Source organism: Alligator mississippiensis, chromosome 1 (genome assembly GCF_030867095.1).
Source record: "Alligator mississippiensis isolate rAllMis1 chromosome 1, rAllMis1, whole genome shotgun sequence".
NCBI lineage: Eukaryota > Metazoa > Chordata > Crocodylia > Alligatoridae > Alligator > Alligator mississippiensis.
Window position 1 is genome coordinate 340,288,251 of NC_081824.1, and position 72,089 is coordinate 340,360,339.

General features: G+C 43.2%; 1 protein-coding gene across 1 annotated transcript; it reads right to left on the reverse strand.

The window, feature by feature from the left end:
• Positions 1-5,636: 5,636 nt before the first annotated feature.
• Positions 5,637-27,593, reverse strand: LOC132249383 (gamma-aminobutyric acid receptor subunit gamma-3-like). Its single transcript, XM_059724400.1, has 3 exons — positions 27,516-27,593; positions 12,967-13,187; positions 5,637-6,059 (listed from the first exon to the last, which is right to left on the reverse strand). Exons 1-3 carry the CDS (start codon positions 27,591-27,593, stop codon positions 5,930-5,932), a joined length of 429 nt encoding a protein of 142 aa, XP_059580383.1. The 3' UTR covers positions 5,637-5,929.
• Between the last annotated feature and the right edge of the window lie 44,496 nt (positions 27,594-72,089).

The following is a 72,089-nucleotide window of genomic DNA, read 5'->3' on the forward strand; positions in this document are numbered from 1 at the left end:
TTCTTGTTATTCTCGACTCCAATCTCCAGTTCACATTTCTGCACAAATAGCAAATCTTCAAACTGCTACACATAGATTATTTCACACTTTACTGATGCAGTAGGTACACAAAGTACCACAGTTCCTGAAGGTAAATATACTTCAGTTAGCTCTTGACCTCTCAGACGTCCCTTGAACAAGGACCTGTATATTAGGGCTGTGCAAAATGGCACCGTTCCATTTCAACTTGTGTTTTGACATTTCAATGGAACTGCATTTCATTTTGAATTTCATTTTGATTTGAAACTGCTGTTCCATTTTGTTTTGATGTTTCATCCATAAGCTTTAATGGGGAAGCTCAAAACAGCCTACAACTTTGTCATTTCTGGCCTAATTTGGATGAAACTTGCAGAAATGGTAGCCCCTTCTGTGGGCATGAATCCTGCCAATTTTCAAGGAGATAGGTGCAGGAGGTTCAGGGAAACTGCACCTCAAAATCTTGAAAGCAAAAAACTCACTTCACGTGTATGGGTTAAGCCACAGCCAGGTCAAAACTGCAGGCCTGCTAGCTCCTGGTGAGGCAATGAAGCCTGTTAAGTTTCAAGGAGATAGGTGCAGGGGTTTGGGGGAAACTGCACCTCAAGCTAAGGACAAGCAAAACTCATGACATGGGTGACGCTGGGTGTGTGTTACGGTGCAGCAGGGTGAAAGTTGCAGGCCTGCTAGACCTGCTGAGGCCATGAAGCCTGCCAGCTGTCAAGGAGATAGGTGCAGGGGTTCTGAGTTCTGGGGCCCTGCACCTCTGGCTGCTGACAGGCAAAACTTGTGACATGGGTGCTTGTGGGACTGTGTCTGTCTTGGGGCACAGAGGGGTGAAAACTGCAGGCCTGCTAGGCCCTGCTGTGGCCACGAAGCCTGCCAGATGTCAAGGAGATAGGTGCAGGGGGAGTCTGGGTTCTGGGGCCCTGCACCTCTAGCTGCTGACAGGCAACACTTGTGACATGGGTGGGTGGCACTGTGTGTGTGGTAAGGTGAGTCCTCACTCAACTGACACAAAGGCAGAAAGCAGGGCAGTTCAAACAATGCTGCCTTTTATGCAGTTTTTCCATCCCTCCCCCAGAAAACTGGGATTGGAAGGGACCTCAGGCAAGGATGACAGTCACTGGCCAGCTACACAGTCAATAATGAGAGTGCTCCTTCCCCACACTTCCCCCTCCCTCTCCTTACTTTAGTTTCTGTTTCCCTGCAGGCAAGCCCAGCTTGAGCTTCAAAACTCAAAATGTTTCAAAGATTTTGAAATGTTTTGACTTGCCTCACTTCTTTTTGAAGCTGTTTTGAAGCTCTCTGTTTCATTTTGATTTTGCTGTTTCGATCTCAAAACGAGTTGAAACAGCGTTGAAACGAAACTCTCAATGAAATTGTGCACAGCCCTACTGCATATACAGTCTAGGCAGGTTCATATGGTATGGTTTCGGACAGTTAGACTCCTCAAGCAGCAGCACCTAAGTAGGCCCAAGTATAGCCTGAGTATGTGAGTGGGAGAAAAACTCTGATAAGTGCTTTGATATAAAACCATAGCTAAGCCAGAGGAACTGGTAAATAGGGAGTAGGAAAACAAAGATTGGGTACTGCTTTAGGATTAAGTAGGCAGATTTTTTAGTCTACTACTCCTTTTGTTACCATTTTGAGCAATGCTTGAAGCTGAATGCTTTTCTCTTATGCTGCCTTAGTAAACCCAAAAGGGAAAGTTGGGCATGGGACATGGGAGAGACTGGTTCTAGTCTATGTTCCTGACTTCTCCAATAGTTTTTCCACAACAGAAACTTCTGTTGTTCCAAGGAGCTGAGCACCTCTTTTGATCAGTTCCACTGCATGGGTGAATTTGTATTCTAGGCTTTGACCTCTCCCTTGCTCTTTGAACAAAAAAACTCAATATGAAAAAACAATAGCTTGTGCAAATATAGTGGGTGTCAAATGAATATATTTGCTAATTCTATACTATATGTAAGACCTTGATAAATATACAGACTGATATCTTTGGCAGGGCTCATTAACAGGCTTTCAAGCTATTTAAAAGGATATGATCCAATTCCTGTACCTTCAAGTGTTAGAGTAATAAAGAAGACATCATCATGGCCAAGGATCATGAATGGTCCAAGTAACCACAACTAATGAAGCTCAAAAGATCTTTGAGTTACAAAAAAGGCTAGGAATTGAGTCATGAGGTCTTATAAGGAGAAATCCTAGAAATAACTCAAGCTAAGATTTATGTCTGTTAAAAGTTAAGGGAAACTCCTAAGGGAAAAGTGGCAAGTTTGGGACATTAAGGGCCAAACTCTACTCCACACATTAGGTCTCTGAGTGGACGTAGGGTTCTATGTACAATTCTATTATGTCCTGTCCAAGTTCTTCAAAATCCATGAATACATACACTTTTGTAACAACCACCATCTTACGTTTAATACTGAGTCTCAAAAAAAAAGTGGCCAGAAGGAAGAGGAGCCACCTATCTTTTGCATTAACAGCATTTCAGGGAGTTGAGCAGGGTAGAATATGGATGCACATACAGTTGGAGCCATTTCAAAAGCAGAACGTTTCAAAAGGGCAGCAGCTGTTATCCTCTAAGTGTTACGTGGGGATAAGCCAGACATGATAGAAACAGAGTAGAACCACTCTAACATAGGGAAAACACTATTAAAGTTGGACTGATTTTGCTACATTTGTATTATTTCTGGCTTGCCTATATGTAGCAATTAGAAAGTAACAGCTGCTGCCCTTTTGATCCAGCTCCAAATGTACATGTTCATACCCAGAACTGAACTTTGGCACCAAGTCCACTTACAGGCCTAATAGGTGAAATAGAATCTGGCCTTAACTCTGTTAACATGCTTACATGTGTTGAAATGGATTGGAGCAGTTGTAGCTGTGATAGTCCAGGAAATATGCAAGAAGTAAGTGTTGGGAGTTTGGGGGGGGGGGCAATATATTTTATCAGATAAAACAACTGTATAGTTGGGAGAAATATCAAAAGGCATACAGTTGGCCCAATAAAAGATATCTCCACAAAAAAAATCCTTGTTTTTCACATGTATGTTGTTACAGAATACTTTACCTGACATAAAGCAACATACTAAATAATGCCCTGTGGGTTTTTCTGTTGCTGATTACAATTCATCTTGCAGGCATGTGTTTGGGTATTTCACTACAAATTCTACAACTATTTAGGTTTCTATTTTATTCAAAGACAACGCATCATAGAATCTAAAATTGTAATAAGTTTTTCCCCTCAGAAATCTGGCATAGCTGACAGTAATAAATCATTCAGCTGTTCACTCAGTCATTCACTTTGTAAGTTCTTTTGAGTGTCATGTATCTTCAAATTGTAGTGTGTGTATATATACACACACACACACACATAATACAGAAAATATAACAAAGTTTAAAAAAACAAATCACAAAGGAGGTGTTCTACATGCTAATGTACAATAATAGTGCTAAAAACATATTTGCAGAAAGGAATGCCACTTGATTCCAACCTAAAAATAAATGCCACTGGTAAATAGCATTAGTTGAGATGCCAAGGAAGTCATTAAACCATTTTGTTATAGATTTTCAGGTGTTATTTTCATACAGCAAAAGGAATGAAAAAGATGTATAACAAACTTGGACAAATTCAATCCTTAGCTGATCCTATGTAATTCCTATTTCCTCTGATGGTGTTGTGTGCATTAAAGAGCAGGAAAGTTTTAACTTAAAAGATTTAAATTAAGATGAAACAATTCCTGTCAAGATAAAGTTTGAAATTTTGCTATGGAACTCAAGCTTTTGAGGTTCTAAGCCTATTAAGCACCAAGTGACAACCTATTCCATTAAATATGATGGTGGCAGAACACAGCTTTATCACTTCTGAGGGCTGCCAAAACAGTTATATCAGCACCAAACTGAAGTAAGGATTGGGGGGATTTCCTTGGCTGTTAAAGTTTTCTGGACATAGCTAAAGTCAAGGTGTCAAATTCATTTGACAAATACATCTAAATCCCATCTTAATTATAGTTTGTGGGCTGGATTATCATTTTAAGACTACACAGCTAGAGGTGTATGGAAGACTTCCAGTAGAAAGATTTCACCCCTCGCTGAATATTCAAGTTGTTTTCAGTTAAACCACTCAACTTCTACTTTTACTCTTTTGTCTGAAGCAGAGGTAGGCATGCTCGTCAAGTAAATTTGAAAAAAAAATTAAAATACCTCCAAAAAGTCATATAAACTATGTTTGTATAAATCACAGTATGAACATACACACTGGGCACATTTACATATTCATTAATGAGCCTTAGATACTGTGCATTTACTATTTGCTTAATAAAGTACTAACTAAATGTGCAGTAACTAGAGTTACTGAACAGTAGCGCCAGCACATGGTTACTCTCTTTAGCCTATTAACACTGTGCAGTAGTGTTAGGGTGACAGTATTTGGATCTTGGGGACCACTGAATTTGCAGCTGAATATGAGGCTATAGCCTGTGGCCTAGCAAAGCTGCTAATCGCAAGGCAGAATGACAGTTTAAAAGTAACATTGCAAGATGCTTAGGCAAGCATTTTCCTAATAATGTGGTAGTGTGTAGGACATATGACTCATTGTGTAAGGAGAACAGGATGAAGCCCACCAGCTGTCATCAGGAGATAAAGCAGAAGTAAGGCCTTAGAGATAAAGGAGTCAGCAAGAAATGCCAAGTGACCAAAAGAAGCGGAAGTCAAAGTCTTAGACATGCACTCATAGCAAAAAGGCATGTAAATGAGTGAAATGCATAGGTAATTCCATGCTAATGAAACAAACAGTAAACAGAGGCAGAGCTTGAGATAGGAGGAAATATGGGTGGAACAAAGGAGGGACAAAGGTGGAGTAAATGTTAATGGGTATGAACCAAGGTGTATAAATGTAGAAAGAACTAATGTTCATGGAGGCTCCCCAGTTTGTTGGAGCTAGTCCGAAGCTGTCTCCATTTTGAATAAAGCTGTTGCGAGCAACGTGCGCTGGTGTTTGCTCTCTGAGCAATTGGATCGTTATCTTCCTAGTCGTTGGGTGCTGCATGGAGTTGGGGTCTAACAGTAGGCTATTAGCATGGTTTTTAACCATCATGTTACTACGCAGTATTACTAGGCTAATGCTCAGTAAGCATCTTGTGTAGATGCACCCACGAGGTACCTATTAGGATAATATCATGGGCTTGCTTAACTTTCCTGACCTTCTTTCTTCATACTTCTTGCTAAAACTTTGCCTTTGCCGTATTAAGAATCCTACCAGGTACAATAAATGCTGGATCCAGTAAATTAAGCCATGCTTGTCTTTTTAAACATCACTTACCACATTTGAATCATGTTTGTAATTACATTTCTGCAGGAGGACAATGTTAATTGAGATTTGCCATCTCCGATCTCAAGGGTGTTCATATTGGCAACAGGATTCCTGCCAACTTCTCACAATGACAAAAATATTTATTGACAAAATATATATCCAATTGGAAACTACTAAACAGCTGAATAATATAAGAAAAAATAGCTTAAATGTAACAATACCATCTATTTCTGAGTTATGAGGCAAAGTTACTACCATGCTATTTGTCATAAACTCAGCTAATCAGTGATGATTGAGCCAAGAAATACATCTCCAAATGATACTACAATTTATCTTCCCAGTTATATGTTACATGATTTTATAGATCATCTCAACACGGACTTTAAATATCTACTCCCAGTTAAATTGCAATTATGGCATCAAACAAAAAAGCTGATGCTTATAAAAATATAACTGTGTAGTACTTCATGAGGCATTCTACCAAGAATGCTAAAGAGAAAACTCGTGAGTTGCAAACACCAAAGCAAAATTTGGCTTTCAGTAACTGTTAAGGAAAGCCTGAACAACCTGACAGAAATAAAAAGCAAACCAGTGACTTTATACATGCTTTATATACAGTGTTCTGTGCAGAAACAAGTACTTACAACTAGAGAATATCAACGGGCAAGAATGTTCATCCATTGGGAAATTATGTAGCTGCAGCTGGCATTCTGCATTGATGGTAAGCCTGTGGAAAAAAAATAGGTAGCCATCACTATATATCAACACAGTGAAAAGCTAAAGGAGAAAGGTTTGGTAACCTTATATAAGAGTTCAAGGTACAACAGGGAAAATTTTAAGTGTGGCCATAGAATAATGGTTTTTATAGATAATTTCGTCCAGACCTTTAATGAATACAGGCTATAAACAGCTATTTGGAAAAAAATATGCTAAGAAGTTGGGGGGGGGGGGGGCGGGAAGGACACATGTATCCCAAGTTATTTTTGAAGAGTACTGTATGTGTTTTATTTCATATTATATTGTAGGTGTAGGGTCACAACTGTCCTAAAATATTCCTATTTTATGCAATGTTTTTAAACTACTTACAACCTATGCCAGGGGTTTTCAACCTTTTTTAACAAGTGTACCCCTTTTGCCTCAAAGTTCAGCTCATGTACCCCTTTACATTTTTTTCTTGTTTTTAAGGGGGGGGGGGGGCGCAGATCTAGGCCCCAACGGTGAGGGAGGAAGGGAGGGAATGGGGTTGGGGCAGCAGCAGATGCCACAAAGCCAGGGTGTAGCATGGGACAGAGCCACAGGAGTGGCTCATCTACGGGGCATGGGGGTGGGGCAGCTCCTGCCACTGTGCGCACCCCAGTGGAGACCTGTTGTGTATATGCCCCCCAGATCTGTGCACAGGGTGGAGGCAGCTGCTGCTGCAGGCTGGACTCTGCACTCCACTGCTGCTGCCTCTAGAGAAGCATGACACCATGTGCCTGCTGCTGTCGGGGAGGCAGGGGACAGACACACACAGACACACACACACAGATGCAGACACAGACACCCCTCCACCCCTCCAGCAGGGAACTATGTGTTGGGGGAAAGAGTGAGGCAGGGGAGAGGGAAAGGGCTGGAAGGAGGCAGTGCAGGAAAGAGTGGAGCAGGGGCAGGCGTGAATGGGGCCCAGGTCAAGCCATGAGACAATGGGAGCCTAGCGGCACATCCAGGGGCATGGAGGGGAGGCTCCCAGCACTGTGTGTACTTCAGGGGAGCCAAGGGCGGGGCATGTGCCCTCCCAAGCTGTGTGCCATGTGAGGGCAGGCTGGACTCTGCTGCTGTGTACCTCACTGCTGCTGCTTCAAGAGCAGTGTGACACCATGTGCATCCCGCCACTGGCGGCTCACCGCTGGGCTGCTGCCCACCCAGCGACAGGATGCACATGGCTGTTGTGCCGCGCTTGAAGCAAGCAGCAGCAGTGAAGCGCAGAGGGTCTGAATGGCAGCAGTGTTGGGGGGAGTGTGTTTCTGTGCATGGTCCCAGGAGCAGGGCCAGGTTGGGCAAGGGTAGTGGCGCTCCTCTGCTAGATGCACAGGTGCTGCCTAGCTGGATGCAGGGGGGGAAAGGCTTGCACATGGTGGCCACCCTGCCACCACCCACCGCCCAGCGCCACTGCCACCCTCTGCCCCATGCCACTGCCACCACCACTGCCGCCCACTGCCCCACACTGCTGCTGTTGCTGCTGCACCCTGCTTTCCTACAGCCAGTCACCTGTGTGGCTCTGTGGGCTGCTGATGGGCCTCACACCTGGCCAATCGTGTGCCACCCATCAGCAGCCCACGGAGCCATACATGCAACCAGCTGTGGGAAAGCAGCATAGGGTAGTGGCAATGGCCACTTCATGTGACCTCCCCTCATCAGACCAGGTGGCACCTATGCGGCCCACAGAGGGGTACCATTACCCTCGCCCCCTCTCCCCCACCCCAGCCCTGTTTCTGGGAGCAGGCACAGAAACTCACCTGTCCCCCCAGCCACTGAGACCCTCATGGCTCTATAGGAAGGGGGTGGCCGCAGTGCTTCCTTGCTGTTGGCTATTGGCTGAGGGAGGGAGCCAATCAGGAGAGTGAGCTGAGGTGTGGTGAGGAGAGGTGCCATGATGTGCTGCATGGGGTCCTGGGGCATGCTCCATCCCTGCCTGTCCACATGTACCCGCTATGACCTTTCTAGGAATCCCTAGGGGTATGCGTATCTCAGTTGACAACCCCTGACCTATGCAGTCGATACAGGGGGAGAACAGTAAAGGCTTCTTGGCATGCCTTCAAAGGCATGAGCTCAAACCTCATTCTGGACTTGTGCAAAGGGCTACTGCCAGTCAAAACAGCTGAAAGTAGATACCTGGTCATTTGGGATGAAGAGTCAAAGGAGAGGTGTAAGAAGGCAGCTGGAAGCATGGGGCAACAGGATGCATGGAGGCAGCATCAGCTTCCAGCTTCTACCATGCCACTGATATGGCTATACAGCTTGGCAGCAGCTGCTGTTTTTCTGCCTCTGCACAAGCTGGCACTTAAAGCTGCTGCCCTGGTCTCCCCCCCATAGTTACAGTACTGAGTCAAAGTCTAATGGACATGATGCTTATTCCCTGAATACTATTAGCTATATGCGATATACAAAGAACACATCACAAGGACAAAAGCAAAGGTTAGCACTTGGAACAACATTCTATATAAGCTCATCAACTCAAAATGGGGAACTAACCCCTAAACCATCTGAACCACTGCTCTGGCTCTCAACTTCTCCCCTGCCAAATATGCATGCCCTGTCTGGGAGAAATCCATATACGCTAAGCACTTTGACACTATTCTGAACGATAGCTGCTGATGCATCACAGGACGTCTAAAGTTTACCAGCGTAAACATTGTGTACCTGCTGGCTGGCACTGCTCTGTCTGACATCAGAAAAGCAGTGGCCAGGAAGCTAGAATGATCAAGACAAACTGAAGATGTGAGACACCCATTATATAATACACAGCACACAAACATTGTAAGTCATGCTGAAGCTTCCTCACCAGCACCCAACCTCTCAATACCACACCCAAGGAGATACAAGTACAGATGTGGAATGAGAGGCTGAAGAAAGTACCTGAAAGTGGAAAAATGGGGAGATCTTTGACCAATTCAGATTACCTACAATATTTAAGAAGAAACATTTAAAACAGATTTAAAAGATATGACTCACTAACTTAGGCCAACACAAATGATTGTAAAGTGTTTTTTTTATCCAACAGTCTAAATGTTTTTTTAACACAGAGGACACTACAAATTGAGTGACCTTTAAAACTACCATTAAAGCAACAGGGGTTTAGTCCAAGAAATTACAAAAGTAATCTATTTAGGAACATAGGCCTTAAAGAGTTCTCCTCATCAAGTTCAGTTTCCTGCATTCACAGGCACTCACTAACCCAAACAACTCCCCGCTTCAAGTCTTCACATACAGCTAAAAGGCCTAATACCTGAAAGACCTTATAACACGCCCTAGGTAAAAGCAGAGGAGATGAGGGCCAATGCCCTACCACTGAAATGCAAAAGGTTGGTTCACTTATGCTCTATGCTACAAAGCAAGGCAGAACTCCTTGCACCACTATAATCTACAGTAAAATATCCTTACTGATACCACATTAGACAACTGCCATTACCCTGAGTGGAAAAGTAACACCTTATAGACAGGGATCTCTGAGTTGTCTAAGTTATGGTAGGAGCATCAATGCACTTTATCAAAACCCCCAGCCTTAGCTGAAGCCAGTTTCCCAAGGCTTCTGAGGAAAGGAAACCAAAAATCAAAAAAATCCCCAGAAGCATGTATAATACCGAGTGGGGAGAATCCTTTCTGGTCCAATTTGGTGACCAGCAAAAGCTCTGAGACATGGAATTACCAGATACTTTCCACATGAGAACAGCTAACTTGTTCCCCCATTGTAAAGATCTGAACACCTAACCCTACATCTCACACAACAATTATTGATCAAGGACTCCTGGTCTATCATCCTTTCCATAAATATGTCCATTTCAATCTTAAAGTGACTCAGTGTCCTTGTCCTCACCACCTTTCTTGGAAGAACATTCCAAAACTTTGTTGTGATAGTTAGAATTTTTTCCTAATTTCCTATCAAAATGTGTCCATAGCCATTTGATCTTGTACCAAGGCTGCTTTCCAACCTTAAAATATCTTCTTCCATAGCATTCACCCTAGAAATGTAGTTGTAAACAGGTCCCTTTTATATGCCTTCTCAATATGTTTTACTAAACTAAACAAGTCAAGCTCCTTTAATTATGTTTTATAAGAAAAGGTCTCCACTCCCTCAACCATAAGAGTGGCCCTTTGAACTTGTTCCAGTTGAAGTTAATCTCTTCTGAATGCTGGTGAGCAAAACTACACATAGTCTTCTAAATGCAGTCTTACTAATGCTGTGTATGAAGACACTAGTACTTCTTCTCTCTTGCATGTACCCCATCGAATGCACAGCAAGATTGTGTTAGTCTTTTTTACAGCTGTGCAGCTTATGTTCATCCTACAAGCAAACAATGCACCAAGGTCCCTCTGTTTCTCAGATATTTCTGGTCTGTGTCCCCAGATTTTAACTGAATTCCATTTTTTGTTTCTTAGGTAAATGACATTGTACTTCTTGCTTTAAACTTAATGTCGCTTCTAATGCTCCATTCCACAAGATTATCAAAATTGTCCTGTACAGTAATCCAGTCCTCTTCTGTATTGACAATAGCTCATCTTAGTATCATTTGCAAATGTCATGAGGACACTTCCAGTTCTAGTACCAAGGTTACTGATAAAAATGTTAAACAGTATGTATGTGAATGGTGTTCTTAGATTAATCTCTAAGGAGATACCACTGGTAAACTTTCTCCATTGAGATGACTCCTCCTTCAGCATAACCAGCTGTAATCTCTTTCTGAGCCAACTCCTTGTCCACCACCTCATGCTTGTAGTACTAATTCTCATCCTCTCAAGTTTGGCCAATACTTTTGCATGAGACACAGTATCAAAACCTTTGCTTTGGCCTAGGTAAATTAAGATACTGCATTACCCTTATCCAAGACGCCTGTTTTCTTCTCATAAAAAGGACATTAGTTTGACATGATCATCTTCTGATAAACCCATCTTGTGTTTTATCCCGTTTCCTATTTCCTTCATATCTTTAACTATTCTTTCTTTCAGTATTTGTTCTAAGATACTGAACAAATGTTACTGAAGTAAAATTAACACGCCTGTAATTGTCTGGATCACTCTTTCTCCCCCCCACCCCACCCTTTTTTTTTTTTTTTTGATAATGAGCATTTTATTTTCAATGTTTTTAGGCACAGGGTACTGCCCCCAAGTTAACAGATTCCATGAAAATCTGTAATAGAGAAGTCAGTATTTATTTCATGTGCTAATCCCTTCAGTGTACTAGAATGGAGATTATCTAGTCCCTCAGATTCTGCAGTAGAGACCAGTATAAATTTTGCTTCCACCTCAGAGCTGGTAAATTGTATATTCATACCCACACTGCCAGTACACCACCAGTTTTCTCAGTTACTTCTTCATCCTGAATGAAGACTGAGGCAAAGTATTTATTGGATACTTGGGCTGTGCCTGGTTGGTCCTGGATATCTACTCTATCGGCAACATACATTGTCCCTAATTCTTCCTTTCTGATTCTCTTGTTATTTATATGACCATAGAAGGGGTTTTTTTTTTCCTGTTAATTTTAATATTCTTCATCGGATTAAGCTCAGCTAAGTCTTTGGCAATTCCCATTGCTTTCACATCCTTCATTTATTCATAACAGCCTGTTTAAGGTTCTTGTTCATCCCCAAGTTTTGCAGTCCTTGCCTATCCATTTTTCCTCTAAAATGATCAGTCCAGTCATTCACTTTACCTAAGAGATATTTTGGTTTTTTTCCAAGTTAGTCCTTTTGAAAGTGAAGACCTTTGTTATATTATTTCCCACAGCCCGTTATTTTATGAGATCCTTGCTATTAACCCAAACTTCATCCAAGGTAGCTTTGCTTCTTGTTGATATAATGACCAGTTGACAGAAAAATCTATCAGCCAATTTGTTCAGAAATATCTGCACTCTACTACAATAGAAGTGGGATCATTCACATCCACACACTGACACACAGCACATGTACACCAGTGTAATTTCTCTCAGTTTAGACATTCATTGAAGTTACGTTATTGTACAGAGCAGACATACAGCTATGTGTAGTAGGTGCTATTGCACCATATCACCACTAGGTGGCAAGGCACAAGTAGTAATCCATTCTCACTGTGCAAATAGATAACCCAAATGAACTGGAATTGTGAACGTACAACACTGGCGTAGCTGGTGAACACAAAACACCAGTATAGTTACTCTTAACTTTGAGAAATAACTTTCCTTTGAATTGGAGTGACTTATACTACTATAAAACTGTACATTGTGTGTCTTTTCCACATTTAGACTGATGGAAAGGTAAATTACACACATTTAAATATGCTATGTGTCTACAACCAAGGTTATAAATTATCTTCTCTTATTTATCAGGACCCACTGAAATAAGCAAGATTCTTTCGAGGTTTGCATCAAACTTCAAAATAGGAGAATACTATAAAAACTAAGTAGCAGTTTTCAGTAGTGGTATTCCTACTGGTAACCAAGTATCATGAGTGTGACAATGCACTGAGGAAGCTGAATACAATTAGTGCAGAAGGCGTAACATGGAAGGTGTATTTCACAAGCAGACTGCTTGTAGAGAACCTTGTTTATGGTAGAATGGTATATCTGAATAGTCCAGTTTCTCAAATGAATAAAAACAACCTTTGATGTAAACGGATCCATTTTAAAATACAAACTTATAGCTTGAAACACCATATTGTTTACTTAAACTCTAATATTTAAGTAATTATGTTTTTTGACAAAACATACGATGTACGATTTTTCATTATGTTTTGTATAAGTGAGCAGACATGGGTGCTTGCATGCATCTAGTTTCCTCCAGAATTTTGACACTTCTTCCTTCAGATTTTAAATTGGGAAGTGCAGAAGAAAAAAGCCCAGCTTTCAAAAACACTGTTCAGAAAGGGACACCAAGCACTTTTAGTCAGACATGTCCTCTTCTTACCTTAGAGTATACAAGATTTTCCCATCATTCCATATTCTCAGGAGCTGGTTGGGTGTTGTGATCCAGTGAGCTTCTGCTGTCTTGGAATTTCGGAAGATTGTATCTGGTATCCAAATCAAGCCAACCATATTGCTGTTCAGAGTCAGTATTTTCATGGTGCTGTTGAAACGAAGGCGGCTGTCTGTCCAGGTCTGGGCAAAAAATATATCAATTTGGTATTCCTGTAATAAAAGCATGCCATACAAATTGGAATCAGTTCCACATATCTCATTTTGATAACAACTATCAAACTAATGGGTCTTATTTTTGGCTATTGCAAATTGGTATAGCTCTAAAATCAGTGGAAGGAGATTGATTTATACCAGCTGGAGGAGATGATTATTTACAGGTCCTGTCCCTTCCCCATCCAACTCTGCTTCCCAATTTACAATTTTCTTTCTTAAAATTAATTTAAAAAACCCTAAACAATTATCTCCTGCACTGGCTCTATGCCTTAGCAAATTGTACATCACCACACCATTCTGACCATTCTTCTTTTTAGGAAGTTACTGCCTCTGGAAAGTGACAACCTCATTATGTATCTGTTATGGCTTTTTTGGTTTAGCCTAACAGCAGAGACTTTAAGGAGCTCCTGGATAATGAAACAGGTATTTTAGATTCAGGTAGTACTAAATAAATGTAGACATTTAGCAGTGAAATAAGTCAGCTGAGATAGCAAATTCTCTTACTTGTAACAATCTATTTTCTCATCTATCCAAATTAACAATATTTTTCTGTTTCTGAACAGTTGCTTAAACATTCCCTTGCATGCATAGCCTACAGAAGAAAGATTTTATACCAGGATTAGAGATGCACATTTATTTTAGTTTATAGATACCTCATGTTTTTGGATGTCAAGTGCCCAGAGCTCTCTAAAGATTCCATTAATATGCTAATATTGTAGTCCAGATGCAGCAATCTTATCGTTCCCTTCGTTCTATTTCTATAACCATGTTTCTATTACTAAATAGTTTTAATAGGGTTAATGATGCAGACAATAAATACATCTATGCACACAAGTGCACACGCACACACACACACACACACACACACATTATTGCATGTATATTATTACATATCCCCTAAACTCTCCACAACACTATATTAAAAGAAGTGTATTTGATTTGCATAAGTCAGTACTCAAAATTTAGAAAGTGGCGGAGTCATATTTTCTTGTGCAACTGTATATCAGCCTCCCTATGCTCCCTAGACATCCAACCTCCCTAGGTGCAGTCTTGTAGAAAAAAATATAGCTAACTGCTAAGTAACGGGATTTGTACCCTGAACCTGTGTTAGAATTTTAACTAATTTTTAGGTGTTGTCTGGTTTCCCTGCGTTGTTGCTTTAATTATGCTCAGTTCAGGCTATTCATCCAGAACCAGTGTTAAAACACCGGAAAAACTTATTTTTCGACTGTTTATAACACTAGTCCAGAAGCAAATTCAGGCACTATCATCTCTGGGTGTGTCTACGCTAACTGAACAGTAGTGTGCTGGGCAAAAACTGTGCTAATAAGCTACTGCACAGTAGTATTAAGCTACACAGTAAGCGTCACTAAAAACCTGTGCGTTGGTGTTACTGCACAGTAGTACAAGTTACTGAGCCAGTACTAAACTTAATGTGCAGTAACTACGTCACATTAATGAATGAGTAGACACGCCCTCCGTGTGGCAAATAGTCAATGGGCTATATAAGTATTCCTAGTATATATACACATACCAGGCAGAAGATCATGTTATGGCTGGAGACATGATCACTAAAAGCAGCAAGAACATCCTCCTTTTAGTTGTTCTACCTTATTTTTCATTTGGATTTAGTAGTTTTTCAGGGGGAGGATGAGAGATTTGAATTTGATGGGGTTCATATTGGTCTTGGTGTGCAAGGAGTTTGCAAAACTTTGTACACTGAGACACGAAAGGCCATTAAAGTATCCACCTTATGCTAATTGTTGTTTCTATTTTTTAAAACTCGTGATAAGTGCTTGGCTACTACAGCAATGAGGGCAGGAGGCATAAGCAAAACTAGCTAGATGTTATAAATGTTAAGAAATTGCTTCCTCACCTTGCCATTATTGCAGAGAGTGGATCATTTACCTTATTTTATAAAATACATCCCATCACTGTAACACCTCTGAGAAGAGAGGCTTCTGTCTCTCCACTGTCTACAGAATGGCAAGTGCTAGACATGATCATGTCCCTGCTCTTAAAACCCTCAGTGATGGAAATTCCACAACCTTCCTTGGAATTGTGTTCGCATATAGGATATGAATGGGAGATGCAAAGGTTTTTAAGAGCAGGTTAGACAAACCTCTGTCAGGAATTATCTAGCCAGAATTGATACTACCTTGAGACGGGACAGTGAAATGGGTAACCTCTCAAGGTCCCTGCCAGCCCTGTTTTCTATGATGCTGTGTGTTTATACATCCATTTTCTTTAAGTGCTGAGCTAGAGGAACTGTTGTTTTAGTTCACAAGCAGAGACCAGTATTTATGGAATGAAAGACTATGATGCCACACATTTGCAGCTGGCTAATGACTATGGCGTCTCTGACAAGTGGATCTCACACGACATTAATATCTGAAATTATTTTTTTTAAAAAGAATGCGTATTTTGCTTGCCAAATTATTCCTAAATTTAGAAGCACTTATAATTGTATATACTTAGGACTTTGTCCAAAGGGAAAGGCAGCCCCTCAGTGATACAACTAATAGTCCAACTTACTTCTCTCCCCCCAATTCACACATGCCTTTCTCTACAGTACTAGAGAAAGGGATAGGGAGATGCAGTTAACACTTCCTCCATAAACTACACTCCAAAGATACCATTGGTAAAATTTAGCCCTAGAATGGATCAATATAATTACATTTACTTGACTGGGGTGTTTAAATTTGGGCCAAATGTTGTCCTGTGGGTTCATAAAACTGCATTGTATACAAATGCAGTCAGATTGTTTAGAACACATGTGGTCAACCTGTGGTATGTGTGCCACAAGTGAGGATTCATAGATTCATAGATTCATAGATGTTAGGGTCAGAAGGGACCTCAATAGATCATCGAGTCCGACCCCCTGCATAGGCAGGAAAGAGTGCTGGGTCTAGATGACCCCAGCTAGATGCCTATCTAACCTCCTCTTGAAGACCCCCAGGGTAGGGAAGAGCACCACCTCCCTTGGGAGCCCATTCCAGACCTTGGCCACTCGAACTGTGAAGAAGTTCTTCCTAATGTCCAGTCTAAATCTGCTCTCTGCTAGCTTGTGGACATTATTTCTTGTAACCCCTGGGGGCACCTTAGTGAATAAATACTCACCAATTTCCTTCTGTGCCCCCATGATGAACTTATAGGCAGCCACAAGGTCGCCTCTCAACCTTCTCTTGCGGAGGCTGAAAAGGTCCAGTTTCTCTAGTCTCTCCTCGTAGGGCTTGGTCTGCAGGCCCTTAACCATATGAGTGGCCCTTCTCTGGACTCTCTCCAGGTTATCCGCATCCCTCTTGAAGTGTGGCGCCCAGAATTGCACGCAGCACTCCAACTGCGGTCTGACCAGTGCCCGATAGAGGGGAAGTATCACCTCCTTGGACCTATTCATCATGCATCTGCTGATGCACGATAAAGTGCCATTGGCTTTTCTGATGGCTTCATCACACTGCCGGCTCATGTTCATCTTGGAGTCCACTAGGACTCCAAGATCCCTTTCCACTTCCGTGCCACCCAGCAGGTCATTCCCTAGGCTGTAGGTGTGCTGGACATTTTTCCTCCCTAGGTGCAGCACTTTGCATTTCTCCTTGTTGAACTGCATTCTGTTGTTTTCTGCCCACTTGTCCAACCTGTCCAGGTCTGCTTGCAGCTGTTCCCTGCCCTCCGGTGTGTCCACTTCTCCCCATAGCTTTGTATCATCTGCAAACTTGGACAGAATACATTTCACTCCCTCGTCCAAGTTGCTGATGAAGACATTAAAGAGTATCAGTCCAAGGACCGAGCCCTGCGGGACCCCACTGCCCACACCCTTCCAGGTCAAAACCGACCCATCCACCATGACTCTCTGGGTGCGACCCTCTAGCCAATTTGCCACCCACCAGACTGTGTAGTCATCCAAGTCACAGCCTTTTAACTTGTTCACCAGTATGGGGTGGGATACCGTATCGAAGGCCTTCCTGAAGTCTAAGTATACGACATCCACCCCTCCTCCTGTGTCCAGGCGTTTCGTAACCTGGTCATAAAAAGAGACTAGATTGGTCAGGCACGATCTGCCTGCCATGAACCCGTGCTGGTTTCCCCTCAGCATTATTTGTCCTGCCGGGCTCTCACAAATGTGAGCCTTGATAATTTTTTCAAAGACTTTGCCAAGGATGGTGGTGAGGCTGACTGGTCTATAGTTCCCCGGGTCCTCCTTCCTCCCCTTCTTGAAAATGGGGACCACATTGGCCCTTTTCCAGTCCTCCGGGACTTGGTCCGTGCGTCACGAGTGTTCAAATATTCCTGCCAGTGGATCTGCAATGATGTCAGCCAGTGCCTTCAGCAGTGAAGAGTGGAGAGTGTCTATGTCTGGTGCATGGCAGATTGGGGAGGGGACAGGCAGTACAGTGACAGAAAGGTCAGGGAGCAGGTTGGTCAGGAGAAGGGAAAGAAGGTCAAAGTGGTGCTTGCGAAGGCTGCAGAGCTAACTTATGGTATTGTCTGCTGAAATGGTTGTCCCCCGCTGGATTAGAATGTGATCCTCTGTCCTTCACGCAGCTTGGTGTGATTTATGAACTAGTATTGCACCTGAATAAACAGCAATTATTCTAAAGTCTTTTATAGTCTTGTATGCATGTTTCACATTTAACAATTAAGGATGCAGTTTACTGTTGAATAAGAGGTAAAGCAAAGCAAAAAATGGATTTTTGGTTCAGTAGGCAAATTTTAAAAATTGGGAAAAAAATTGTTTGAGGCAAAAATATTTCAGCAAATCAAAAAAAAAAAAAAAATCAACCCAAAATGAAATATTTCTTTTCACTTGGGTCTTATTTGCCCTCTTTAAAAAAAAAAAAAAAAATCAAATTTTTAATTGAAAAAATGTTGTTTCAAAGAAAAAATGTTAAATAGATTTATAATAACTAATGCAAAATATTTTGAGATCTGAAAAATTCTACCGTATTATTGTTAGTTTATACTATTTGTGAAAATTGTCCCAAATTTGTGAACTTAATGTTTGGGGAATGTGTTATTCAATGGAAAAAAAATGCCTAGGAACAGATGCTTTGTATTTGATATCTGAATCTTGCCCTTTTCTGTTTCATCAATTAATACCTTTTTAAGTGAATGCTAGCATTCTAGCTATCCTTTGTACTGATTGTGTGATACTTTCTTTCCTTGCTTAATTTGTTGGGTAGGTGAGAGTTAAGTTTAGCCTGGCTATTAAATGGAGTTTAAAAAAAATCAACAGATACCTGAGCCAATAAAGCAATAATAAAAACTGTCCTGCCTACCTAGGAAGAGGGCAGAAGGCAGAAGGCAAGGCGGTGTGGCACCTGAGAGACTAATTTGGAGAGATCTGATGTAGTATGATGTTCCCTATGAAAGCTTATGCTTCCCCGAAGCAGTAATTTTTAGGATGCTACCCTGCCCTAACTTCAGACTTTCCACCTATGAAGAGGTGAAGCTACATCCTCAATAAGAATGAGGCCAAACCCACATACTCACTAGCAAAGCTAATTGTCATAAGTTTTGAAAGCTGATAACTAACTTAGTTAACTGCTATGCCATCAGAGTGCATGCAAACTCAGCAGGTTGTGCAAGCTTCCCGCATGCTCACGGTGTATGGTTGTATTAGCCAAAGCTGCAGCACAGAAGAATCTCAGGGTTCTCCAGGCCACCTTCTGTTGCAATGCCTTATGGGACATTCTTGCAATACGTTATGGGATGCTAGCACAATGCCTATTGTATGTGCTTAGGATCTCCATTTCAGAATTCTCTTTTTTTTCATTCTGTAATAGTTACACTTTCCATTTCCAATCCTTTTAAAGAAGATAGTTGCTTGTTCTCTTCTCTTTCTACTGTCCATGTCAGTCTTGCACAGATCATAACAGTCCCCATGCTGTACAGCTAGGTTGTCATTCTTCTGTATTTGTGAAACCTAAGTGACTCCTGCTTGTTATCTCTGCTGCTCACAGAGCTAACAGGACTTTTTGAGGAGACAGGGGGCACAAATACATGCAATATTAATGTGACACAATAAACATCAGCACAGCACAGTGCACATGGGAGTTTAATACTCCCAGGCACAGCATTTACATGTGCACATGGGACTGCAACACATTGAGCCAGGACAGCACAGCCCCAGGTGGTAAAGGACCCAGGGGGTCAGCCTGCCAGTACAGAGCTGCTCCCCCCTGGTTCTATGTGCTGAGGAGGGTCTGGCTGGTGCACAAGGGTGCTACAGTGTGGGGCTAGCCAGCAGGCAGATCCCTGCACTGTAGCAATCTTGTGCCGCAGCCAGCTCCAGTCACCATCTAAATGTACATTGTAGCCGAGTAACTAACTCTGTTGTGGGATAGTACTTGTATTGGGCAGTACTATCCTATAGTGGAGTTAATTAGTTTACTCTGGCCTAATAGGGGTGCACAATACAGTGATGCTTTATGGCAGAGATAATTAGTCAACTCTGCGGTAAAGTGCCTTGCGTAGATGAAGCCCGAATGGGTGTTGCAGAAAGCAAGTAAAAATCTCATGTGTTTGCAGGCATTTGCTAACAAGCAGAACACTTTGGAGCGGCAGCATGTCTGGCCAGTGAAATGAGCACAGAGGATAGACATGGCTGCGCAGTGTGGTTATGGGACAACATACAGAACTTGCAGACAAGGCAGGCCACATCCCAGAGTTGAATGCAGAGCCTGCCGAAGCTTCTAGCCCAGAGACACCAAAAGGAAACAGCCTTCAAAAGTTATCCTTTAGCACATGGCAACCACTATCGAGAGGCTTGCAAACCCAGACTACTACAGTAGTAGCATAACCAGAGGGACAAGAGGGTTGGGATAGCTCGGCATCAGTGTCAGGAGAATATTCAGAGGGGGTGTCAGAACGGCAGCCCCCAGAGAGCCCCCTGCAGCTACTGCCACAGCAACCTGTGTCTGGGGAGCTTGTGCTAAGATGAGAGCAGCCTGCATACCTGCCACAGCAGTCTTTGTATGAACCCCTGCATAAGTATATTCTTCCCTCCCTCCCTCCCTTTCCTGTACACCCTCTGCACTATTCAGAATATCAACATTTTAAGTTATACCTTTGTGCTGGATGTTAGTGAACAAAAAATTCAAGGCTGGAAAATCTACAGTGGGGGCATATTATCATCATTCAAGCCTGCAAGGTGATGATGATAGCCTTCTGCACCAGGTTGTGACTGGTAGTGTGTGGGGTAGGCGAAAGGAATTTGAATAAATAGGTTCCCCCCGGCTGCTTCTCTCAGAAGTGCCTCCGCCCTGTCCTTTGTTTTTCAGTTTCCTTCTATTTAGAACCCCTGCTTCCTGTGAGTCCATAGTGTCTGCCTATGAAAGCTTTTGTGTCTCTGAAGCAGCTAGTCTCCAAGATGCTATCCAGCCCTGCTTCTGCCCGAATGGAGGTGGGGTGTCAGATGCACTGTATATCCCAGTCTATCCTTCTTCCTCCATATTTCTGGCAATTTCCCAAAACTGGAATCACAGAGGACACTCAAGGGCCATCTAATTCAAAAGGCAAGGAGAGATTCCTCTCCAGCCAGCATAATCATATGTGTTGTGTTGAAATGCCAGTAGTAATGTTAGATTTCTGGCCTATCCTGATGCTTTACCCAGAGAAGAGGTGATCTTGTGACCACCTACAAATTCATTAGGGGGACACAGCAAGGGATCAGAGATACTCTGTTCACCAGGGCAACTCTTGGGATAACAAGGAGCAATGGTCACAAACTGACAGAGAGCAGATTTAGGTTAGATATCAGGAAGAACTTCTTCATGGTAAGGGTGGCCAAAATCTGGAATGGGCTCCCAAGGGAGGTGGTGCTCTCCCCTACGTTGGGGGTCTTTAAGAGAAGGCTGGATAGGTGTCTGGCTGGGGTCATCTGACCCCAGCACTCTTTCCTGCCTAGGCAGGGGGTCGGACTCGATGATCTGCTGAGGTCCCTTCTGACCCTAGCATCTATGAATCTAGGAATCTATAAACTGTATGTCTAGATAGAAGTAAGGTGGGAGTCAAATTCTGCCTGAGCAAGTGCAAAATGTCTGCTGAATATGCTTTTGATTGATTGAAGGGGTGCTGGCAATGCCTCATAATTAGGCTAGATCTCAGCGAGGTAAAAACTCCTACTGTTACTATGGCAGGCTGTGCATTGCACAGTAGGGAAACCTTGCCAGCAGGGTTGCAAGGGAAAATGGGCAGACTGTGTGGTGATTTTGAACAGCTAGATACAAGGCCACGTACAATAGCCGATTGAAAAGCTATAAGGCTGAGGGAGTCCTTAAAAGATTACTTCAGCAGAAGGTCTTAAAGGGTACCTCTTTTCTTCACATTTATTGTGTGTGAGGCTTGAATATTGAATGTAAATGATTTATAAGGAACTGTCATAAATCCTTTGGGAAGGAAGTGTGGGTGGTGGTTTGGTATTTACCATTTTCCAGTAAAGTCAGTTTGAATCCTAACAAATATTTTTATTGCATGCAAATAATAAAAAATAGAAGAAGAAAATTGGATCCAACGTGCACTTTGAGAAAAGAAGAGTACACTTTGTACTGTTTAAAACCATTCCCACACCAAGCACAAGTCACAAGTCCCTGATGGCACTTTTATTACTCAAAGGCATGTATACACATAACTATAGTTCATCTGGTTTTCCATGGGCTCTGAGTGAAATGGGTAAATTAGCTGGCAGTGCATATACCTGGTATTAGTATCAGCCACCATTGAATTATCTATGGGCTAGAAAGACAGCTGCATTCTGTCAGTCCTCTCACCACTGATCCTTCTAGGATCTTCCCACTATGTGGCCCCAACAATCTTTTATAGAGTGGAGAACTCTGAGGGTGTGGACAGACATAACACTTGAGCCATTTCAAGAATGTTTCTGATTGGGAACCAGTTCACAGTTGTCGCCTGACATAAGTGTCCACACATACAATGCTTAGGTTTCCAAGTAGAACCCTCCCCTTTTAGGGATTGCATTGCTGCCTGTCACGGCAGGGTCCTTCAGGAGGGCCGTGATCTCCTCAAGGTCCCTCGCTCCGTGTCAAGGCCGGCCCAAGGCACCCTCTTGTTCTCGCCCGCCACGTCTTTGATGTTTGTATATATAGTTGGGAGGCTGCTTATGACTCCCTGGGCACGGGTACTTGGGACCTCTGTCCCCGCGGTCCTTCCAGACTCCTGTGGTCTCCTGGTGTAATGGGTGCTCCCCAGGCACCCTAGCCTTATGGGCTGCGTGTGGCTCCTACCACCCCTAATACCATGCCCCAAGCCTCGCAGATGTAATAGATGTTGGTGTGTCTGCACGCCCGATTCCCGGGCCCTTCTTCTATAACCTAGCCCACTCTTGGGCCTTCTCTATACTAGGCTAGTCCTCTGGGACGTCCTCTGGGACGTCCTCTCGATCCACCGGTCTTTAAGGCCCACCGCACTACCACCCTTTCTGATATGGGCTCACCGCACTGCTACTCCCCGTCCTCTCAGGGGCAACTGCAGCACCTTGCCCTTCTCTGGGTTCTCCACGGTGCTAGCCTGTTACCGGGCTCCTCAATATGGACCCTCTCGGGCTCCTCAGTATGGCCCCGCTCTAGGGCTCCTCAGTAATCACCCCTTCCTGGGGCTGGGGTCTATGCACCCTGCAAGTGACGCCCTTGCTGGCATCTGCTGCGCCCGTCCTGGGCTTCCTAATATGGCGCTCCCCCTCTTTGGGGCTCGCCGCGCCTACACTGGGCTCCCTGATAAAAATCGCCCCTCTCTCTGGGGCTGGGGTCTACGTACCCCACCCGCAACCCCCTGGTTTTGCGCCCGCAACCCCACTGGTTGTGCTCCTCACCACCAGTTGTGCCTTCACTGGCGCACAAGCTGTGCCCTCACTGGCGCTGGGGCCCCACCCCTCTGGGGTCCCTATGAGGCTCAGCTGCTCCTCTCTGAGGTTAACTGACCTCACAACTCTGCCCTGTAACTCTCGGGGCCTAGCACGCCCTCCCTGGCGCCGGGGCCTCACACTCCCTTGTGAGTCCCCAGTGAGGCCTCCTCCAACCCCTACAGCCTCACCCAAACCTCTGGTTGTAATACAAACATTAACTAAACACAACACAAACCTCCTGGCTGTAACTCAAACCCGAAGCCCTATGGCTATAACAACATTGCTCCATATGGCAATGGTACTTGCTACTAAGCTCCTTTCCACATCCTCACTCCCAGAGCTCCTGCCTCCCAGGCTGCTGGCAGAGAACTGCCAGCCTGGCCTCAGCCCTGGGCTTTATAAGGGCCAGGCCCTGCCCCCTACAGGCAGCTGGCTCCCCTTAGTTGCTCCGGCAACCCGCAGCTGTGCTCGTTACCCTGGCAACCCTCAGCTGGGCTCGTTCTGTCCAGCCAGGGCTCGCTCTCTCTCTCCCTGGCAGTCTCTCCTCTCTAGGAGCAGGAGCACCGGGGTGCCCTGCGACACTGCCCAAAAGCCACCTGGGGATGTAGAGTACCCAGCCCATCATGCCTTCCAAGGGTCAGGGCCTACAGTTTCCCCAGGATTCCTCTAGAGGGAGAGGAAGACTTGGATTGGGGTAGGGGGCTGAAGTGGAGGGTTTGCCAGTGCTGGAGGGCTGTGTGGACCCCTGCTTGTTGTGTCCAGGGTGTCAGGTGTTCTAAGAACTTCCCAGCTTTTACTGTCTTCAGTAATCTATTTGGTTATGATCTGATGCCTGGGTTGGTACTTTTCTCATTTCATTGCAATAAAATGCACTCCCATTATACTATGGGAGCTAAAATTCTATTAACTGGATCTTCATTACTAATATTAGATGTTATAACGAGGTAGTCAGTCCCCTTAAGAAAGGGCAGCCAGCCTTGTTACAAACATTCGACTGCGGGGCAGTCTGCTAATGAGGGGGTGTCCCACTAAGAGCTTTATAAAGCTCCTAAAGGAGAAAATGGGGAAAAAGGGGAGCAAAGTGTGAGGGAACAGCCTGCTATGAGGAGAAGCTAGAGTGCACAGTGGCTCTCCTCCTAAAGTCTGTGGAGGATAAGGTATTATAGTTTGTTTAGCTGGAGATTGGACCTTGTGTTGTTGAGAATAAAGGTACCTGTAAACTAATAATGCAGCTTCTCTTCCTGCAAAAGGCAATGAGATAAACAACCCAGTTACAGATGTTTGTAAAATAAATCAAATGTTTTAAACACTTACTCCTTGGTTCTCTGGCTGCAAGAGGGCACCATTTTTAAAGGGGAGAGGACCTTAGCTGCTGCGAATCAGGAAGCATTGCATCCATTCAGGCACCATCCCTTCCTTCCTCACTAGGCTCATCTTGGCTCTCTTGGAGTCAGCTGCATTCCTGTTGCATTTCTAAGAATTTCTGGCTTTTTTAAGAGACTTCAGGAATTACCTACATACCCTTCTCCTCCATAACCTTTTCTGTGTACTACCTGTGTTGCTTCTTGCAGGTCACAGAACAGGCCCACAGCAAAAACCAAAGTTAAGCTCCTAACAGAAAGGATCCAGGAGTGGTTCCAGTTATTCTGTTTTCTGCCTTTATGTTAGGCTGTAAATACTTCACTTTTCCAACATCACGTCTAATTCCTTTCATATAGATTGGCTTGAATTTCCTGTTCAGTCTCCATTTAGAAATTCATGTTCCTATGGTTGCCCTGTAGTGGAGCTAATGCATGTTCTTCACCTCACAAGCAGAGAAGAGATAGGGTTTTTGTCTTGTCAAGGCAGGATCTCTCTCTGAGAGGAGCCATACCTGTTTGCTCACAAAGGAGAGCTAGTAGGGGAAGAGGAATTTCCTAAACAATGGAAAATTATCAACAGTCACTGAGTGAGGGGGATGATAGAGCGAGGCAGGTTTCTGGTTACTGGGACTGCTAGGCTGCTGGTAACATGGTTCAATATTTTGTTCACTTTTATAGGGAGAGGACCATCATGGGATTGTTTTTTGGAAGACTGTTGGCACCAACAGAAGTGACACAGTGGTATACTGGCATTGTGCCAATTGCTATATGTTTGCTGAAGTCTCAGCTTATTCAAAGAGATGGCTTTCCTTAGACAATGGAAGGGTGAGCTCTTCCAGCTTTCATCAATTTAGATTTGGATATATGGTATATAAATGATATTGACATAACTTTTTTAGTGTAGACCAGGTCCAACATATGAAAGAAAGACTGGATCTGGATCACAATGTCACAATCCTGGGTTCTTCTAATGTCTAGTCCACATCCATTTTGAACCATAATATTTTATATAGAATGAAAGTCTTGGCAGGAGCTAACAGTAAGACAAGGAAAGTATCTGCCTTTTTGCTGATACACAGGGAAGTAATTACTTCTTCATTTCTACCTAAGGCTCTAGCCTAAGGAATCATTCCTATATATATGGAAAGTAGACTTCAAATATACATAACTTCCAAGTCTTAAGATGCCTAGAGCTGCTAATTTTCTCCTTTTCTGAGACATTTGCAAATATGCACACAGACAAGGTTTCACTTTTGTGCAAATATATATGACATTAATATCCACTAAATAGGAGGAATGAGGGAATACAGAACTATAAATTTGTGAACATAAGTTAAAGCTTGTACTATAAGTAATAAAATGCAGTACCAAGGTCTCCTAAGAATACGTGTTCTGTGAAGAATATTTAATGAGTGAAGAAATTATAAAATAGATTATATAAAGTCATTGATACTAGTCACCGATTCCAGCAAGAGACACATCAGCTTTCCAAGCACACATTTTGAGGTCTTAACTTATTCAAAGAATTCTTATTAACTGTTCACAAAAATAAATGTATTCAGAAATTATATGCAGTGGACTGCTCATGACTAATGAATTAGAAAATATGAAAAGAGCTTGCACTCCTGAGTAAGAGAGTTCCTTCACACCAAAAAATGGGAAGAAGTTTTGAATTCTCCTCTCTGCTGCTGATAGGCTTAAGAAGTGAAGACTGTAGTAATAGTTTGATTGCTAATGTCACTCACCACCTCACCACAAATACAGTATAGCTTCAGAGAAAAGGGATGCATGGTAATGAATGAGAGAATAGGTGCTGGAGGGTGAAGAATTGAAACGTTAGGATGTTAGATGCTTTTTTCATATGAGGCTAACTTTGGTGTAGACTATGCTGGTTGTAGGTAGATTGGAAAAGTTTTCTGTTTTAACAGGTCTTATTGTCCTGAATTAGGGTGACTATTCGGTACTCATTGTAGCTGCTGTCTTTTTGAAGTGCTTACATGACCCCCTTCATTGCAGATGCTAAGTCCCTCACAATTTTTAACACATTTACCCTCACAACGCCCCTGTGAAGTAGGGAACTGCCATAATCCCAGTTATATAGGTGGGACTTTAAAAGACTAACTGATTTTACCCAAGATCATACAAGAATTGTGGAAAAGCAAAGACTGGATCTCCCAAGCCCAAATCTAGTATCTTAACCATTCTGCCTCTTCAATCTTTCAATAGTCACTTTCAAGTTAAAAAAATAATGATCAATTACTCAACAAAAATGCAATGCATTTCACACCAACAGAAGCAAAGATTTAGTACAGTTCAACAGAATAGTTTAAGTGTTATATGACTTGCAAGTGAAACCTATAAGAAATATTGTGGTGGTGGTGAATATGAAAGCAAATTCAGAGATGGCAATCATAACATTTCTTGTAAGGTGTATACATATTAACATTTCAGCTGTTGTTTGAAATAGATACAGGGTCAATCTACATATGCAATTATGTGAAGCAATAAACTCCATAGCTTATTGCTCTGGGGTTCATTGCTCCTGGGTGCACCATTTGAACATGGGTCCAAGATGGCAGCATGCCAAGCTAGTGGGGAGCAGCCCCAGCTGGCAGGGACCCCAAGAGGTCAGCCTCCCAGCCGAGGGCTGCTCCCACCTGGCTCAATGTGCTGCAGAGGGACTGGCTGGGGCACGAGGGTGCTCCAGTGTGGGGCTAGCTACCCTTATGCCCCAGCCAGACACAGCAGTATCTACATATGCACTGTTGACCTATTGTGCTGCAGAATTTTTTTAGTTTAATCCAGTCTAATAGGGGTGCACATGTAGACATGCCATATTTACTGAAGACCTAACTAGTCTACCCCACAATAAATGTCTCATGTAGAAGTGCCCACATTTTATCTACTTACTCCTGCCTTCTTGATTTTTGATCAAGTTGAGCACATAACTACATGCATGCTTGCAAAATTTGGGCAACTGTCTGTGCAAATGCCTAACTGACTTATTTGTAAGTACCCTTGATTATACATGATTAGGTTGTTTAACTACACAAGCAAAATTTCTTTCTTGTACTGTTTTATTTTTCTCAGACCTGTTTAACTTACCATGCTTCTGTAGTTGTATCCAAGCACTGGACTTGTACTTTTCTTAGCTATGTAGTATGAGCTAAATCCTGGTACCATGTATGACCTTGGGTGTATAGACACACTCTTAAGGTAAAACTCCTTCATCTAGTACCCCATATTCCAAACTTCTAACACCTCATACCCCATGTTCCAAGCTTCTAAGCCATGACATTAGTATCAGCTCTCATCAGTATCCTAAACATAATCTTTCTACAGTTCCAGCACTGGGGACATTCTAATTGACAGTATACCTCAGTAGTAGGCAACTTTTATGGCTGCAAGCCAGGATGACTCATCTTGAGTCAGAGGTGGGCAGGAGGGCAAGTGGTAGGACCTGCCCACAGCCAGAACTTTTCTCTGCAAGTAGCATGGGAAAAGTGTACACCGTTACTGCTTCTCCCCACAGTAGCATGGGGAGAGCTCCCATGGGTGCAGCCCCCACTGCTAAATGTCATCAAAACCCCACTTCCACAGACCAGGTCCAATGGCTTCAGAGGCAGCCCACTGGATGCCAGCCTCTGGTCTACCTTGACTGTTTGCCTCTTCAGGGACATACACTATGTGATGCAAACAGACAGAGGTTTTATTTCAGATTTGTAAAATGGTTTCTAAAAGTTGCAGCTTCTTCGACAGCACAAGCTGTCCATCCAAGACTTGGCAAAATAAAAAAAAAAATAGTTGTGTGCAAGTCCTTGTCTCAGTTTCCTCGTCATTTGAGCATTCTTTGAGATTTGGGTCCATATCACTTTAGAATTCCATGTCAGGCTTCTTGTCTTAACACCACCATATCCTTCTGATCTTGGCTGGGGCTGTGTTCAAAAAGTTTCCTTTCCTCCAAAAAAGTGTCCCTTTATTCCTCTCCCATCTGTGTGTACACAGTTTTTTTTAAAGTGCTGCCCCAAAAGTCTGCTTTCTTTGTTTCCTTTCAGGAAAAATGAATTCCCTGAGATTTCCTGATTCTTGGCCAAACTGGTTCCTCTAAGCTTCAGTCAGCCTATCATCCTAGGCTAAGAACTGACATTCAAAAAGCCTGAGGTGGAATCAATTTAAGTTATGTAATTTTCTGTAAGCAACATAAGTTAGATCGGTAGTGAATAGAACATACATTTGCCCTTTCAAGGGGAAAGGCACATAGGCTGCCTGCACTGGCTGAGGTCACCAGGTTGAGGGTGCTTCTGCAAGCTTCCCACTAGGCCCTGTGGGTTCCCCAGGTGCCAGAGATTGCCAAGAGCAACCAAGCAGCCAGGTCACCCATGACTGGTTGCTGGGCATGGGCAAGCAAATCGCTGCATTTTGCTTTCTATGACTGGACAGATTCTTGGAGGAAAGGTTCATCAGCAGCTATTCATTATGGGAGTTAGGGGTACAGCCTTTGAATGAGAACTTCCTAGACCTTAGATGCTGGAGGCTACAAGTGAGGGAGAAACAGTGGAAAAAAACATGGTTATACCCTGTTCACTCTCCCTTTTATTATCCACTCTCTGCCACTGCGTGCCCCAGGATACTAGGCATGCTGGACATGGTCTGACCCAGTAAACAGTGGTTATGTTCTCATACTCTAGGGTTGCAATGGAAAACTCTTTTCTTAAGACCCATTTTCTTTAGATCCATTTCAGGAAGTCCACAAATACATTTAGGAATTATCCACAGCACAATCTTCAATTAAACATCATTATGTTATTTAAAACCAGTGAGATTTAATTTTTTTACAACACATTTAAGAGTCACCCATGCATTTTACAGTCATGAGAGGGGAAAGTTTGACCTAGGCTGCTACTTATAGATTGTGATGTTTAGACAATGTATCCTCTATCTCAGTTTAAGCTTCAGGAGTTGCTAATCTCATGTTACATGATGTAACGGAAAAGCTGCTGTGAGCTACACTTTCCAAGGTACACTATAAAGAATAAAAAATGAGTTTGGTAATTACTCGCCCGCACTGGTTACATTGATACAAATATAAAACCATAACAAGGTATTGAAACAAATACAAATTGTGTGTGTGGGGGGGGGGAGGGGGATGTGCAGCTTTAGTTCAAGTTTCCTTCATTACTAAAAATATAAGAGGTGATCAAAGAGAGACTTCAGCTATATCAGGCGGGTAATTAGGAGTAATGGCAGTAGTTTTTGCAACTTACCCAAATGAGGAAAGCTCTCCCTTTGTCACTATGGTAACACTCCCACTTCTATTTCTCTACTGTGAAGCAATAGTTCCCCTCCCAGTTGCTATAGTAACAGCTTGCAACAGGTTTCTCTTCACACCACAGCTGCAATTCCATCTCTGCATTGCAGGCTTTGGTCCTCACTGCAGCTAATTGTCATTAGTTATTATATTGAGTTGTCTAATGTAAGCTGCATTCAGTTACATTAAAGGTTCTTATGTACCTCTGAGTGTAGCTGAAAATACATCATAGGGAAGGATGCCAGAAACATCCATTCTGTGTCAAACAGGACAAGTTACAGAGATGTTATTTGTTTGTTTGTCTTAATTGACACATTTATACAGGTAAAAATCAACTAGGGACAGGGGACCAACACAATGCATATAATGGTAGTGGTGCACAAGTTTCTGCTGGCCCTCTGCCCAGCTGCGACTTTCACCAATGATGCTAATTCAGGTTTTTTGAACATCCTGTAATTTTAGTGCTTGAAATAAAACAACAAGATTGACCTGATCACATTTCACAAAGAATAAGGATGAGCCCTCCCCCCTGCCTCTTGTACCTTAGCTTACATTGCATGCTGGAATTCCTTAGTTTTTGAATATTTATTTTTCCTTAAACAATGGTCTTACATTAATAATTTATTTATTTACTTGTTCCCCCTTCCTCCCCATTTGTAAAAGGTACACTTGTAAGAGAAAAATATTTGGAGCTATTTGGTCTAGCCTCTTGCAAGAATTTTGAAACAGGAGCTAAGCTCTCCAGACTTCAACAGCCATTCTAACAAATGTAAATGCTGTCACATACAGAACACCCTACACTAACTGTTTTCACCGTGGTCAGTCTTAATAGAGGCATCTGTAATTGATTCCAATTCTTTAATCCAAAAAAGGGATTGTCTTGCAAGACGCTGTCCGAATGCTGAACTCTAAACAAAGGCAAATTACAGGGTAGGGGCCATTTCTGTGCTGGTCTAAACTCAGAGTTGCTCTCTTTTTTTCTCTGAGTAAAACCAAATTAAATCCATATTAATGGGACTAGAATTTGGCTCTATTTTCTGGTATTATAGTCTGTATATCAATATAGGCAATCTATATTTTTTGACAATGCTCCCTCTCACTGATATTTCTAAAATACATCAGGTAACTGTGACATAGCTGGACTCCAGATGTGGTCAAATGTGCCTTTGAGACATACACCTAGGGTGCTTTCATCTTCAGGGGTGACCGTCAGCCTGAAAACCCTCCCTGATATCTGCTGCTTGACCTGAGAACAGGCTGAGATGCTCCAAATATCATTTCCCTTATCTTTGGCATCTCAGCTTTACCTGTCTCACCTCTGCCATCTCTTAGCAGAGGGGATTTTTCCAGTTAGAAGAAACACACCCACGTGCTCAGAAATGATAGATCCCTCCTTCCATAGAAGAGGCCTGCCTGTATGGACAAATACTCTGAAATTAGACTTACCCTGATAATAAGTTATAAAAAATGACAAAAAATGTGTTATCCAAACAAGAGAAGACATAAGAAATCAGCAACCATATGTTTAGATAAAAAGAGAGAGAGAAGGATGAACACATAAAAGGAACTATCAGAACAAGAATCTGAGCTCATCTTGTATCTTAAACCTAAGAATGCAGTTTCTACTCGGATCAACAGGTTATAAAGCAGCTCCTACCTCTAAAATTCCTATCAAGGCTTCCTTCAACTTCTCTTGTTGGCCAGAATACCCAGCCCACCTAGCCCCAAAACACCTTATACACAGGAAGCTTTAGGCAAACACTTTCTCTCAAGGCAAAGCTTTAGCATGGCTTTTTATCTGGCCATGTCCATACATCATTCATTGGATTCGTGAGGAGCCTCCACTATGCATATAACTCCCCTCCTCCCTGAAAGGGCGTATTTATTTACCAGATCAGAAATCTTTCCTGTTCTAATTATCATCAGACATACAGATTACTAATCCAATATCTCACTTAATTTTCCACTGTGAAAAATGTCTTTTCCTGAATAGACTGAACTGCCAGATGCCATCCTTGCCACAGGCTGCACTCTTTAAATTGTAAATATATCATCCTCTGGAAGGGCCTGACTCATCTCCTTGGACCACACCTGCAAGTATGTATTTTCATTGGCAATTATACATACCTAGGTCAGATGCTAATCCTTGATTGTTTCTTTTTAGTATGAATAGGCAAGGGACACTCACATTAATAATTTTCCTGCTAACCAATCTAACCAAAATGTGAAATATAAACATTACATTCATATCAAATATCACAATTCATACAGCCATAATAATAAGGATGAATATAGGTTGATGCTACCTATAAAAAGAGACTACACAAGCCATATCAGTCAAACAAACTCAAGAAAACATGCATAATATTCAACAAACACCTCAAAATGTAGTGGGTTTGTGACAGCAACATTCAGCTGTGAATTTTTGTTTCAAAAGTGATCTATGACCTAATTGATAATACATACCTCAAAACTGAATATAATCTTTATGTTTTTATTTATTAGTATGACAAATTTAGAAAAAAACTAAAGGAGACAAGTCCACAAATTATTCTAAGTAGATAGGTACAGGAGTTCCACTCAGTCCTCACCCCCTAAGAGAGGTACTAAAAGAAAATGGTTATTAAAATATCTTGTGGGTTGAACTTTGATTTTTTTGGAATTGGAAATCCTTTGCTGACAAATGAAGAGAGGAATACAAGAGTTTGCCGTATGGGTCAGTGAACCACTGAGGCATTAATTATCTGCCTGAGTAAAATGACCTTCATTCTAGTCTGATGAATTCATATAGCTCAACTGACATTAAAATGTATAAAGTCCAAATGGAAGAGAAATTGCCTAATAAAGTTTTTCTCTGTTTCTATGCACAAGGAAGAACAGTGATTAAAAGTGAAGAATGGCTACTTGCTGAAACTTTTGTCTGAATCCAGTGAATTACACAATGGAAAATTGTATTTGAAAACAGTAAAAAGATGACAGGACACTAAAACAAGACAATACCTTACACTAAGCCTTTGTTTTAAGCCTTGATTACAACATACAGGCTTCAGAGTAATTCAGAAGAGCACTAGATAGACAAGTCATTTAGAAGAATGCTTTGGCAAAAATAAGGATTGATCTTGTTACAATTTTTCATTCTTTGATAATAAGCCAGCACTAATTACTCTTAAACATTCAAGAGGCTTGAAATCTTTTGGAAAGTTTTTAGGTGATGGAATTTGGTTAGAAGCCAGCAACATACTGCTGTAAGCACCTAAAATTGAGGGAAGTAATTTACATAGTACTGTAGTCATGTTTTAGTGAATAAAGAATAAAACACACAAGCGGGGTGGCACCTAAAGTCAGCATTTTGACAGCAATGGTCCTAAACCAGGATGTATGGCTGCCCTAGGGTGCTTAAGAATCCTTTGAATTTAAGATTACCCTGAATTTAGGAGGACCCACCAATAATTAGAATCTATACATGGAAAAAGTGTAAATTTGTTGCAATTTTCCATGTGTCAAATCTACCTATTGGAGGGTCATCTTTAATTTGCATCCCCTCCCCGGCATTGATGCAGGGGGACTGGCAGTGGGAGGTAGGTATTGGATGAAGGTCAAGCAGCTTTCCTCTGCTTGTGCCTTCACCCTGTCACCTCTGCCCCCTGCCTGCCTCCCTAATGACTCAGGCCCCACTTTCCCCTTTGCTCTACCTCCTGCCTATGCTTTCCTGCTCTGCTTCCCTCCCCACTAAGAATTTATTTTGAGTTATTATGCAATCACCTCTATATACAGTACACAAACACAAAAAATTGTAATGTATGTTATAGTAGTCATTTGACTTTTAGCTTATGATTTGTTTTTTGCTGGTTCTAAGGTGGCAATCCCCACTCCCAAAAGGAGTATTTCTGGGGGCAAGGGGAGGGACTTCCAGTGGCAAAGGTCAGGGGTTAGGGGTGGGACATCTAGTCTCAAGATGGTGGCTAGGGGGTGGGGCACCTGTCAAACCTTGTTAAGCAGCCCTCCAGCCAAAGTAATTGCCTGCCCCTGCTGTAGGGGGAAGATGGGGTGGTGCAGAGGCAGAAGGAGGAGTAGTGGGGGCAGACGGCAACTGCAGCTATGACAGGATCCTGGGTAGAGGTCAGAGCCTGAGCCATAGCAGCCACCTACTCCGCCCCAACCCTCATACTCAATTCTAAGATGAGGGGCTCCCCTCAATGTTAAATGAGGGGAAACCTCATCTAGAATTGAGTAAATATGGTAGTTTCTAAAATGAGTACCATTCAGTTCACAAAAGTTATGAATGGGGTGCCTTGAGTCTAGAAAGGTGGAGAACCGTTATTCTAGAGTGTAATAATTTTTGTTTAGATGAGTCAACAACAGCAAAAGCTACAGAAAAAGAGTTTCAAATCAAATAGGAAGTTTAACAGAAGAAAAGCAAGTCAAACAACAGTTGGTGGTCAACCTAGTCACATAAGAAAAAATTCTTCCTGACCTGAAATGAATACTTTAAACCAAACTTAAACAGGAAAAGAAGACTGCAAAAAGGCTTTAGAACCATCAAGTGCAGTCTCCTTTTTGTACATCAAATCTCAAACTAATTATTTTGAATAACAACGCTAGAAAAGAAAATACATTTACTTTGGATAACTCAAACCTGAAATTGGATACATTAAAAAGAGGAAATACGCCTCAGACACAGAAGAAACTGAAGCAAGGAAACAAAACTGAGATTAAAATCTATTTATGTGAGTAAAATCTACTAAGTAGATCAAAAGATAATTTAACCGAATGGCAAACAGCCTGAAATGATCCAGAAAGACAACAAGCAAATGAAAATCAATGATCAAAGTACAGCACCTGCTGCCACAAATTACATCTGTGCTGGAAATATATTAATATCTTGAAACAGCAACTCCATTCCTACCAAAGACCTGAATATTCAATCACAGATAAGATACACCTCCTGCCAGTAATCTTTAGACAAATACATCTTGGTGCTTATAATCTGCACACTGCTTGAAGAGGAAGATTTAAAGAGAATGATCAGAACCTAATGGAAATTTAACAAAGTGTAAAGTGTGGCTAAAACATCTATGTAAAAGTATGGTATCACAACGTCTACAACCTCTACTTAAACAAGATGCAAATTCAACTTAGATCAGTTTATTGGAAATAAAATTTTATTTTGCACAATTAACAGTTCTGCCTCAAAATCTTCAGCCCTTTTTTTATTGGCAGGACTGGTAGCACTGTCTGTCATTAAGGTTGCCTGACACTTCCCATTATAAAACTCATAAATTTGCCCGATTTACTGAGCCAGGTGGCAGCCTTAGGCTGCTTTATTTTTATTTCAGCCAGAAATAAAACCAGGTATTTCCAAGACCAAGGCTAGAAAAAAACCTCTGACAACAATCTTTTTGAGAGACTCTAGTGCCCTCATACCTTATATTAGAAAATAGGAAATTAGCAGAGGGAGTAGCCTTTCCATTAGGGACTGAATCTCCTAGTCCCTTAAAAACTTATCCAAAATTCAGCCACGCCATAAGCCCTGGGGGAGTGGGGAAAGGTTTACATATGCTCAGGAGAGATTGGTAGCAAAATTTCCAGAAGACTATCTACCCCAGATATGCTTCATTCGGGTGCTGAGAAGGACCTGCAATTACTATTGAGGGTTGCTGCAACCTAGGCCTTGCAACAAAATGCAGGGGACTGGTCTCTCCTGTAATTCAGGAGTTCCCAAACTGTAACAGATTGTGCACCACCGATTTAAAATGATACAACCTTAAGTACCACCAGAAAATTTTTGTTATATAAAGTAATTGTAATAAATCTATCCATGCGTACTAGTGACAGGTTGTCTGCGTACCACTGGTGGTACCCGTATCACAGATTGGGAACCACTAAATGTACTTATTCTTCTCCAGCTAGGGCCAAGCACAGTAGACTAGGAAGTTACCTCATTCAGGTGCCACAATTCCTGATGAATTATGTTTGGTGAGGACATTAACCCGAAACCTATGTGAACGATAGAATAGGATAAAAACAAAAACCTGGTATAAAGACATTTCATTTTATGAATGAAATGGACAAGAGTGGCTAAAATCCAATAGCAGGGTGAATGGAGCGGCAGGCTCACATGCCAATAATGTGGGGGTGTCACTATGGCCTGCTCCCCCTCAGAAGTCTTCTACAGCAGGGGCAAACCTGACCAGCCCTAGAGGCCCTGTGCAGGCCCATGTCCCATAGTGTAGCAGGACAAGGGAAGGGGGGTGGAATGACCCTGGGAAAATTTACCATTGGAGGCAAAGCCCTGTCCTCAGGGTGGGGGGAGAGGGTGGACGCGGCATTAAGAGCAGCCCTCGGAGAACCTATGCCGCTGCTTGTGCGTCAATGGCAGCAGCACAAACTCAAGCTGTCATTCAAGTGACAGGAGTGGTGAGTCTTGGTAGGGAAGAATTCTCCCCTTTTCCCCATCCCCAACCCTGAAAAAGTTTATTATGCCTCTTTTAAAATTACTGTATTTTGTTTCCCATGATTTACCTTCAGTGGGATAAGAAAGAATGTAGCCGTTAGAAGACATACCGCTGATATTTCAAATGCTACTTGTGGTCAAAAGTAAATGATTATTTTTATGGCATTAACTTTGGAGGTATGATTTAAAATAAATTAGGTCCCATGTTATTACCTTGGATGTTAATACATCTTGGTGTGGTGTTTTGCTTGGTGCGGGGAAATTAAGGAGAAAGAAAAAGAAGGGAGCAGGTTTGGGGGCAAAAAGACAAGCAATTTTGGTTCTGTATTATTAAAAGCCAATATTATCTGCAAAAATAACATGCCAGGTTGTTCAGGCTGCCCAAAATGGCCATAGTAATTCAGGGTTACCTTAGTAACATTTTCTTTCGCCTACAAGTTTCATTGGAGGTCTTTGCTTTTGCAGAAAAGTGAGCTAGATGGAAAGTACCATTACTCATAACAGCAGATCCAAATTAGACCACCTTTTCTTAATTTAATCTCCACACCACACATTCCTTTTTTTCCTTGTAGCTGCACTTACAGCCAGCTTTCAAAAGCTATTTTAAAGTCCCATCTTCTGAACAATTTTCATGTTAAGTACAGACTCCAGCAGAAGTGCCTTTTACAAGTATCCTTAACCTCCTTAGACGATATGGATACTATGTATTTCCTCATTCTTTGGGAAAGAATTATCCAAGAGCCTCAGATGTATCATATGTTCACTATCCTCATTTACATATACCAGACCCTTCCTTAGCTTTGTGGTCCATTTTCATACACAATCCACTGCTCCTTTTTTGCTTGGACAAGAAAAAAAGATTTGCCACTACTGGCACCTACCTAGTGATCTTTGAGGGGTCTATTTAACTTCTTAAATACTCTCAAATTTTCAGTCTTTATTACCCTTTTTAGTCATCCATTCAAACTTATCATTCTGTACACAAAAAAAGTGTCTCTTCCTTTTATGTTTAACTCTTACTTTTTCAGCTAATTTCTCCATGAACTAGAACTATTCTATTGCTTATTTCTTGCCTTCAGAACACCATGCATACCTGCCATGTAACAGTTTAATTTCCTTTCTTTAAAAGAAACCTAGCATTTTTCTAAGTTTTTGAAGAATGACTCCCCAGAATTCTTTATTATATCCTTTATTACCTTCTATATGGTAAATAAATATCTTCCAAAATCTATTTTCAAAAATAGTCAGTACACAATGCAGAATTCAAGCTCATTCATCCAGCAATTTGGTTTTATGACATACAGAATATCAATAGTAATATACCAACAAAATTTAGCTGAAACCTTACTTTCAGGCTTGTTGTACATATGGTTCCTTCCTTTAAACTCTTCATTTTCACTGAGTATAAGAAGCTGAAAATTCAACACAAAGTGCAATCTTACCAGGTTTGTAAAACAGACCAGGAATGTACTGTCCTCTGCGTTCCAAGCTTGTATTATCAAGTTCAAATTAAAATATTGATATTGACTCAAATTAAAATATTTTTCACATTTTGAGGCCTCAACCTGCATCAGAGGAAATTTAAGCTGCAACTTCGGGAGAACTTTCTGACTATAAAGGTGGTCAAGCCTGGAACAGGCTACCTAGAGAAGCTGTGGAATCTCCATCCCTGCAAATTTTCAAGAGCAGGTTAGACACTTGACCTGGCTCATTTAGTCAAAGATGATTCTGCCTTGGGTCGAGGGCTGACTACATTACCTCAGGACATTCCTTGCACCTCTGTTTTCCTATAAGCCTATGATCTTGAAATGCTCTTGAACTCCCTCAAATTTCACTGAATTCTGAGGGATTAGATGGTGTTCACCACAAGTTACTCAAGCCTTTACAAAAAGGCAGTCCCTTAATACTATTAAAAACCAATTCAATATGACATTGACAATTCTTCTTCAACCAAAATCAGTGGGGAGAGCAGCAGCTCTAAAATAAGGTGTTGGCAGAGCTGTTAGGGAGGGTTGCTACATTCAGAGCTACCGTAGTTACAAAGTGTCCGTCTGTCTTGATTCATCCCATCGTTAACAACTGGCTGCAATAAACCCTAATTTCAGTATACCAATATGGGAGATATTTAACATGCTACATAGCAGCTATGACCCATGGGAGCAGTTTCATAAAGTAACAATGTCATACAGGCCGGAACCTAAAAATCTAGGGTCTGCATTGGACTTGATCATAGTTTTTTGGTATTGGTTACAGTGAAAAAAACACTCAAAGCAGCTAAGAAGATTGTATTGTCAGAAACCCTCAGATCATTACTGCTCAGTTCTACATTTCTATAGCCATCATTTCATTTGCCTTTTTGATATGTGTCATCATTGTTTGATTACCATGATTAGCCACTTAAGAATTACAAATACAAATCTGTATTTGTAACCTTAACACAGATTATGTTATCACCCAGATTTTTTAGATATTATCATCTTAGACCATTTATGCTCAGAAAACATAATGTTTTGTTTTTTCTCACATAATGTGAGGACTAAAAGGCCACTTATATTTTGATTTTTCTTACCAATTAATAGTACTGTCTTGAGCAATATTTTCTGACTCTGGCTATTTTGTTCCCTTTCTCCTTGTTGATTTCATGCAGTAGGAAATTTATAATTCCTGAAAACTATTTAATTTCTTTAAATTAGCATCTCAGAATTCCAAGATAAACCTGTGATATATATTTTGATTTTCAATATCAGGGATAAGAAATTTAATAGTAAAGCAATAAATAAAATTCAAAGCGATTTATCTGTAATTGAGCTCCACAAAAAATACAGAAAACCTCACATTTAGTCTGGGTTTGAATATTGGGCAGTTGCACAAAACACTCTTGTTGCTGGGTTCCCATCCACTGAGTGCTCTGACAATTAGCACCATAATGACCACCTCATATCCCCGGCTCCTCAGGGCATCCACCAGTGACTAGTACTTTGTCTGCTTCTGCTATTGGGCATCAAGAAAGGCTTGCCACAGGTTCTCACAGAAGGTGGTGATGTCAACCATCATGATGCACCTGTTCTCATTGACCATGATGATGTCTGAGTGCAGCTGGCTCTTGCAGCCTGGGATGGTGGGGCTGACAGACACTGTTCCAGCACAGGCCATGATAGTGGTCCTGGACAGTGTTGTGGCAGAGCTGTCATTCTCTGACATGGGGTTTGCAGGCACATAACATGTGAGAGAGGGACTCTTATTCCTTGCTACATCTTCAGCACCTCTTTTTAAAGTTCCCATACTGGACAGTGCCATTGATTATCAGACAGTTGAGTTAGGTATGGTGGATGAAGCACTACTCTGCAAAATGCGTGAAGTTCCTGCTGGGCATGAAGTGGTTGCTTTCATCACACTTAAAGGTGAGCTTGAAAACCTTACTATGGTTGGGTTTTGCCTTCAGGTCACTGACTCATAGATTCATAGATTCATAGATGTTAGGATCGGAAGGGACCTCAATAGATCATCGAGTCCGACCCCCTGCCTAAGCAGGAAAGAATGCTGGGTCTAGATGACCCCAGCTAGATGCTCATCTAACCTCCCCTTGAAGACCCCCAGGGTAGGGGAGAGCACCACCTCCCTTGGGAGCCCGTTCCAGACCCTGGCCACTCGAACTGTGAAGAAGTTCTTCCTAATGTCCAGTCTAAATCTGGTCTCTGCTAGCTTGTGGCCATTGTTTCTTGTAACCCCCGGGGGCGCCTTGGTGAATAAATACTCACCAATTCCCTTCTGTGCCCCCATGATGAACTTATAGGCGGCCACAAGGTCGCCTCTCAACCTTCTCTTGCAGAGGCTGAAAACGTCCAGTTTCTCTAGTCTCTCCTCGTAGGGCTTGGACTGCAGGCCCTTATTCATACAAGTGGCCCTTCTCTGGACCCTCTCCAGGTTATCCGCATCCCTCTTGAATTGCGGTGCCCAGAATTGCACGCAGTACTCCAACTGCGGTCTGACCAGTGCCCGATAGAGGGAAAGTATCACCTCCTTGGACCTATTTGTCATGCATCTGCTGATGCACGATAAAGTGCCATTGGCTTTTTTGATGGCTTCGTCACACTGCCGACTCATGTTCATCTTGGAGTCCACTAGGACTCCAAGATCCCTTTCCACTTCCGTGCCACCCAGCAGGTCATTCCCTAGGCTGTAGGTGTGCTGGACATTTTTCCTCCCTAGGTGCAGCACTTTGCATTTCTCCTTGTTGAACTGCATTCTGTTGTTTTCTGCCCACTTGTCCAACCTGTCCAGTCTGCTTGCAGCTGTTCCCTGCCCTCCGGCGTGTCCACTTCTCCCCATAGCTTTGTGTCATCTGCAAACTTGGACAGAGTACATTTGACTCCCTCGTCCAAGTCACTGATGAAGACATTAAAGAGTATCGGTCCAAGGACCGAACCCTGCGGTACCCCACTGCCCACACCCTTCCAGGTCGAAACTGACCCATCCACCACGACTCTCTGGGTGCAACCCTCCAGCCAATTTGCCACCCACCGGACTGTGTAGTCATCCAAGTCACAGCCTCTTAACTTGTTCACCAGTATGGGGTGGGATACCGTATCGAAGGCCTTCCTGAAGTCTAAGTATATGACATCCACCCCTACTCCTGTGTCCAGGCGTTTCGTAACCTGGTCATAAAAAGAAACTAGATTGGTCAGGCACGATCTGCCTGCCATGAACCTGTGCTGATTTCCCCTCAGCATAATTTGTCCTGCCGGGCTCTCACAAATGTGAGCCTTGATAATTTTTTCAAAGACTTTGCCAAGGATGGAGGTGAGACTGACTGGCCTATAGTTGCCCGGGTCATCCTTCCTCCCCTTTTTGAAAATGGGGACCATGTTGGCCCTTTTCCAGTCCTCCGGGACTTGGCCCGTGTGCCACGAGCGTTCAAATATTCCCGCCAGTGGCTCTGCAATGATGTCAGCCAGTGCCTTCAGCACCCTCGGATGGAGTTCATCCGGGCCTGCCGACTTAAAGGCATCCAGTTCTTCCAAGTGACTCTGCACCATCTCAGGGTCTATGCATGGAAGTCTGGCACCTTGCTGCTGCCTTTCTACAACCCCAGTGAGAGACTTGTCGTGCCCTTCACTTAGGAACACTGAGGCAAAGAACTCATTGAGGAGTTCAGCCTTGTCCCCCCTGTCTGTCACCAATTGTTTCTGCCCACTTAGCAGGTGTCCTATTCCTCCCTGGGCCTTCCTTTTACTCCCTATATATCTAAAAAACAATTTCTTGTTGTCTTTTACTTGGGTTGCCATCCTCAGCTCCATGGTAGCTTTGGCCTGTCTAACTGCCTCCCTGCAAGCACGAGCAGAGGAGGTATATTCATCTTTGGTGATCTCTCCCTGTTTCCACTTTTTATGTGCTCCCCTTTTGTCCCTTAGGCTGCCCTGGATTTCTCTGGTCAGCCAGGGAAGCCTCCTGGCCCCTTTCCCTCTTTTACGTCGCTTGGGGATCGTCTTGCTTTGTGCCTTAAGACACAGCCACCCTTCTTGGCTTCCATTTCTTCAAATCTCCTACTCTGCAGTGCGTCCTTGACTAATCGCCTGAGTTCACTGAAGTCAGCTTTCCTAAAGTCTAGCACTTTCACCCTACTAGTTACCTTACCCACTCAACGTCTTATGGTCTATTCTATTATTAGGTGATCACTGTCCCCCAGGTGGCTACCAATCTGGAGGTCCGCTACCATGTCATCTCCCGTTGCCATTACAGATCCAGTATGGCATTCCCCCTAGTGGGACCATGTACCTCCTGTGTCAGGTGGAGGTCCTGTACACAGGTTAGAAACCTGCGTGAGCGGTGGGACTTCGCTGTCTGCGTCTCCCAGCAGATATCCGGGTAGTTTAGGTCCCCCATGACTACCGCCTCTTTAGCTTTTATGGTCTCTGAGAGTTGCCTCAGGAGTCCCGAATCTCTTTCTTCCCCTTGATGTGGGGGTTTGTAGCAGACCCCTACCACCAAATCCCTTTCTCCTTGCCCCCCATGTAGCCTAACCCACAATCCTTCTACTTCCTCATCCTTGGATTCCGTCTTGATGAGGGTTGATGTATATTGCTCACTGACATAGAGCACAACCCCTCCCCCTTTCTTCCCCACCCTGTCCTTTCTGTACAACCACCCTGTCCTTTCTGTACAAATGACATCCTTTAGGAACCTCTTCAGGCCGGTCCTCAGGTCACAGTGATGTGGCTGACATTGGGGCCTGGGAGCTCCTGGTACTCCTTGGACTAGGTCCAGGCACAGGTGATGTACTTCTCAAGGTGGCATGGGGCATTGTGGGCTTAGCTTCACAGAGAGGCACAGTCCCTGCTGTCTTGGCTGAACTCACCCTCCAGCAAGCCGCTCATGAAGGTGGACAAGTCTCTGCCAATGGGTTGCCTGATGATCCTCCTGTGGGCAGCCTCCCTCAGGGTGTTGATGGCAGTGCTGTTCACTGTCTCATCCAGGCAGGTTAGGATGCAGAAGGAGTGGGTGACCATCACAACCTCACTGAGGTTGCCCATGGAGGGGACATAGGCACCTCCCTGCTGGTAGGAAACATGCAGGATTGAATTGTCAGCCCTGGAAGGCAAGTGAAGCCACTTCTTCAGCAGCCTCTTCAGTCTGCCTGTTTGAGAGGGGTCTTAGAGACCACTGAACCTCTCAGAATGAATGAGATGTGAGGGATGAGGAAGGTGTTCACCACATTGGTCCTCTGCCAGGGGGGCAGCAGAGACAAGTCCAGTTCATAGGCATCCTGTATAATCCCATGGATGGTTTCCTCTGGTGTCTGCTTTGCCCAGTGACAGGTGGAGGTACCTCTTGCCTTATCTGCTTGCCCTGGATGGTGATGGTGGAGTCCAGGACAGTCCTTTTTTTCCTGCAGTCAACATGCAGGGAAGCACACTGGAGGCATTGAAGTGGAGCCCCATCCACTCAGCTGCCTTGGAGCTGATGTCCAGCATTTTCTATAGCTGCTTTGGCTCACTGGTGAGGAGGACAAGGTCATTGGAGTAGGCCAGGACTCTCAGTTTCTGTCTGTAGAGATGGAGCCATCTATAGCCTTATGCCACTGCTCAGAGGAGTGGTTCTATGGCCAGGTTGAAGATGATGGGATTGAGTGGGCAGCCCTGTTTGACTCCAGTCTGGATTGGGATGTCTCACATCTCTCCCTCCAGTGACTGGTCCCTCAGACAAGGTCAATGGTCCCATCTGGCATCCCAAGTTCTCAGATGGTGTTGAAGATGTGGTGGTAGGGCATGGCACCAAAGGCACTGGAGATATTCAGCCACTGTACACTCAATGTCTTGCCCTCCAGGCAGTGTCCATCTGAAGTAATAAACTGTGCTTGTAGCACCCTTCATTCAAGAGCAAGCCCTTCTGGCTCAGGCTGGTGCCCTTTCCATTCATCATCCAGTCGGTAATCTGAGCTGCCGTGCAGCTGGCACACACCTTGTAGATGATGGAATACAGGGTGATAGGCCTCCAGTTTCTTGGCTTGTCTAGCTTGCCTTTCCTGTGAATTATTACTATCCCCACCTTCTTCCAGGAGCTGGGAACTCCTTGCACTAGTTGAAGATCAGCATCAGGACAAGGGAGCCTGGGCCTTTCCTAGGTTTTTCTTACAGATTGTTTTTATATGTAGCTGAAAGGTATTTGTGGCTTATCATCTCTCTGTCCAAATTGCCCTTAACTTAAGCTATGTCAGGTGGGAAAATATATATAATACAGGTCTACTTTTAAGTTATTAAAATCTTTTTTAAAAGTTAGATGAAAAGTCTCTATCCATGAAAATATACTACTGTGGTAATTAGAACATCAATTAAGCATCTTACTGGAATTTGGTACCGATGTATGATCCTATCCCATTCAAGTCTCTGAAAAACACTTAATACAAAAATGGGTGGCTCCTCCTCCTTGCATCTTTTTGCTACTTTTCATATCAAGATTATGACATTACAAAAACAAATTAATTAATGGATTTTAAGGGACTTGAACAAATCATTATGTACTTGAGTCTACTCAAGTGCCAAAGAGGTAGGATAGGCTTTAAGTGTGGAGAATAAGAACATTACAAGGTACTGTAGGCATGTTCCAGAATTAACTGTATGGCATTTTATATTACAAGGAAACTATGCAAGATACAAAAGAGAGAAAAAAGATCATTGTATAATTCATGTCATCCAGGGGCTGGAGTTAATGCTGAGCCTGCATGTGACAGGGCACTTGGTGAGTCTGTGACTTTAAAAGAGTGTGGCTGCCTGAGAAACAATCTGTAGGTATGGCAGGAGACTGATTAGAGAGTCACCAGACCAGAAGGAGGCCAGGTTTGAGATATATAGGCCCAGGGCATTTATATGCATGCTCCAGAAGTCAGGGGTAGGGCACTTTAATTAAAGTGAGTCTGAGAGTAACTCTAATTAAAGCGCCTGGAGTGTCTTGTGTATCAGTGTCCCTGCACTTAAAAATGGCAGCAGGGTTGCTTTAACCAAAGCTTGCTCAATTAGTTTTCATTAAAATGCCCCCACTGCCACTTTTATGGATAGGGACACTGATACACAAGACACTGGAGTCTGCTGAAGTGTGGTAATTACCATGCTCCAGCATATTCAATTAATCAACATTCCTCCAATGCACTCTAATTACAGTGCATTGGAACAGCCTCGATGCTTGTGCATAGGTGCACCTACAGTCTGACCTGGTCAGGCAGTCTACCCATGAGAGCCAAAGGGAAAGGAGCTCCTGGCAGCAGAGCTGCACCAGGCCTTCAGATATAATGAGGGGGATAAGCAGCACTGAGTCCAGGGACAGGGCAGAAGAGTCTTGGGAGCAAGGCCAGAGCCCAGGAATAGCCTTGGAATGGATAAGCCAGGGAACAGGGAGGAGGCGGGGGGAAGGCTATCATCCAGAGAGGGGTAGAGGCAGGGCACAGTAGCCTGCTGATCAGGGCAAAGCAACCCAGAGATCAGGGCCAGAGGCCCATAGCTTAGAGAGGGCAAAGACATGTGACAGAGGGCAACTTCAAGGCCAGATCCCAAAGCAGCCCACCCACCTGCCTAGGGCAGTCTACCCAGACTCACCTGCCATGACTTAATTGTTAACTTGATCTATTAAGTGGAAGGCTACCCATTCCTTTCCTGATGGCAGGGGGGGCTATCCATGGCTCCAAATCTTCCCTATACCATGGCCCATGCCTTGCAGATGGCATCCTGATTATGATTGCTCCCCAGTTGGGGACTGGAGCAAGCTCAGTTCATAGTTGGGCTCCATTCATTCTCACATTCACTCCACTACCCCTCTCAGAGGAAGCCTCTTGTACTCTGCTCCGCTCTCACCGAAGTGTCTGGCATACCTCCTATTACTGGCCCACACTCCACTGCCCTTGCTCCTCTTGAGCGCCCCCTTTTGGGCCATCAGGCTTTGCTATTTGCATGCTGGCCCTACCATGCAGTCCTTCGGTTCCTGCAAATTTCCCAACTCTACATGGCCCGGCCTTGTGCCAAACCCTGGGCTAATTCTGCCTAAGCCCCTCACCAGGCAACTGCTCTCATGCTCACACTTCTGGGGCTGGCCCACGCACTGTCCTTCAAGCTGCTTTCACAACCCTACTCAGTATGCTCCTGATGTAGTCCTTCAAACCAATCTCACAGCCCTACTTTGCACCCCAAAACATTCAGTCCTTCAGGTGCCCCTTATTGCACCCTACTCTGAGTGGGCCCTCACACTATGCTCCACAAGCTACCCGCTCTGGGGCCTCTGGGATCTCACATCCCTTCTGGGCTCAGATTTTGCGCTATGAGTGCACCTGGCCCACCTTGCTCCCCCTTATTGCACTATTACCCACCAGATGGTGGGGGCTGGGGTTAAGGTGCTCTTATCTGCCTTCCACCAGGGAGGTTCATGGTCTTGGCACTTCTTGGGGGCTCTCCCACCACAATGAGCCCCATCAGGCCTCCCTATTCTGGCAGGGTGCAGTTTGAGGTCATGCCCAGGACCAGGAGCCTCCAGTTCATCCCCATAGCTCCTTCCCTTACCCCCAGGATGTTCCTGAGCCATAGCTCAGCGGGCTGATGTTACTCTCATGGCAGCTAGCAGCAGAATGCTGCCTCCCCCTATATAAGCTGGGTCCTAAAATGGCTACCCTAATCAGGCACCTGCTGGCTGCCTGCGTCCAGCCCTTTCAGTGGCAAGCACCTGAAAGTGTGCTGCCACAGCACAACAGCCTGGAGATCAAGGCACAGTAGCCCAAATTGAGCCAAGGGCTTGAAGAACCGAGAGAGGCAGTGTCAGGAACCTGTTAGAGTGTGACATGGTGCCTGGGACCAGCTTGTGTAAGCAAAGTGCCTGGTGGGGAATACAGGTAGGAAGGCTGTACCTGGGAGTAGCTCTAGGAGTGAAGCTCTTGAGAGAAGCAGACAAGCCTAGAAAACAAACTGAGGAGTAGCCGAAGTGAGTGAAGTGCCCATGGGGGAGGCCTTGTCATAGGGGCTGCAGCCATGGCCTGAAAGGGCTGATGATTGATAACATCTGTGAGGAATGGGCATGATGTAAGGGGTGGTTTTGAACCATGTAATTATCCCTTAAGTCTACAGGTGCCCTGGGGGCATGGACAGGATGAGAGGGACCACTCAGGGCATAAACTGAGGCCAGCAACATTTGGGAAGGACCTGCTGGTGGCCAGAAGTGACAAGGGCTCACTCTAAGACCTGTAGGCATCCTCCCTTCCTTAATATTTTAATAAGATCAAGGTGTGGCAGGTAAGAAACCAAGGGAGGCACCTTAGAGATAGAGCCGAGCAAGAGCCATATGGCCACCAGGAGGTGCCACAGCTACCCCTGAGGGCTGGGTCCTCTTACACTGCAACTTGGACATTTTTTTACTTTAGAATTTAGCCAAACCATTTTCACATTGTCTTAGTGTTTGAAAGATAAAGTTGTGAAGGTAATTGAAATTAGGATCCTTTTCCCATTAAAATTACCTTGAAATGAAAGAATTAATTTTAAAAGATGCCCATATAAATCTGATTTCTGTGGTCACATTTTTCAAACTTGGTTGTCTAAAATTATGTTTGTAAAACCATATTAACACATTTACACAAGTAGACTGATTTTCAGTTGTACATAGTGCTCATAGCTTTCATTGGAGTCAATGCAATATGAAAGGCAGTCAGCATTTTTTTTTAATAGTCACTTATTCGGATACCTAAATATGGATTTCACAAGCTAGCTTCAGGTAACTAAGTTTTTTACATTTTTGCCAAAGTGTCAGATGCATCCCCATCTATCTTCTATTTTATTTAATGAATATTTCATTTTTCTTCAACCTGCAGATATGAAAAATATGCTGTAAAATTACCGGTATACTTTATTTGTACAGTATTACCTAATCAGTTTACCATGTAGCAAAGCACTGTATGTGTCTTTTGGGGAACATAGTATTGCATGAAAAGTTTTAAATACTAAACTATGGAATTTTGCCAGGGAGACCCATAATGGGAACAAGTAAAAACAGTACAATACAGGAAAGAGGAGGATTCTCTTCCTTGTTGCTACAGTTAAAAAAAAAAGAAAAAAAGAAATTTTGCTTGCCGTGATAAATGTTTGTGAACCTGGCCCTTATGATCAGTAACATTTAGACTCTCAGTAAGAAATGTTATTGATAGAGTTCCCCCATGCAGTCTTCTTCAGTTACAAAGAGAACAAGAAAAAGAAAAATATCAAAAGATCACAATTTTTGCCCTTAAATTGATACCTGCAGTTGTGTGTCTCTACACCCATCTGGTAGAAGGTTTTTAGAGCAAGGATAAATTTTAGAAACAAAATGAACTTATTGGTCTTTCTTTTGTATTCCATGAGCATGACCACAAGTGGACAGGAAGGGATACATTTCACCAAGTGTGTAAACTTACCAATATAAATGGTAAAATGAAAAAGAAAATATAAAGGGAGAACAAGCACACAGGTTGTGAAATACTTGGTAAATTTACACTTATGCCTACATAATTTGTTTTCCATGAATATTATTCTTTTCATATCTCCATAAGGAACTTCCTTCTACTTCCTATAGGGCAGGAAACATATTACAAGGATCCTGATTTTCTCTAATTTAAAAAGAATCCCCAATTTTTGGTTTCAAAAAAGGAACCTCATATTCACATTTTCCCATGATTTTAAAGAAACACTATCTATATTAGTGGTGTTTCATTTTAATCATGCAAAAGTGTGGTTTGGGGATACTTTTTTAACTGAAAATTGGGGATTTTTTAAAATCAGAGAAAACCAGGATCCCAGGATATTAAACAAATTAATTTCCATTGAAGTTTAACACAAAATCTCTCTTCAGTTCCCTAGCTATAGGGACATTTGCTGTTTTGCTGATTCATTTTACTTCTCAATCTTCAGTGAACAAATGCAACTGTGAATGACTTTTAATCCATGAAAGGATCTAAGTATGCCAAATCACCATGTGACCCTTTATCCTGCCCTGAAGTTTCAGAATCACAGACTGCCACTTTGATAGAAAAACATATGTTCTTGTGGTTCCAGAAAACTTATTGGTTATTCATGGTGGCTACAATTTATGTATTATTATGAGCATTATACATTATGTCCTCTGCATCAGTTTAGTTGTAAATTTAACATTAATTAGGAACAATATAAAAATAAAAGACCACTGAGAAAGAGGATATTTGATTTAGAAGATGAGCCTATGTTCTGCAGGTGCTATGTTTACCAATGATCTGATAGTACCATTAAAAAAATCAGGCTGAAGGGTCTTCAGGATGTCATCTTGTCCATCCCCCTGCTCAAGGCAGGGTCAGACCAGTCAAAATCGTTCCAAACAGACATTTGTCTAACCTGCACTTAAAAAGCTTCCAATGACAGAGATTCCTCAACCTATCTAGGTAATCTGTTCTAGTGCTTGCCTAATATCAGGGTTAGAAAACTTCCTAATAGTCCACTTAGCTGCAATTTCCTTCTTGTCCTGTGTTACTTCAGGTAACTATGTTAATTCCAAATTGTTTCATTTTATTTTAACAGCCACATAGTCACAGACATTTTCATCTTTTTGCCTAATGCATAATATATATTTTAATGTAAGCAAAATGATAAGACTTTTAAATCTGCAGTCAACATTGGCCCTTGAGCCAACCAGAAGAAAAATCAAAGGATAAAATCAATTTCTTTAAAGAAAAGGCTATTTGGTCAAAAGAACTTCACTGATAAACTACAGCTGTAAGAAGTAAAAGGAACACTAGTAAACTATAGAGTATTGCACACTAGGGCAAAGAAAAAAATGCTAGACTTATTATTATTCAGTAAATTTTCTTAAAATTGAAGATATGCCCATATTATCCCCACCTAGGCACAGACAGAAGTTTTAAAATTCAACATGTTTCAAAAACATAAGTTGAAAAAAAACATCAAAGGGAGCTCCCTGAACTACAAGATAAACTCAAACTGCCCCAGGCAAGATCTTGAATTAATAGATATGAATGTAAGCTGGGAAAAGAGATTCATGTCACTGATTTTGTAATGTTAGGGGGCTGTATTCAAGCCACCAGATTTCATGATGATTTTGAAGATTAGGGCAAGTGCTCACAAAATGATTTATTGAGTTTCTTTCCACATAAAAGTCACCCCACAAAAATCAGCAGGCATCACGAGCCAGTTGACAGTGTGGTAGACATGTTTTCCGTTTGAGAGAGAGAGACTACTGGGTTGGGAGACCTCTGGCCATCCTGGACTTGCTCACCTAGGATTTTAGATCAGGTAAAATTAAGTGAAGAAATATGTACTGTATTCTTTAAGCAAAACAGGAGGCAATGATTAAATAAGGAAAACAGAATACTTCAAAACAGAAGTGTGAATACCTGCTGTACAGCAGTGTTAATTTGGCAAAGAGCAGTTTCTGCAACCCATTTTATTTTGGAAAAGAGTTTTAAAAGCTGAGGTTGCACTCATTGCACACAGTATAAAAGTATACTGCATGTGCAAGAGCAGCAGTTGCATGGGAATTGTGGGACTGTAATTAGCTATTCTAACATTACTCTCCTTGCCAGCTTTGATTCCCCAGCTAATTATATTCAAGAAAGACCATCATTCTCAGGTAATCCCATTGGGTCCTGTGACTAGCTTGTAGCTAGAATCCAAATTGGCCATAGGCAGGAAACATAGCTGGCCTGTCACCCCTAGTAAACCACTGTTTATAGCCTGCAGACCCAAAGATATAGTTCCAAGCACAAATATAATAGTCATCTATTTGTCACTAGTTATAATTGGAGAGCTAGTTACGCATTAAAAATTTCAAACAGAGACCATATTATTTTACAGTTTAGGCTTCTAGCAGTCAATCATTTATATTTTCTTCACCAGAAATATAACTGATTGATGATAATATCTCACTCCTAACTCTAATGGATGACCTGTATTATTCATGATTATTGTCTGAACTCACGAGCTTGCAAAACAAATTAAGAGTAATGATATCGGACTTGCAATAATGTATTAAGATAAAGTGAAATTGATACATATAGAGTATAATGGTAGCATTCATTTTAATTAACCTTTGTGGGAAATTAGTAAACAATTGCATTTACAATGTAATGTAATTGTAGACTAAGCCAAGTAGATACTCAGGTATATTTCCAGCATGCTTACAAGAAAAATAGACTATAGCTGTTAACAACCAGTATAGAAGGAGACACACTAGTTTTAACTGCTAGCATTCATCAATAACTCAAATGTGTGGCAATCTGGAAACTTTAAGTAGAATGTATTAACTGTATTTAATTTTATATTTCTGTGTCATTGAATGGTTTTATGCATTGGGGATCAGCCTTGTGTTGACTATCAAAAGATGCAACAGGACAAACATAAATTGCTTACTTTAACTACTGTGCTCTGGTAAAACAATGAGTAAATGAATATGCTAAGAAAGGTCTCAGAGCCAAAAGAAAACAGGTTTGATGAAATTAATCTTCAGAGAGTAGAGGATGATAGCAAGAAAAATCCCCAGTCAGAAAAGCTAAGGGACAGAGGTGACAAAACAGTTTTATTTTTAATGAAGGGTCCCTTTTTTAGTTGTGGAACCAACCAAGGAAGAAGGAAAATGGCTGCAGGAGAAAGAGAGAGGTTCCATGATTTGAAATAGAAGTCTTATGTGGGAGGGCTCCACCCTAGAGGACTCCAATCAGATCCCAAAGAATATTCAAAAGATTGTGAGGAAACTAAATACACATCTATACTGCAAGTGTATCATGCTATATGCCGGTGCTCTCAAACACAGGGCACTGCTCTGCGTGAGCCACTTCCTGAATTGGTGTAGCTGAATTACTGTTGCTGCATTTGAGCAGTACTATTGGTGGGGTAATTAATGCTCTCAGCACCTAGATCTCTGTATCTCTCTCTTCTATTTTCAGCAAACCAAACTTTGCAAGGCCTGTGTGTTATGCACTTAAACTACTACATGTCTTTGAAAAGCTAATGTTAAACCAGAGTGACCACAAGACTGGAGCTAGTGCTCAATCAAGATATCTTGGGAGAGATCTGTGTTGGTTATGGGGGCTTAAAACAGATTAAATCAAAAATATGGCCCATGGAGTTGCTTGTAGGTCCCACTATCTGCCTTGTTCCATCTATGCCCTCCATGGCATCTGTTAACTGCCCAACCATCTCACTGTTCCTACAACATCCCTGAATTTAACCTTTCCATCTTTTCCACCTTTTCATTTCCATCTTTGGCTACTTGAATTTCATAGATTACATAGACATTAGGGCCAGAAGGGACCTCATAAGATCATCAGGTCCAGCCCCCTGCCCAAGAGGCAAGAAGTCACCTAGGGTCAAAGGATCCCAGCAAGATAGATGTCCAAATGTTTCTTAAAAGACTGCAGAGTAGGTGCTTGCACCACCTCTGGAGGGAGTTTATTCCAGGACTTGGAGGCTCGGACAGTGAAGACATTTTTCCTTATGTCCAGCCTAAAATGGTCTTGCAGAAATCTGTGACCATTGGACCGTCTCATCCCCTGGGGTGCTCTGGTAAATAGGTGTTCCCCAAGATCCTGTTGCACACCCCATATGTACTTATAGGCTGCTACCATGTCACCCCTGAGCCTGTGCTTGTCCAGGCTGAAGAGTCCCATGGCTCGCAGCCTCTCTTCATAAGGCTGTTCTCTTGCCCTCTGATCATGTGCATGGCTCTCCTCTAGACTCTTTCAAGCTTCTCCACGTCCTTCCTAAATTGGGGAGCCCAGAATTGGATGTAGTACTCCAGCTGTGGCTTCACCAAGGCCGAGTACAGTGGGAGGATGACATCCTGAGTTTTGTTCGAGATGCATCATTAGATGCAAGCCAGAGGTTTGTTCAATTTGCCAGCAGTGGTATCGCATTGGTGACTCATATTCATCTTGTGGCCAATCATGACCCCCGAGTCTCTTTCTGTCATGGTGCTAGCAAGTGTAGCATTGCTGAGCCTATAAGTGTGATACGGGTTTTTATTCCCCATTGGGAGCACCTTGCATTTCTCCATATTGAATGCCATCAGGTTTTCATCCGCCCACCTTGGAAGCCTATAAAGTCAGCCTGGATCACCAGCCTATCCTCAAGTGTGGACATTCTTCCCCAAAGTTTGGTGTCATCAGCAAACTTGGCCAGTCCACTTTTGACACCAGTGTCCAGATCATTTAAGACATTAAAGAGTGGAGGTCTGAGAATGGAGCCTTGGGGGATGCCACTAATCACTGAGTGCCATGTTGATTTGGTTCCATCAATTTCCACCCTCTGGTTTCAACTTCAGAGCCAGTTCCCCAGCCATCAGACTATGGAGTAGTCGAGACCACAGTTGCCTAATTTTTCCATGAGAAAATCATGGGACACCAGGTCAAAGGCTAGGGTAATTAGTGTCCAGGGTAAGCACAGGCAGCTTGCGTGCCTCAGGAGAAACAAGGGGAACAGAAATTTATAGCTCACAGCAGGGTCCCAGGGCAAAAACAGTGGCCTGTGGCAGCAAAAAATTGCTGACCCTTGATTTAACATCTTGAAACCAATAGGAAGTATCCCAAAGAGGAAACTTGACCAGGGCTGTGACACTAGCCAAATGATGTTTGCAATATCAGTCTCTTTTAGCAAGAGGGCACACATTCTCATTTACTATACTAACAAAATTGTCCATTTTACATAGAATAGATTCTATGATTGAGTTCCATTTCTACACTGCATAATCAAAGTTATTTATGGTTGCAAGTAAAGATGACTTTGAGGATACTGTCTCTATAGAAACTGGTAAGAGAGGAAATTCCTTTGCTTTATTTTTTCAGTCACAGCAGTTAAGATGTTGCTGTTTTTGTTAACTAATAGAAACCAACATATTTTTCATTTGAACCCCATCTCCACTTTTACATTCAACAGTATTTCCCTGATAAAAAGATTTCAATGGGCATCATTTAAGGATTTTTCCAGGTTGTTCAGAGAGAGAGAGAGAGAGAGAGAGAGGGAGAGAGAGTGAGTGTTGGAGGGAGAATGGGGAGAGGGGAAGGGAGAGAAGCTACCACACAAACACTATGTTAAGCTGAATCTGTGGTTGCAAAGTGTATTTGAGAATAACAAACACTCAGCTGTAGAAAAATCCTGATTTAACATTTTTCTAGAGAGCTGCAGAATCAGCTTCTTGGCCTGGTGCACAAGTTAGGATGGGAGTTCACCCAGAAGGGCAAGTGGGAGGGCCCAAGGCCCTGCCCGCGAGCCCCGAGGAAAGGTAGTGTTTCCTGTAAAGTAATCACAGCAGTAGCTGGACTACCACCAGTACAATGAAGATGGCCACACACTGCACCTTGAGGATCCCCTTGGAGTCTGAGACCTCCCCCTCTGGCACTTCTGAGGTCTTCATCCAGACAGAACCCATGGTTCTGGACTCCATGCAGAGAAAGCCTCTGGCTCTTGGCTCTGGGGGCTGCCTGGCATGATTCCAGGCACATGGGACTGGGAGCATGGCCACCTCCTCTTGTGAGGCTGCTCCACTTTGGAGTCTCTGAGGCTCCAGATAGAGGAACTCCAGACTGCATTCCAGAGACTGCGTGCCATCAGGGATGGTGAACAGAAGATTGACTCCTAGTGCCAGGCCCTTTACTCCAAGAAGGCTGAGGGTAGACCAAGGTCATCTTCCAGGTCAAGGGAGGACTTGAGGATCTCCCACACTGTCCAGCCAGGGGGTTGGACCAAGGTGGTCAACGGTCACTAACATCCAGCACAAAGGCACAACTTAACATGTTGGTATCCTGAATAGTGTGGAGCGTGGATAGGAAAAGGAGAGAGGGATGAGTACACTTATGTAGGGGTTTGTACAGGGACTGCTGTGGTAGGTATGTGGGCTCCTGTCTTAGCACAAGCTCCCCAGACACAGGTTGCTGCGGCAGTAGCTGCAGGGGGCTCTCTGGGGGCTGCCGTTCTGACACCCCCTCTGAATATTCTCCTGAGGTTGGTGCTTGGCTCTCCCAACCCTCTTGTCCCTCTAGTTATGCTACTGCTGTAGTCATCTGGGTTTGCAAGTCTTTTGATAGCAGTTGCCATATGCAAAAGGATAACTTTTGAAGGCTATTTCTTTTGGTGTCTCTGGGCTAGAAGCTTCGGCAGGCTCTGCATTCAACTCTGGGATGTGGCCTGCCTTGTCTGCAAGTTCTGTATGTTGTCCCATAACCACACTGAACAGCCATGTCTATCCTCTGTGCTCATTTCACTGGCCAGAAATGCTGCTGCTCCAAAGTGTTCTTGTTAGCAAACACATGAGAATTTTACTTGATTTCTGCATCATCCACTCAGGCTGCATCTGGATGCTTATCTTGCTGGGATCCTTTGACCTTAGCTGACTTCCTGCCCCTGGGGCAGGGGGCTGGACCCAATGATCTTCCAAGGTCCCTTCCAGCCCTAATGTCTATGAAATCTATGAAGAACCATGTTTTCTTTCATTGGAGGCTTGACGCTAACTGCATCGTAGCCAAATAATACTGCACAGTAGCACATCACAGCATGGACAGTGCTAATACACTACTGTGTGTTATTATGAGGCTGCTGCACAATAGTGTCACTAAAAAGGCATTCACCAGTGCTACTGCACAGTAACTCTGGTTACTCCATATTTAGTAGCTGATTATACAAGTATTAAATAAATATGCAGTAGCCACTGCGCAGTAGCATCTTGTGTAAATGGGCCCACAATGTACTTAAAACACTCAGGATGAATTTTTAGTATTCTGGACAAAGATTATGGAGAAATTGACTTTAAGATAAAACTGTAATTAATAATATTGCATCATTAAGCAGCTTCAACTAAGATCAGGGCCTTGCTGTACTAGGAATTGTATATACAAAGTCAAAGTGTTTTCCAAGTCTAACAGCTTGTTGGACTAATGTGGTTAAAGCACACCAATTTCCTTTACCCAGCAATCTACAAGAGAGTGATATGATTAACATCACACCAGCAGGGCTGCTGATCCAGCCCACAACAGCTCACCAGAACTCCCTAAGTGGCTCTTCAGCCCAAATAATTGCCCACCCCTGGCCTATGCTATGTAAGTACTGTTACAGTAACATGTTCATAGCTATGTTCAATTTTCTTTTCAAAATGCTTCCTTTACCTGAATGACATTTTGGGTTCAGTTAGACATTACTGTGGATCATTCTGTCACTATGAATGTAATCGTGACAGAACACTGGGAGTGGGAGACTCGATAATTTAAAGTAGTAATCCAGTTATGTTCAGAGTTAGACCATAACAAAATCATGCAAATCATCCCTTTTGTATGTTTGCCAGCATTTTTTACAAAATTGACAGCAAACAAATGATGCTATGTTGCTCCTGGTTTATGTACAGCCCAAGCCCCTTGCTGCAGTGTAAGGGAACTTGCTGCTCTTACATGACTTGTATCACTGATATTTGGGCAAAAGTTAGTAATGATGTATTTTATTCTAAGAGTGGCACCCAGAGACTCTGAGACTAAATGAAGTGGTGCTTAAACTTCTTCAGGAAACTTTTGTGAGTGAATGGAAGCTGATTGAAAGTGAACCCAATTTCTATAACTCAAACTACATCGACTTTTTCTAATCAACATACACTTCTTTTCATACCACTGTTAAATGCTGAAGGCCAATGAGCTACAACTGATGAACAGCGGGACAAGGTGCTCACTTCCTTCCTACCAGCTATAGCTGTGGCATTAACAAGATATTTCAGTCAACTAATTTAGTGCCACATACTGATTTAATCAGCTTGACTTTCATTTTCAAAATGTTTAGATCAATAAAATTAGACCAATAGCAGTCTAATACTTTCTTATACAATAACATCATAAAAGATACTTCCAATAGTTCTTTATAGGTCAATGTCAGCTCTACTTTGCAGTTAATCATTCAAGCACTACCTGTTTAAAAAAAAACTAAAAATCCAATAAACTAATTTCAGTACTAGAAGGCACTGTGATCTCTGATTCTATTATGTTATTTTAAACATTTCCTTCCCCTTACACAGGACTATAGAATGAAGAAACTGGCTGCACAAGGCCATGGACCAACTTTCCTAGAAACTAGTTTTCATTCTCTAGACGTTCTGTACTGTCTTAGAAATTAAATTACTTGCTTCAACTCCTGCCTGCCCATGTTTGCTGCATATCTCCTCAAAGCACTATATTGAAAAAAAGAATGTGTTTTAAACTCTGAGAATGTTTCTGTGAGAATTACAGACATCACTATGTTCACAGCTCTTGTTTCCTGAACTTATAAACATGCTGCTTGTTCCAGGAACAAACTGGAAGAGAGGCAAGACTTACAGATATTGTAAGAGTTTTTTTTTTAATGTCAAAAGTAAGGAGAGAAAATTCATACTGTCTATTCCACAGGAGACAAAATAATGGCTGTAGTGTTTTTCCCCCTCTCTCTTTTTCCAGTGGAATGTTTGCTTGCTGTTGCATCAGATACAGATATAATAATGAGACATGGAACTTGTTAGAACTAGGAATTTCTGTTCCGAGAGAAATTCTTGTGGCTAGGGACAGAAATTCCACGTAAGCCAGTATAACTGATTGGAAACCGGTTCAAATCTGTAACACAACAGAGGTTCAGTGCACAAAAACCACTTTCAAAATGGTCCAAAACAGTTTAAGATAAAGCTCAATGGATGTAGTATCAGACTTAATTGATTTAGGTTAGATCCGTTTATTGAACTTCTGTCCCAGATCCCCTTCAGGTTGAAGATGACTCACAGTTCCCCAGGATCCTTCGTGCCCCGCCCTCAAAACCAATCCCTTGCAGGGTAGGCAGGCTAGACTTGGCCCCAAGATGGCTGCTCCAGCTAAGCAGGGAGGTATGCTCTAGCACCTACCAGCTGCTGGGCTTAGCCACTGCAGGCACATGGCTGCACTTCCAGAAACAAAAGTGAATGTCTGTTCACTTGCTTATTGGTTCAATCTATGCAGCTTAGACTAACCTGTGAAGACTGAATCAATTCGGCCTTGGGCTTTTTGACTGTCTGTACCTAGCCCATATATTGAAACAGTTTGCATTCCAAATGGAAATGAAAACTAGGAATTGCAATAAAAATCTGCAGAAAGAAAATTAAAAATAATTGCTCTAGAAAAATAATTTTTTTTTTTCCCATATACAAAATGGAGTACTTGACTGCCTCTGCTCATGTGAAACAGTGAGCTACAAGTACACTGATTCTGGCTTCAGAGCTGCATACCCTCACAGCTAGCTTTGCCTAACTTCCTGTCAGTAGACCTGACAGGAAATTGTGCAGGTTTCTAACAGAACCTTTCCTGTGTTGCAGTAGAAGTTAAATATGTCTCCGTGGAACATTTCTGTTTCCAAGAACTGGCATTTTCAGATGAAAAACAATGTCACTAAAACATTTCTGTGTGGCTTTAGGGCACATTCAGAGAGGCAAGCCTTGTTGGCTTGTTTTTTTAATTAAAAGGTGAACAGCCCCTGGCCTCAAAACTTGCTTTCCTGATACCATCAAAATAAATAGAAAGTTTGTTTGTTTTAAAAGGGAGAGCAGGAGAATAATATTCTTAATATTCTCTTCTCATGAAGAAGAGAATATTAAGAATTTTCTTATGTTATCTAGTTGAAAGAATAAAAAAAATGTTTTGCTTTAAGTTTTCCTATAATACTAGATGGACAGATGTTAATTATATAGCATACAGGATACTTCTTAACATAATCCTCTTTGTATACCAGCAGCTCATATGGATACCAGCTGCACAGATTATATTGTAACAACAGATTTATTTCTATGATGGTGTCTGGTAGCAATAACATAGGCTGAACTTTACAGCGCAGCCTCAGCTTATGCTTAACAATATTAATTATCTCTAAGAATACCAGTTTTGCTCTCCCATTTGAACTGTTCTTGGGCAAACATACCTCTATGAACATAATCATTACCCCAATATCTGCAATTACTGTGGAACATGGGGAATAATAGAAAGTTAAGGTTGAGGCGTTTTGGCCAGGCTATGCTATAGATATGGTGATAGGAAGATATATAAAGATTAGGATGATATATATATCATTTTCATGTTTTATTTTTAAAATGTATACATACAGTGTTTGGTGCCTTAACCTTTCACTTCCTTGCTTTTTTATGGGCTTGCATCAGAATATGGTATGTGGAGCAAGCATAAGTGCTTTGCAATAATAGTCACCCTGTCTGCATAGAAAAAATGAAAATGTGATTGTAGTATGCTCCAGCCTAACTCTGCTAGCTTAACCTGGCTAGTATAGGCAACACTAGCAGTGAAGGTACAGTCATGTGGGCCTAAACGCATATTAGCAAACAGGATATATGGTCAGGGTACCTAGAGAAACTTGTAGTTACCCAGATCCAAGATGACTCTGAATTTAACATGCCCCCCAAATAATTAGATTCTACACATGGAAAAAATTATAAATTTGTTATAATTTTCCATGTATAGAATCTAATTATTGGATGTTGTCTTAAATTCACAACTTTCCCACTCCCCTCCCCCCTCAGCACTGCTGTGGGAAAAGTAGCTGGGGAGGCAGGCAACAGGGGAATCAAGAAGCACCTCCTCCACAGTGCCACCCCACCAAAAATCTGCCCATTCTGCTAATTGACTCTCCGTTCATGCACTCCCTGGCACATTCCCCCTCAGGGCCTGGCTCCCCTGCCACAGTGGATGCATGCCCTACTGACTATTTCCGCACATTGCAGGGGGGTAGCAGCAGCTAACCACACCTTGTCATGCATCCACAGATGCATTACAAGCAGGGCCAAGGCGGTGATCCTCCCTCTCTATGCGACACTGGTCAGGCCACAGTTGGAGTACTGCATCCAGTTCTGGGCGCTGCACTTCAGGAGGGATGTGGACAGCATTGAGAGGGTCCAAAGGAGGGCCAATTGCATGATCCGGGGACAGCAGGACAGACCCTACGAGGAGAAGCTATGAGACCTCAACCTGTTCAGCCTTCACAAGAGAAGGCTGAGAGGGGACCTGGTGGCCATCTATAAACTTACTAGCGGGGACCAGCGAGGAATGGGAGAAACCCTGTTCCCCCAAGCACCTCCCAGAGCAACAAGGAATAATGGCCATAAGTTGTTAGACAGTAGGTTCAGACTAGACATCCGAAGGCACTACTTCACACTCAGGGTGGCTAGGATCTGGAACCAACTTCCAAGGGAAGTGGTTGTGGCTCCTACCTTGGGGGTCTTTAAGAGGAGGCTTGATGATTACCTAGCTGGGGTCATTTGAGCCCAGTTTTCTCTCCTGCTCAGGGCAGGAGGTCAGACTAGAAGATCTGCAAGGTCTTTCCCGACCCTATATCTATGAATCTATGTAGTCACTTACCCCCCAGCTCTACCTTGGGCTGGAGCTGCCTCAACTCCAGCCCAGGGCACAGAGCACATGTTTGCTTCAGGCCCAGCCTGGCCATGCAACAGCGGTCATGGTAGGAGGGGAGATGCTGGGGGAGGCAGGAAGCAGCCTCCAGGTCATGGCTGGGGTTGGAAACACAGTAGCTGCCTGCATGCCCCGCTTCTCCTCCCACTCCGCCTTATATTTGAATCCAAGATGAGGGGCTGTTTTTTCCAGTATTACATAGAGGGAAAACCTTGTCTTGAATTTGAGTAAAAATGGTAATACATTTTGTTATGCAGCTGCACCCAATATGTATTCATTTAATTAAAGAGTGTAACTGCAGCAGACCTAAATGTTTCTTGTATAAAAGCATTGATTAAGAAATCTTAAACTGCAGCATTAGTCAAAAAGCTCTCTGAACAATGGTGAACGCAGCATACTTGAATCAAAACTGCTCCCAATGACAGCAAAGTTATATTTCACATGTTGTGCAGAATTTGTGTCAGTGCAGAGTGAGTGGAAACTGGGCACAAAATGATGCCATTCTGATTTGTGCATTGGCAGAAACCACTTTCCAGATATATTTCAATGATAATCTAGATGCATTGTCTATTCAGGAAGCTAGGTTCTGAAGGTTTTTTGAAGTGCTTCAAGATTAAAGCCTGCTTAAATCTGTAGCCTTCTGAACATTCAGTGTTTTAACTTCCACATTATACTACATTTGATAGCACCTGGAAGAGTGAAGACTGAAAAAAGTCATAATAATGAACATTAATATGTGGATGAAAGCTCCATGACTGAGGTAAACTTCTAACCAGCTGGGAACTCCTAAGTGCCTTAATCACAAAGCCCCTGCAGGTCATTTGGAGCTGCATGAATGGATATATTAACTAGTATTATGCATGCATCAAAAGTAATTATATTTTATAATGATTAACACTTGTTTATATGCAAAAATAAAAGCTAGCATTAATGCTGAGCTTTTAAACAAAAGCCCAGGAATTCAACTGGAAAATTATTTGTGAATACTTCTGTCATCTTTTAACCAGCGCTATTTTCATTTACCTGTTTGTAGCATGCTGACATTTTCCTTTGAAAACTGTTTTAATGGAGATCTATGCAGTCATTTAAAACTATAGAAGGAAAATTTAAATAGAGTTGGGGAAAAAATATAAGGAGTCCAACAACAGGTCAGCTTTTCAAAATCATAGTATATGACTTCAGCATTCAGGACATCAACTGGTTGAGATCTGTGACAGAGGACAACAGTGATAACAGGGCATGGTCTATCTCCCTTGTAAAGGAGAAAATGAATTCAACTGAAAAAGAAATGATAGAGCCTTGTAGCTGAAAACCCATTTCCATCACAATCTAGGACTGTAACAGGCAATCAAAAGCAAGGTATGGTTCTGCAGTAGAAGAGCAGAATTACAATGATCATAACATATCTGAAAAGGAAACTGAGTGGAGTTTACTGCTAAAAGATACACAGACTAAATGTGGATAATAAATTAAAAGCTGAGAGTAAGGACTCAACCCTGAGAGGTCCTGAGCAACAAGAGTGCAACCTATTGCCTCTCAGGATTTGGCCTGTAAATGTCAGCGAGGGGTACGCCTACTGGAAAATGGTCTAGGTGTAGGTCTATGCAGCTACTTACCCCCCAGCCCTGCCTTGGGCTGGAGCTGCCTCTGCTTCAGCCCAGGGCACAGAGCATGTGTTTGCTCTGGCCATGCAACAGTGGTCATGGTAGGAGGGGAGATGCTGGGGGAGGCAGGAAGCAACCTCCAGGTCATGGCTGGGGTTGGAAACACAGTAACTGCCTGAATGCCCCCCTTCCCCTCCCACCCCGCCACAATATTTACCATTGTGATTTTGCTCCTTTTCTTTTTGTCTCTTTTAAATAAAATGAAACCAATTTCAAATAAAAATAGCATGCTAAAAGGAATTGTTTTCCGGTATCAGTGTTTCTTACCTTCTTAAAGACTGATTATTTGTAGTTAACCTTACAGTACAGGATTTACAATTACAAACATGATATTTTAACTTTGGCTTTTTCCCCCCAAGAAAAACAATTATACCTTAATGACATCAGTTTATTATTCTTTCTAAAAGAATACGGATGATTATTCTCATATTAAAAAATGCATCCATAACTTCAATCTTCATGTTTTATACACAAACCATACAAATACTGATAATTCTTCTTTAAGAGATATGCAGGCAAGTGAAAGATCTGACCCAAAGCTTATTAAGTCAATGGAAATCTTTTCAAATATATTGTTTCAGACTGAGTGAAGCAGCTTTTTTTAAATCACACAGTAAAAATGTTTGGCTTTAACTGACTTTGCATTTTGTAAAATACAACATTCAGAAGCTAAATATATTTGAAAGAAAAAAATATCCCAAAGTTTTTCTCCCAAAAGTATGGGAAAAGAGACATTTTGACATTTTAGAAACTTTCCAGTTTTGTTTTAAAACCAAATAAGTTCCAGATAAATGTTTTAGTTCATGAACCATTTAATTTTGACAAATGACATATTCTCTGGTGGGCTGTGATTCCATTAAAAGTTTATTTGACCAGTTTTCCTGCTTAGGTTGCATTCTTCACTTAGTTTAACGCCCACATAATTAATCTCTGGGATTGCTGCACATTCAGTTGGGGGTGCAATCACTTAACTGAAGGCCATGGTTTTCAAAAGCAACTAGCAATTTTGAGCAGTTTCATTTTTGGACTTCCAGTTTGTGGCATGAACAGGGAGCCTGATTCTCATCAGGTGCTGAGAGCACCGTCTTCCAAAAACAGTTCAATGCAAGGTGCTTGTGATCTGATAACTGAAACACCCAAATTCACTGTTCACTTTTAATAATCCTGGCCAAGAGTCTATCAAATGACAGAGGAATGCCCTTCCCTTTTCCCTCTATAATTCCTTTACTTTGTTCTTAAACTATCTTTCAACTATAGGGAGGAGAGGTCTACTCTTGGAAAGTATTTATTTAAGATTCACTTTTTCTATTCATGCATTCTACAGAAATCCATAGTACCCTGGCAGCCAGCTTAATAATAGTTAAATGGACTAGTTTTTTTTCAGCCCTTATTAGTGACAATGCATTTTTCCATAGCATACAAGATCATTCATGGCTGTGAAAAGGGTAGTAAGAAAAAGAGACTAGAGCACATCTTTTCTCCATCTTCTTAATGACAGCCTTTCAAATATTTGAAAATTGCTGTTATGAACCCATTAAATATCCTTTTCTCCAATCTAAGCATACCAATTTCCTTCTTATTCAGAGTGAAGTACAAGAAGCAATTGGTTTAAGTTACTGCACTGCAGGTTTGGACCAAATCTCAGAGAAAAACTTCATAACTAAGAACATTTGCCCTAAACTAGTTACTGAACAGTGGCTAGAGAATAGGGCAGGCTGAGCTGGGCACTGTTCCTCCTGCCCAAGGTGGGGATCAGCTGGGGCAGGGCAGAGCTAGGCAGGACAGGGGGAGAGTGCAGCTGTGAGCACAGGATGTGTGTGCGGCGCCCCCGCCATGACCACAGTGCTTTGGGTGGCCATCCATGTCACACACCCCTAAGGCCAGCTCTGGCTACATTCATTGCATGAGGGTAGAGCTGGGCAAAATTATTTTGAACAAAGTTTACATCTTTAAAAACTACATATTTAGGTCACAAACAAATTCATTGATTTTTTTCAAGCAGAAAAGGTCTCTACTTTTTTTTAATTCACCTAACTTTTTTTTTAAAGAAAAGATCAACAATTGAAAATCAAAGTTCTGTCCTTGTCAAAAAGCCAATTGGGCTAGCATGGCCAAGGCATATGGGTTTCTATACCTAATGGCACAGAAAGGAATGATGCAGCCAGCACCATATCTGGCTTTCTTTGATGTTCTAGCATGTGTCCCCTTGCATCCATTTGTAGCTTGGAAGACTGGGTGCAGGTTTTGGCATGAGTCTAGAATAAGGCTTCAAACTTACACCTCCTGGACTGCAGCAGGAGACCATAACTGGTCAATCCCTACAACCCTGGGTTAAAAAAAAAAAAAAAAAAAAGAACACTTCCCTGTTCCTCCTCTTCTTCTCACCCCCGACAAAGAAACAAATGCTTCAATCAGTTTGAAATGATTTTTTAAAATGTTATCTCAGTGACAAAACTGAAAACAACAGGTTTTGTTTGATGCAAAACATTATTTTACCCATTTTTTCAAGTACATTTCAAAGTTTGGATTCATCCAATTTGTTAACTGAAAGTTAATTATTTGCATAGTTCTCCAATGAGTTTCCAGATAGTGTTAACGTTATTTTCGGCTTCTATAGTGAAGCACTTCAGTGAAAGTGAGTCCCATATGAGATTTTTTCCCCCCATTGATTCTGTTGGGAACTTCAACTGCTACCTGTTTATAATGGAAATGTCATCTACTTTCAAAATATGATTGTCTTGTCTTCTTGACAATTTTATTTTCCAGGCAAATCTCTACAGAATGAAGGGATCACTAACTGAGTAGGAACTTTGTGCTTCTCAAACAAACTTCTTGGTCTTAGCAGTTCTTCTTGAAGGCATATGTGGCTACTGCCACATCATCAGTTTGGACTAGGACAAGAAAATGGAGTTTTACTCTAGAAACTGAAAAGTGATGTCCAGATTCCCCAGAACTCCAAGTTACTGATATATCATTTCCTGTCCTGCTTGTTCTCTCTCATATCGACTTTGACAGTTCAGTGACCAGGCCTCTGGCTAACATTTATTATAATATCTATAGTATAATATTATTATACTATCTACTGTGCGTCTAACAATAGTTAATCTCTGAATGAGTGCAGGATTCTGCCACCATTTTAGAGACCGATGAATAGGGAAGTCTTTGATGCAAGGAAGTTTTAGATCCTTTTTTGCTGGGGTTCCCCTGCCAAAAGTGTTTACGTTATTGTGAAAATAGATTTTTTTCTCCCACAAGGAGGACATGGTCTTAAGTATCTTAAGAACTGCCCAAGCAAATAAAGTTTCTGCTGGAAAGGTCATTCAAACTGTGTCAGACACTCCCAAACTACTGATCTGGGACCAAAACTCTTTTATTTTAAGTGAAAAATAAGCCCTGAGAAGGATAATAAAAGTGTGATTCTTTCTATTGACAGGAAGTTTTCAGACACAGGATTTAGAATGCAATATTGCAGGAAAAGATATCAAGCTTGAATCATGATAGTTGTCACCTCTGAAAAGTCCCTGGAGAGACCAACAAAAGCCTGAATGCAAATAAGTATTAACAAAAAGCAGATACAGAACAAATATTTAGGGGGCATTTCCCACCATGAGAATGTAAAATTGTTTTATTCGAATTTATTGCTTAAAAAATAAAACGTGGCCAAGACCTAGTATGGTAAACATACTCTCAGTTGTATTTTCTGTTTTTTATTATGACTGAAGCAAGGAAAGCTACAGAAAAAAATCTAAACCCACTTTCAGTATCCTTTAACCTGGTCTCTGAAAGGATTAACCCTAACCTTCTTTGCAAAGATTTTTATTATTATTAAAATTGATTTATCTTATTGAGTGGCTATGTTGCCTTGTGCAATGAAATACATTAAATGCAACAAAGATTTCTCATCCCTACACTATACATAGATGTACTAGGAGTTGTTCCAGATTCCCCACAATACGTTTTCAATAATCTCATCCAAAATACAATAGTGTCTGAAATATTTTTCTCAGTTTTGATCATAAAATTATCAGAAACAAAAAAAAAATGTAGAAGGTAAATAGAAGCTTTATGTCTGTGAGCTGTTGCTTACAAAAATGTATGCATCTCTAAATTATTTAATCTATAAGGTGCAACTCAACCCTGCCTTCTACTTGGGCTAAGTACAGACAGTCAAAATGTCTGAGGCTGAATCAATTCAAACTAGGCAGCTTCCTCTAAGCTGCATAAGTTGAACTGATAACCAACTGAACAGACATTTAATTTTTAGTCGGGAAAGGCAGAGGGAGGGAGGTCTGCACTGACCTAAGCCAGTAGGCAGGGGGTGCTAAAGCACATCTCCCAGCCTGCTGGGGATTGCCAGCCCTTCCAAGTGTCCCCAGACCCCTGCTGTCCCCCCACAAGGGGTTCAGGAACCCCCTATCTGAGTAGTGATCCACCTTGGGGGGATTCTCCCCCTCAGTAGGTTTCCCCTAGCCTGGGTTCTCCAGCCCAGGCAGGGGACCCAACAGGAATTCCCTCCTTTCCAGCTGCCGACTGCTTCAGCCACTGCCACAGGAGCAAGGCAGAAGAAGTCCTCCAGGCCAGGTGCCTGCCCCTGTAGCTCAGCATAAGGGCACCAGGGAGCCCCCACACCCCACCTCAGCCCAGGTTTCCCCAGCCCTGGGCAGCCCCAAGGAGCTGAGGGGAATTCTTCCCAACCCCACCCCCCCCTGCCTTAGCTGCTGGAGTCTCAGGGACAGCCCAGAAAGTGGAGGGAAATTCATCCGCCCCTGTACGTTAGTTTTGCCTCACACTCACAACAGCTAAGGCAAAACTGGTTGCAAAGGAGCAGGAAAATTTCCCTCTGCTCCCTCAAGCTGCCCGAGACTCACAGGTCCTAAGGCAAGGTTTGGGAGGGGAAGAATTCCCTCCGCTCCCTGGGCTGGGAGATCCTGGGCTAGGGTGGGAGGAAGCCAGGCCTCACCAAGGTGGGAAGGATTGAGATAGCCACCACTAAGAAGAAGAGAAGGGGGGAGGGGGGGGTTGGAGACTCCCTTCTATGAGGGATGGAGGGAGCCATCTGCCAACCTGACCTCTTGTCTCAGGAAGTCTGTTGCTTGCTCAGAGCCTGGATCCAAGATGCAACAGAATCATAGAGAGTTAGGGATGGAAGGGACCTCCAGAGGTCATCTAGTTGAACCCCTGCCTGAGGCAGGATCAATCCTATCCAAACCATCCTATACAGTCCATACTCTAATCTCTTCATAAGACTATCATCAACCCTGACACAACACAGACCTAATACCTTAACCTGTCACAAGTAAAGCAGGAGAACCATGGTAGCCAATATCCTGGTTTTATGAAGTGTTGTCAACATAGACTCAAGAGATCTTGGGGAGAGGCCCACGCCCTCTACTACAGAGGAAGGCAAAACCCCCATAGTCCATACTAGTCTGACCATGAGGTAAAATTCCTTTCTGACCCCAAATATGGCAATTGGTCTGACCCCAAGTGGAGGTACAAGACCATGTAGCCAGAAGCCTCCATCTCTGTTCCCAGCAGGAGCTTTGGCACACCATAGTCAAAGTCCCCAGCCTGGGCTATAGCCAACACCCAATACCTCTGAGGGAGGCTTAAAAACAACCTGCAACATGTAGCAGAAAGAGAAGGTGTGGGCAATCAGCAAAACCAGGAGCATGGGAAATACCCATAGTAGAACATAGGCATAGATATGCCTAGATCAGGGGTTTTCAGTCTTTTTAAACAAGTGTACCCCTTCAGTCTCAAAGTTTCAGCTCATATACCCCTTTATATTCTTTTCTTGTTGTTAATGGGGGAGCAGGGAGCAGGGCAGATCACGGCCTCCACAGTGAGGGAGGGAGTTGGGCTGTGGCAGGTACTGCATAGGTGGAGGGAGAAAAAATTATTTGGGTGTGCTGAGAACATGCATGGGTGTGCACCCCCCTAGCAGGTAAGTCTGTGGGGGAAGGGGCTATGGGGGGGCAGATCAAGGCCCCCCTCAGTGAGGGAGGGAGCGGGGCAGAGTCAGGAGCAGGGACTGGGGGGAGTGGGGCCCCACCTGGGCCAGGGGGTGGGGCAAGCAGAGGCCAAGGGGTGCCCCCCAGGCCTCTGCTTGTCCTACCACCTAGCCCAGCCAGGGCCCCACTCCCCCCGGCCCCTGCTCCTGATTGTGTCCTGCTCCCTCCCTCACCACAGGGGCCTCAATCTTCCCTCCTCCCCCTGACAGAGGTGAGGGAGGAAATGGAGCTCCCCCCCCCCCCGCACAGTGCAGGAGGGAATGGGGCAGCGGAAAATCATTCACCCCTGCCCCACTCCCTCCTGCACTGTGGGGACTGTCCCATGTCCCAGCCAGGCCGGGACCCCATTCAGAATGAATCAGAGCCTGGCAGCTCATCCAGGGGTGCGGTGTGGGGAAGCACATGTCCCCCCTTGCAGTGGTGGGAGCCACCCTCCCATGCCCCTGGATAAGCCACTGGGCTCTGATTTCCCCATGACCTGGCCTGGCCAGGCCGCATTCATGGTTACAGGGGTAGATGGATGAGAACAGGATGGGTTTCAATACAGACAAGTGCAAGGTATTGCACCTGGGGAGGAAGAACTAGCAGCACACCTACAGGCTGGGGAACTCCCTTCTCATCAGCACAGAGGCAGAAGAGGATCTTGGAATCATTATTGATGCCAAAATGAACATGGGCTGCCAATGTCGGGATGCGGTCAGGAAGGTCAACCGTACCTTGTCATGTATCCACAGATGCATCACGAGCAGGTCCAAGGAGGTGATCCTCCCCCTCTGTGCGACACTGGTCAGGCCACAGTTGGAGTACTGTGTCCAGTTCTGGGAACCACACTTCAGGAGGGACGTGGATAGCATGGAGAGGGTCCAGAGGAGGGCCACTTGCATGATCAGGAGGCAGCAAGGCAGGACCTATGAGCGGAGGCTAAGGGACCTGAGCCTGTTCAGCCTCCACAAGAGAAGGCTGAGGGGGGATCTGGTGGCCATTTACAAACTGGTCAAGGGGAACCAGCCAGCTATGGGAGAGTACCTATTCCCCCGAGCACTACCACGAGTAACAAGGAATAATGGCCATAAGTTGACTGAGAGTAGATTCAGACTAGACATCAGGAGGCACTACTTCACAGTCAGGGCGGCTAGGATCTGGAACCAACTTCCAAGGGAAATGGTGCTCACTTCTACCCTGGGGGCCTTCAAAAGGAGGCTGGATAATCACCTAGCTGGGGTCATTTGACCCCAGTATTCTTTCCTGCCCATGGCAAGAGGTCAGACTTGATGATCTACTTAGGTCCTTTATGACCCTACCAACTATGAAACTATGGTGGATGGGGCCTCGACCAGGCTGGGTCATGGGACAATCCCCACAGTGCAGGAGGGAGTGGGGCAGGGAGTGGGGTAAATGATTCACCCCTGCCCCTTTGCCATTCATTCCTGCACTGTGGGGGGCTCCTCCTGGTGGGGGCTGAGCTGAGCTGTGGAAGGGGCTGCAGCCACCCTAAAATTTGCTGTAGCCCCTTCCAGTGCAGCCTGGCCCAACAGCCCTGCTGGGAACATCCTGGGCTGCCCCGGACCGGCCTGTAGTGGCCCACACCCTGCCCTGCCTCATGTACTGATCTGGTGGCACACCCCACCATGCCCTTCTGCATGTGCGCATAGCAGTAGCGCTGGGGGTGGGGGCCTGAATGGAGAGGGGGTATTGTACACAACAGCCACCACCACCACCCCACTTGGCCATGCACCACGCTGCTTTTCCATGGCCAGTTGTGGCTCTGCAGGCTGCTGATGGGCCTTGTGCCCAGCCAATTGCACACTATCATAAGCAGGCACAAAATATACATACTTCGCTCCCTCGCCCCACACACACACACACACACACATACTCCCTGCCATTCAGACCCTTGTAGCTCTGCTGTGGGTATAGCAGCTAATCTGGAGAGTGAGCTGGGGTGGGGAGTAGAGAGGTGGTGCAGTATGCTGCATGGAACCAGCAGCACCCAGCACGTCCCTCCCCTTCCCCCGAGTAAGAGGCAAACACACCAAGGTAGATGCTGCTGCTGCCGTGCCCTGGGATGTGCTCCATCCATCCCTGGCTGTCTGTGTGTACCCCCTACAACCTTTCTAAGTACCCCTGGGGTATGCGTACCCCCGGTTGACAACCCCTGGCTTAGATCATCCTTGACCAGTGGCTGTCCAACCTCTTCTTGAATCTCCAGTGATGGAGAGTCTATTCCATTGCCTCACTATTCTAACAATGAAGAAGTTTTTCTGGATAGCCAATCTAAACTTACTTTGATGTAGCTACAAGACATGGGCCTGCATCCTGCTCTCTGCAGCAAGAGAGAAAAGGCACTTTCCCACTTCTTTATTGAAGCAAGTATTTGAAGACTTCTTTCATGTACCCTCTTAAGTGCCTTTTCCAGAACTTGAATATGCCTACGTCCCTCAGCATATTCTTAGGACTTGCTTTCCAAGCCCTTTATTATCTTTGTTGCCCACCTCTGAACCATTTCTAACTTCTTCACCTCCTTTTTAACATGTGGAGCCCAGAACTCCACACAGTTTACCAGATGAGGTCCAACCAGTGCTAAATAGAGAGACACTATCACCTCCCATGTCTTGCACCTAATGTCCTGCATCCTAAAACCAGATTCCCCTTTCATGTAGTGGCATCGCATTGAAGTCTATTATCTACCAAGACTCCCAAGTCTTTTACCATAGAGTTGCCATGCAGCCAGGTGTCACCCATTTTATATTTGTGGTTTTGATTATTTTTCCCTGAGGTGTAGTAGATTGTACTTGTCTGCATCAAACTTCATCCTCCAGCTCTAGTACAACTTCTCAGTCTGTCAAGATTCTTTTGAATTGACATCCTCCAACATGTTCACAGTCCTTCCAAGCTTTGTGTCATCTGCAAGCTTGTTCAAGAAGCTTTCTATTCCAGCACCCAACTCATTAATAAATGCATTGAACAGCACTAGGCCTGGGATAGACTCCTATAGCACTCCACTTGAAACTTCCTGCAATTCTGACATGGATCCATTAATAACTACCCTTTGCTTCTGACTATTGAGCAAGTTATCTATCCACCTTATAGTAGCTGTGTTAGTAACAAGTCGCGGTCCCCCATGATGCCCCCTGAAGGCTCTATGACCATGTCCCACTCTGCCCCTTGGGCAACTTCCTGTCTTACCTATCATAGTCTTCCATCTTCCTGTCTTACCTTTCCTGTCTTCCATCACCTGCCATGCCACGATAGAATAATGATAAATACGGAGGTTGCACATGGATCTTTGCATGGCCCTGGTTCCACTGAACCCCTGCTCAGGTCCCCGGCACCCTACTAGTCCTCACTGTTCCTTGGCCCCTTGCTGGGCCTCTATATTCAACTGTGCCCAGCAGGGCACTAAAAGCTTTAAGGGCTAATTGCCAAGACTCACCAGCTCTCTGATTACTACCCTGTGCTGCTCTTCCATGTGAGCACCCATGATACCACCAGGGGAGACCCTGAGCATATCAAAAAATGACCCCAAGGATCTGGGGCTCAGGTCATATTTTCTTTGATCCTTCCCCTCAAGGGAAAGGGCCCGGGAAGGAATAGGTGTATCCTGGAAATCAATACCTGGTTGCACAGCTGGTGTCACCAGCAGGGATTTGGCTTCTTTGACCATGGGATGTTGTTCCAAGGATTGCTGGGAAGCTATGGGACCCACCTGACAAAGACAAGGAAGAGCATCTTCGCAGACAGGCTTGCTAACCTAGTGAGGAGGTCTTTAAACTGGGTTTGCCAGGGAATGGAGACCAAAGCCCTGAGTCAAGTTGGGAAGTAGGAGACCTGAATGAAAAGCAAGCAGGGGGGGAAACAGGGAAGGTGTTCTCATACTTCCTGAGAAATCAGGGCAATCAACTAGTTATCTCAGGTGCTTGTACACAAATGCACAGTGCTTGGGAAACAAGCAGGAAGAATTAGAAGTCCTTGTAGTCATGGAACTATGATAGGATTGGAATAAAAAAAAGACTTGGTAGGATAGCTCACATGACTGGAGCACTGTCCTGGATGAATACAAACTGTTCAGGAAGGACAGGCAAGGAAGAAGAGGAGGAGTTGCACTTTACATAAAAGAGCCATATGTTTGCTCAGAGCTTCAATATGAAATTGGAAATAGACCTGTTGAAAGTCTCTGGCTTAAGGTTAGAGGGCAGAGCAACAAGGATGATGTTGTGGTGAGTGTCTGCTATAGACCACCAGACTTGGAGGAAGTGGTGGATGAGGCTTTCTTCAAACAGCTAGCAATCATTTCCTATTCATAAGCTCTGGTTCTCAGGGGG

What these genes read in the sequence shown, in the direction of transcription:
- LOC132249383 (XM_059724400.1), bottom strand. Translation starts at nt 27,593, where the DNA reads ATGGTACCAGGATTTAGCTCATACTACATAGCTAAGAAAAGTACAAGT. An exon ending in GATACAACTACAGAAGCATG is followed by an intron (nt 13,188 to 27,515) that starts GTAAGTTAAACA and finishes CTTTTATTACAG; the next exon opens with GAATACCAAATTGATATATT. An exon ending in AAAATCTTGTATACTCTAAG is followed by an intron (nt 6,060 to 12,966) that starts GTAAGAAGAGGA and finishes TTTTTTCCACAG; the next exon opens with GCTTACCATCAATGCAGAAT.